Genomic DNA, 72,089 nt, shown 5'->3' with positions numbered 1-72,089 from the left:
GCAAAGGAACAGCCTTAGTTGTCAGGGGAAGGACCAAAGAAAAGTACAAAGGTGGAAAGAGGAATCAGTCTCGTAGCAAGTCCCGCAGTGCTAAAGGCAAGAGTGACATAGAATGCTACCATTGTGGCAAGAAGGGTCACATGAAAAGAGACTGCAGAGAATGGAAAGCAGAAAAAGGCAAAGAGAAAGCTGAAGACCATGGTGAGAAGAACAAATCCTCAGTAAAGATTCAAGAAATAAATGTGACAAACACTATTGCAGAGGATGGCAGTCTAGTGTCAGGAGACATCTATTTTTTGAAGAATACAATGGACTCAGCTCTTCTTACAGCATCTGATGGAAATGCATTGAGTGACTGGATTATAGACTCAGGGGTATCACTTCATGTGTCTCCAAACAAGGAGTGGTTCACCTCTTATGTGACCACTAAAGATCATGTTTAGCTAGGCAATGGGCAGACATGTGAGATCTTAGGTGTTGGAGATGTTCAATTGAAGTTTCAGAATGGCTCTTTTTTCACGCTGAAGAATGTGAGACATGTTCCCGCAATTACAAAGAGCTTGATCAGCACAGGTTTACTTGATGATGCTGGCTACGTCACCACTTTTGGACAGAACATGTGGAAGATATCCAAGGGTTCTATGACAGTAGCACAAGGAGTAAAGTCTAGAGGACTTTACATGATTTATTTATCAAATGTCTCTAAAGATGTAATCAATGTAACCGAGCAACCGAACGTTTCTTTGTGGCATAGCCGGTTAGGATATATGTCCAAGAAGGGAATGGAAATCTTGTCTCGTTCTGGTTATTTGCGTGTCTTTTCATTTAATGATTTTGAATTCTGTGAACATTGTCTGTATGGTAAGCAAACACAGCAGCCACATAAGCATAGAAGCAGTAGAAGAGATACACAATTGGCACTTGTTCATAGTGATTTGTTTGGACCTATGCCTAACCTTTCTCTAGGGGGAGCTTCTTACTTTATGACATTTATAGATGATTACTCCAGGAAAGTATGGGTTTACTTTCTCAATCACAAGGATGAAGCGTTTAGTGTTTTCAAAACGTTTGTGACACGTGGAGAATCAGAGTGGCAAGAAGCTTAAATGCTTACGCACTGACAATGGTGGAGAGTATGTTTCAAAGGCCTTTTAGGACTTTTGTGAGTCAAAAGGTATAAAACATGAACTTACTGCTCCTTACAATCCTCCTCAAAATGGTGTTGCTGAGAGGATGAATAGGACCATACAAGAGAAGGTCAGAAGTATGTTGTCTAATGCACAGCTGCCAAATGGGTTTTGGGCTGAAGCTGTATCAACAGCTGTTCATCTTGTAAATAGATCTCCTAGCAAGGTTTTGCAGAAGGATTCAGGGCCAGAGATGGTATGGTCAGGCAAAATGCACTCATACAAGCATCTCAGAGTCTGTGGCTGTGAGGCATATACTCACGTTCCAAAGGAATTTAGGAACAAACTTGAGCCAAAGAGTAGAAAGTGCATCTTTCTAGGCTATGGTAATTCTGGTGAGATGGGGTACAGACTTTGGGATCCGGAATCCAGAAAGGTTTTCCGCAGCAATGATGTTCACTTTAATGAATCCAAATATCATTCTAAAGCAGAGAGGGTTGAGGAGATTAGAAGAGTTGTCTTCCAAGAAGATGGACCTGCAGGTGCAAGACAAAATGCCAGGGCTCAAGAGGAGCAAGGATAGGATAGATTGGAACGACACGTTGTGGTTGAGCCTGAGCCACCTATTGTGCGTAGATGTGGACGTGTCATGCGACCTCCTGATAGGTTTGTTCCATCTATGAACTATGTCATGTTGACTGATTGCAATGAGCCTTCATGTTACAAGGAAGCAGTGCAAATGAAAGACTCCGGGAATTGGCAATTGGCCATGCAGTCAGAGATGACAGCTCTGCATAAAAACAAGACATGGAAGCTAGTTAAATTACCACAGGGCAAAAAGGCTCTACCTTGTAAATGGGTTTACAGGTATAAGATCACCGCTCATGATAGTCAGCAAAAGTACAAAGCAAGGCTTGTTGCCAAGGGCTTTAAGCAAGAACAAGGCATTGACTTTGATGAAGTCTTCTCTCTAGTGGTCAAGATGACTACATTGAGATGCTTTATTGCATTGGTTGCCATATTAGATTTGGTGTTGCACCAAATGGATGTCAAGACAGCGTTCTTGCATGGTGATTTAGATGTGGAAATTTACATGCAGTAGCCAGAAGGGTTTGTTGAGAAAGGCAAGGAAGATTGGGTATGCCAGTTTTTAAAGAGTCTTTATGGCTTAAAACAATCACCGAGGGCATGGTATCATAAATTCCACAAGTTTATGCTTTCTCAAGGCTACAAACGTAGTGATTTCGATTACTGTCTATATACAAAGAAGGCTAAGGATGGTAGATGGCTGATCCGTATTTTGTATGTGGATGACATGTTGATTGCTGGCAAGCACTTGGAAGAAATTTCAGCTTTGAAGTCAAAGATGGCAAAATCGTTTGACATGAAATACATGGGTGAGGCAAGTCATATACTTGGTATGCGCATTGAGAGAGACAGATCAAAGAAGTTGATTTGGTTATCTCAAACAGAGTATATTGACAAGGTTTTGCAATGTTTTAATATGGAGAAGGGAAAGGCATTGAGTGTTCCATTGCCACCATATGTGAAACTTGGCAAACAAGATTGTCTTGTGTCTGAGGAAGAACGGGCTGAAATGGATAAGATTCCATATGCGTTTGCAGTGGGTAGTTTGATGTATGCAATGATTGCTACTCGCCTAGACATTGCATTTGCAGTGGGAGTAGTAAGTCGATACATGTCAAACCCAGGCAAGAAACATTGGGAGGCAGTGAAAGGAATATTGAGATACCTGAAAGCTACAAAGAGTATGCGTATATGCTATGGGAGTCAGGAGCTAAGTGTAAAGGGTTTTACAGACTCAGATTATGCAGGTGACTTAGACAACCGAAGGTCTACGTCAGGGTATGTCTTTACATTGGCTGGTTGAGCAGTATCATGGCGTTCTAGATTACAAGATTGTGTTACTCAGTCTACTAAAGAGGTTGAATATGTTCCAGCATCAGAGGCATGCAAAGAATCAATTTGGATTAATTGACTAGTAATAGATTTGGGAGTCAAAGAAGAGATGCCTGTGTTATATTGTGATAGTCAAAGTGCTATACAATTGGCTCGCAATCCAGTTTATCACTCAAAGACAAAGCATGTGGATGTGAAGTATCATTTCATCAGGGAAATGCTCGAGGATAAGAAACTTCAGCTTGTCAAAGTTCACACCACAGAAAATCCTGTTGATCTACTTACAAAAGGACTTCCCTCAGAGAGCTTTGCGCATTTTCCCAAGCAGTTAGGTGTAGGGTAGTACATCTCTTGTATATTAGCTTGTATAGTAGCTTCTCTCACACTTAAAGTACCACATTGGACTTTAAGTACGAGGTTGTTGGGGTATAAAGCCCAATGTGGTCGCCCAGGTAAGTGGGCGGGCCGCCAGGTATGTACACATATTCTTTTGTAAAAACCTAATAAGAACTCACTATGCTCTACACATTACAGTAGAGCGAGTTCACCATATCGTCGTGCTCTTCTTCTTGCACTCTCTCTTGCGTCGCACTTCCGCTAGTACTCCTTCATGGTTTACATGCTGAATTTTATGTATATAGAGAAGGGGTAAGATGGAATTGTACTTTGGAAGTAATAGAGAAAGGCATAGAGATGGTGTATGTACATGGAGAGCTCATATGAGAGCTATGGAAGTAAGAGGGGAGATTAATGGTGAAGAAGGTGAGGGAAACCATGGAAGGTGTAGGTTTAAGTGAGGGATTGAGAGGAATGAGTGTGTGTGTGTGTGTGTAGAAGTGTGGAAAGAGGTGAGAGAAGACTATGCTACTTGTGAGAACAGTGGGTAGGCTGGGGTCCACTCAAAAAATCCTAGCTCACCTGTGGTTGCTCCAAAAATCACGAAAATGTTTGAGGTGATTATTCAGCTCTTGTTACACATTTTCTCTTTTGACCACCGCTCCAAATTCGGAGTGGAGATGGGTGCCCAAAATCTCACCAAAAAGCCTGTTTTCATGCCTGCAAAAGTCTTTTAGTGGCCCCCTCCTTGTTAAATTTGTACAATGCATCGAAGAGTGAGCCCCTCATTTGTCATATCATAATACAAAGCATCCAAGTTTCCCTTTACACATGCATGGAGGAGGATTATTGGTGAATAAAGAAATATATACATGGTGGGACTAGTGTATGGACTATTCATGGATTTTAGCTCAATGAGCACATGGTGTTAGAATAATGAGTATATAATAATAAAAACATATGGAAGAATTATAATTATGGAAAGATATTGGAATCATATGATATGGCCTCTGTTTGTATTATTTTGGGTGAAAGAGGAAAAGGTATGCAAGTAAATAATATAATACACATGACTAAGGGAGTAGAAATCAATTTTTTGTTTTCACGAGGGTGAGAGTGGTGATTTGTATAAATGAAAAATATGGTGTTAGAGTATGTACACATTGACAAAAATTATATTTATGGTACAAGAGGATGAAAGCATACATAGGTTTAATTAAACACACACCTAAGTATAAATATTTAAATAAAATACCAAAATAATTATAAAAATCCCTATATTTAGGCCATATATACAATGCAATATTTACACACAAATGGGCCATAATATATTTTATTTTTTTGACTTTATTTATTCTTTTGGCTCAACTAGACTAGCTGAGGTTTTTAAGAAGATATGGGAGAAGTCCCCCTAACTCACACACGCCTATGTACAATGAAAAGGTAAGAATAGCCACAATGTTTAGGTGATTTTGGTAGGATGGGGTAACTCACTATCGCAATTACGGAGAGCCGAAAAATGGCTATCAACAATATGGGGTCTGCACCATTCTCGATCTACGTTGGAGCAGCGGTTGTATATGGGGGGACATACCTGTCTTTGGAAGAATGACTAAAGTTCATATGATCAATTACATTGTCTAACTTGTACCCTGTGTTCTGATATACATAAATGAGGAAGCAATGTTCTATTTGCTATAGTCTGTCTTATGTTCTGTCTTCTTGTGTTCTGCTTATTTAATAATGTAAGACAATGTTTGGGTAATCATTCCCGTAATTCCTATTGCTCCTTTGCGGGCATAGACATTACATCTGGCGACGACGATGCACGATGGGCAGCCTGCGATGAATATGCATGTGAACTAGGTCAAAGGGTCCTCTTGACCCGGTAGTTCCAAATTCGAGGAGACGTCAAAGGAAAAGCGGTTCGGACGAATTCGTTTTTTATGCACCACAGGCTGACGAACATGTATCTCCATCATCAAGTCCGGTGTGTGGTAGACCGTAGTTCTTCCCTCGGAGGCGGTGGCCGCAAATCCTTCGGACCAACTTCAGGCGTGCGACACTTTTTTGTAGCGGCTTGCGGAGTCTATCCGTGCGGCTTGGCCAGCGCCCACAACTGAGGCCTGAGTCATAGAGCTGGAAACGCAGCTAACGGCTTTGCAGGCTAGCATCGCGAGCTTGACAAATCAAAATGAGTAGTTATCTGTGGCAGCTTGGCATCAAACTTAAGAAATATAGGCACTTACGGGGGCTAATTCTACATTTGTAACTTCTATTCAAGATGAATTTCTCAAATTGCAAATGCAGAATAGCCAGTGTGATAATCAGTGTGAACGATCCGGATACCTTAGCAGTGGAGATGTAGCAGGACCTCCATACTTTTTTGGAAAATCAACTACAGAGTTTGAGAACAAGGTTGACTGTTGAGGTGATAGCGCATCAACCAACTAAGCAGGTTGTGATGAGGCCACTTGAGCCATCGAACACTGAAAGAGGTAATAATGTTGTTCTAGAAGGTTTTGATATTGCTGATTGGGCGCAAGCTACAGAAGATTGTGCTGAGGCCCAGGCTCATGTCTCTCGTTTGCAGTGAGTGATACATCATCTGTGTAAGGAGCGGTGCAGGTTATGTTTTTGGGTGGAGACTTTGACGCATTCCTTCTCCCTCAATCTCCCACCATGTCCTCCTTTTTGGCCTGCACTAAATAGATATCTATCTCAATATTATCTCAATTTATTCCAAGGGATCCTTGGCCAGAGCACACTAAGATAGATCCCATCTATTGGCCAAGGTGCACCGGGCTCATCGTGAGGATTTTCGAGGGTGTGGATACATCGACTTTTCTTCCTCACCAGAATAGATCGAAGAGTAGCAACCGAAACCTTCCAACCAGAGGGGCTAAGGTGTGGGCTCACGCAATCCACCGTGCCTGCCAGGTGTTACAGCATAATCCGCACATGCGGTCCTGCGGAGGTCTGGACTACTTGCGGACTGGGAGTCATGTAGCCTTGGGGGCAATTATTCATAGGATATCATAAGACAGTATGGGGGTCTGCACCGTTCCTGATATGTGTTGGAGCAGCGATTGTATATGGAGGGGCATACCTGTCTTTGGAAGAATGACTAATGTTCATGTTATCAATTACATCCTCTATCTTGTACCCGGTGTTCTGATATACATAAATGAGTAAGCAGTGTTCTATTTGTTGTAGTCTGTCTTATGCAGTTATGTCTTCCTCTGTTCTGCTGATTGAATAATGTAAGGCAGTGTGCAGGTAATCATTCCCGTAAGGCCTATTGCTCCTCTGCGGGCATAGACATTACACCTCCTTTACCTTGTTGTAGTGATGTTCGCTCTTCTCATCCCAAGTTAAAGTTGATCTTTGAGTGAGCTGTTACAGTGGTAGAACAAGTTGTGATAGTAGATGTATGAATCTACTCAAGTACCTCACCTTTTGTGAAAAAGAGACCAGTTGACGTGTAGTTGTTGGTGAAGGTAGGGCTATGAGTGCGGAAACCTTACTTGGATCAGCGTTGATACCTTTTACTGAAATTTCATGGCCTAACAGAATGACTCTACTTTCCCCAATGTAACATTTGTCCACATTTAATTTCCCACCTAGGCTTTGCAACCTTGCCAAACCCTTAATTACATTTTCTAAGCGTGAAATTTGAGGGACATATATACAGAAATCATCAATGAACACTCTTATGGATGTTCCAAAGAATGGTTGAAAGACATATGTGACATATCGTTGGAATGTGGTAGGTGCATTTGTGAGACCAAATGGTATAACTCTATATGCAAAACAACCGCATGGCATAATGAAAGTGGTTTTTAGCTGATCTTCCAAGGCTATGCGTATTTGAAAATACCTGGAATAACCATCACACACGGTTTAGCATTCAAAACCCACCACTTCATTCAAAATCTCATCCAAGAAAGGGAGAGGAAAGTGGTCTCTCTTTGTAGCTGCATTTAGTGGTTTGTAGTCAACATAGACCCTCCACTTACCATTATTTTTAGGCATCACTAATACAGGCGATACCCACTCTGAGTTTTCTACAGGATAGATGATCCCTGCTTCTAGTAGCTTCCTTACCATGGCTAGGAGTGCCTTTTCTTGTATGACCCCCAGCCGCCGTCGTAGCTTTTGCCCAATTGGTTTCACCCCTTCCTTCAACTTAATATGGTGTTCCACCACTGTAATACCTGTGATTCTTTCATAGTTGTCAATTAAAAGGTCAAGAAATCCCATCAACATTTGCAAAAAATTATATTTCTCCTCAATTGTTCATTCCGTAGACAACATACCCTTCAACCTACTTTCTTCTAGTCCAGGTGATATACTTTCCTCTTCATTGTGTTGCCCTTCTGGTGATGGATCACCAGTTGTGCTTACCCTTTGTGGATCCTTCATGATGATATCCATCACATCGATGGAACTGTCACTTTCGTCGGTGGATGTGGTATCCTCCTCAGAAGTGGAAGACTCACTAGTCATTTCATTTGCTGATGTCTCTAGGTCCATTTGTTTCTGCTTGCTAGTCTTCATGTTTTAGTAGATTGTCTCCCCTTTCTCACCAGTCATGCGTAGAAGGCTAGTGCCCCAGTCCTATTTTGCCTTCATGGCCATCAGCCATGGCCTTCCCAAGATTAATGGATAGCCCTCCCCCTTAGTAGGCATTACAAAAACATCTACTTCTACCTCAGTGTTGAAAGATTTTATCTTTACATCACTTACCATACCTACACATTTTACGTTTTTGTTGTTTGCCATCTTTGCCTTGCATGGAGAAGGCCTGTCAACCTCGAGCTCTAGCCGAAGAATCATATCTTCATTCATCACACAAATTTGTGCACCTCCATCAATGTAGGTGTTTCCAACCCTGTTACCTTTAGGTTGGCGTTGACAATTTGAAGGATGTCATCCATGTTACAATACGAAATTGCTCCAGCTACCTTTGCTTTGGAGCGCCTTCTACTTACCATTTTCGACCATTTCTGCCTTACGTTTGGTGCAAGGTGTAGCAGTTGTGGCCGTGTAATCTTTGGTCGTTTCTCTACCACATCCAATGTTAGATCATAGGGTCAAGAACTTTCCCCTAACTAGAAGTTGGTGATGCCTAATTTCCATCATGACCTTGATGGCCTCTTGCTAGTCTCTCCCTTCATGCTTCTCTCATCATCAGATTGTGTAGCTTTCTCTCTCTAGATCTCTTTATAGTCATGGATTCAAATGGTTCTACAAATATTACCTTCTTCTTACCTTTATCCCTCTACTTTGCTCTGGGTGGATCAACTACTACAGCCTCTCCTTTCTCTTCTAGCCTTATGATGTTTACAGAGCCATAGGTGGTGGTGCCGATGGAAGAGGTGGAATGTGTGCTTGTGGTGGTTCCTCGGGTGGATGCAGAATTTTTTTTGGTGGGTTTGGTTCTCGGGGTGGGGGTGTTCTCTCTCTAGGGGGTAATAGTTCGTTCCTCCTACCTCCTCTATTATAGTTTTGTCGCGGTTTGGGATAGTAGTACATACCGTGACCATCTTCTCCGCAGTTGTAGTAGTGATACTCCCTGTTTTGTCGTTGTGCTCTTCCCGAGTCTTGATCTCTTTCTTGATTCCTTCCTTGCTATATCAAGTGAACATACAAATTCTGCAGCTGGTCAGTTATATGGGCCAACATACATTGTTGGTCATTTTTGACCCCAGGAGCCGGTGGTGGTGGAGGAATGGTGGTTGTCGTGGTTGTTGGTCGATGTGATGTTCTTGCTTCTATTGACTCGATTTCTTTGGCTTTCATCCATAGCTTCTTGTCCTTAAGGTGAGCAATCTCGATGGTTAATTGATACATAGCCGGGAATCTACCCTTCACCTTCTCCTTGAGAAGCGGCCATAAGCCATGCGCGAACCGGTCCTTTTTGAGGAAATTGGGTGCAACTTCCCCTCTTTCCAGTGACTCAACCGACCGTTCCCACAAATCCACAAATTTGGACTGATAGGTGGCATATTCTAAAAGACACTGCTGCTTGAAGTCTCTCAACTTTTCCCACGGCTTCTTTAAGTGGTACCTCCCCCAAAGCACATCTTAAAAGCGATTTTTAAGGGTTCCCAATCATCCTTAGTTTCTTGTGAAAGTGCGTTATACCATGACCTAGCTTCTAGCTTCATGAGATGCTTAAAGATTCTAACTCGGGATTCATCTATATCTTTGTTGCTTACTACACATGCTATTTCAAAGTCATCTAGGAAATCTGTTACCAAATCCTACCCCTTCTTTCCTTTAAATGTTGGAAATGCTACACTTGCCATGATTACTGAGAGAGAGCTAGAAAGACACACTACTTAGCTTGCAATCAAAAGTTGTTTTCCTTTTTTTTTTTAACAAGGAGGCGTGTATACTTGTACTTGTATCGGAATGTGTGATCTTCCTTGAGGTAAGTTGTACTAATTCATGTGAGGCTTAGAGGTGCTTAGTCACTGTCCAAGCTTGTGGGAGAGGGTAGTGTTCTTTCTTGAAACAAGTTCAGTAGATCTCTTGTCACGGGAACCGAATAATAGAGATAGACAGCAAAACAGAGGAAGAAATCTTTGTATTGATAGTGTTTGATACAACAGAGGAGCAAAATATATATGGGCGCACTCCGTTGTACGGAGCTCGAACCTCCCGACCACCCCCGAGCTTCAATTTGCTTGCATGCAGTGTCTCACTCGCACTCGCACTCGCAGAAGAGAGAATGGTGAATCCCCCCCAAAACGCACCACCCGTCCTTCTCTTCTCCTCCAAAAGCCTGCGACCTCTTAAAATAGCCGCTTTTCTATTTTTGGCGTTCGGTCGACTCGACTTGCGCGCCAATATACCTGCGAGAACAAGGTAAAAAAAACCGTGATCGCGAAGCGATCCGTAGAGGTTAGTTTTCAGCTGTCTTCAACTGAACATAACTCCCAAACGGAGCCAAAACAGCCCAAGTCCGTCTCATACAATCTTGTTGCCCTCGCTGCGCTCTTCGACGGCTATGTGATGGAAAATTTCCATAGCCTGCTCCGATTTGCTGAAAATCGACCTGCAAAACAGCATTTCCTACAAAAACGATGCAAAAACAGCAAATCCAACTTTTTTCTTAATCTTTGGCCTTCAACGAGCATCAAAACATCAAAATCTCTAAATACTCAAAGAACCAAAGTTGTTCCTTATAACGCAGGCTTCAATCGCTTCATACATCACTTTTTCAAAATCCCACGTTAACGCCTTCAAAAATGCCCCAGAAAGTGCGTTCCGGATCAAAAAAATTTATCAGACGAAAACAATCCACACATCCTTCTACACAGTGGACTAACTTTAAAATGACAAAAACTTCCTAGGAAACAAAATTTATTACTAAAACACCTCAAAATCAAGTCTTGTTACATCTCTAGTCTCTCTAGTGAGAGCGTGAGCATCTACTTCTGTTATTCATTAGGAAATTTCAGAGGTCATTTGGAGGGCCATATGAAGAGAGAGAATAATAGAGCGCGTCCAATGAGCACGAAGGATACGTTACGTAGGAAAGTACGTGGAAAGACTCAAAAAATAGGAAAATAGCATAAAACTTTCACGAATCTAGGATTGTAGCATCGTAATTTCCTTCCTTTTACCGAGCTTTTAGGTGCTTGCATGTGGTCCCACTTCTGATATTCTCTTATGGTCATTAACGTACTGGAGGGTGAACATTAAGCCCGCACAAGATATTGGAATTCTAAAACACTTTCCCTCCATTAGAATGCTTTCAAAGTGAATCTCCCTCCACTAAAGCTTTTCTCTGAGAGCTATGGCTTCCACGTCTTCTTGCCCAAGAGGCTCCAGGTGTTTACTGTCTCTCACACCAACAACCAACAACTGCACTTTGCCTAGAAGGCCAAGTAGTAGCATATCCTCAATTACAATATCAACTTCAATAAGTGCAGAGAACCAATGGGTTGGACAAAGATAAACAAAGGTTCATGGGTCCTCATGCAACCAAGAAGACCCAAGAGATCTAGTGGTATCAACATTTACCGCTCAGCATGGAAGGCCAGAGTGTTGGATTTCAAAGTTGAAATCGGCAAAAGATCTGTAAAGGAAGTTCTTCTTCAGTATGTGTTTACCCATCCAGAGGTGATAGCAAACGATGAAAATGTATCAGATATACATCAACCACGTTGCAATTGTAAGTACTCTTGACATGTGAACTTACTGATACTCTCATTATAACTTTTCGTATATATTTTGCAATGTTTCTCCCGCTTGTTATGAGCAATGTCTCCATTCTTCACAGCTCAATTACATTAGATTTGTCATTTGTACTTATTGATACTCTTAGTTTAACTCTTCTTATATATATTGCAAATGTTTATCCCTCTTCTTATGAGCAATGGAAGCCTGTGGAGTGCATAATAGGCCTCTTCCATGTTGTTCATGCCCACATTGGTTCTCTACAGTATTCAGGGAGGAGCAACAAAAGACTGGCTGATGAGGGAATATTTTTTTATGACCACTTCTACCAACTCAGCTCAGGGAATAAGAATGGCATGTTGGTGAAAGTGCCTCTACCAACCGATTGGAACACTGTGGACTGGCCAGTTCCCGAGGAAACAATGGTGGAGGCAATGCGAAGTAAGCTCTACAAGGATATACAAAGGTCTCTACGTATCTCTATTCCCACCAAACTGGTTAGAATTGCAAACTTTTGTCCTGTTGCACTCTTCATAGAGCTATTTCATAGCTACAACATCCGTGTTACGAAAACTATGTTCATGTGCAAGTCATTTCAGCAGTCATCCTGTGACAAACTTTTTGACAGAGGATGGTATGCAAAGGAAGAGATTGGTTTACGGTGCGAGGTCGTGCTTGATACTCTAGTTGTCAAGTACATGATTGCAAGCCAATCACTGTTACTCTCGTTTTGGTATATGCGATCACAAATGCTCAACGGTAAGTACATTCCTATGGACCAGGTTTCTACAGGTTTGGAAGATAATCTTGCTGTGGATGTGGAAGTGATTGATAAAGAGCATGGCCTACTGTTGGTGGTTACAATAAGGGAGCTATGCAGTCTTCAGCATTTGCGGCATGACATAATTGAAGAGTCAATGGACAAGGACCTATCAGATTTTTCCTTTTTCCTAGCTAGCCGTAAGGTGATGCGGCGAAGGGAAAAAGATATTTTGTGCAAAGAGTTGGATGGTCGGGTTGAAGTAATGTCAATGTAACAGATATTCTTGTGAACCCAAGTGTATACAAATGACTTTCAATACATGAAGTTTATTGAGCTCATTTTTCAATTGTGCCCTGTGAAAAGTGTGCTTGAAATACATTTCTTTACCATGTCAAATCTCTCTCTCTCTCTCTCTCTCTCTCTCTCTCTCAATGTTAGACAAGACAAAGACATGATACAAGAGTCATCTTAATTCATTAGAAAGTACAAACTCGTCCGTGAACAATGGACTGAGATACAATTTCTGTAAGTATGGAATCAAAATGTCTTCAAGGTAAAAATCAAAGGAATGCCCCTCGAAAGAAGGTGGTGAGATAGTTGTTCCCAACAGATTTAGTTCTCCCTTTTCAGGAGTATCATCAATCAGTAGTGTATTAGTTGCATCAAAGGGTACACCGATTTGGCTAAACAATTTGTACAAAAGAGGTAAGTGTGGTTTTTTAGGGTGGTAGTGGCCCTCAACGGTAACGCATTTTATTTGATCATACAAAAAGGCAAAATCTGACGTGTGAGCGTGGCATACACTGCAAACTATTGTAACTAGTGGCGACAAGTTTTGCCTTTGCATTGAAGACCATATGGCAACTCTGAAGCGCGGAAGAAGAAACTGAATAAATTCCTTGGTTCCTGGACGAACCATGACTCGACAAGTTCCCATCCGAAACGTTTGCAAATCCTCAAAGCGTTCTTTGTCACCGAGAGGCACCCGCATTAGCAGCAATCCATTGACGTCCAAGATAATCAACCTCTGTAAAAGTTGACAAGTACATATAAGTAGTTAGAAGCTGAACATATTTTGCCATACTTGAATAGACATTACCGGAACAACCGTATCTACAGGTAGCAAGGGTCCATACTGGGTCTCTGTAGTGCTCATGTCATTGTTGCTCTCCTCTGCTTTATCTTCATAGTCATCATTCACATCTTCATCAGGGGTCTCCCCCATGGCTCTTTCTGCCTCATTCAAGGTTTCCTCCAAGGCCTTTTCCTCTCCCTCGGTTAATCGGCTTGCCTCATACATCCTTGCCTGATCCATATCAGTTTGCTCATCCCTAGGCCTTCTTTCCTCATCCATATCCTTTTGCTCATCTATAGGCCGGCTTTCCTTATCTTGGGTTTCAGCCATAGGCTCTTTTGGCTCCTCCACTGGCTGACTTGGCTCTTTCATTGTCTCCTCTGGTTGTACACTAGCACCTTCCATATGCTCATTTGACCTTTCCTCATCCTCGGCTCTTTCATCTTCTGCTGATATGACCCCCTCGGCCCATTCTGATTCCACTGTATCGGATGCAGGGGTTTGTCGTGGTGGCACGTCATGTTTTGTTAGATCAATAGTGCGGTCATCCAAGCCGTTATCTTCAAGCTCTCTGGGGCTAGACATAGTAATCAGGTGTTGTATTAAACTTACTTGGTATCTTTGCAAATAATCATATGTGTAGTTTTTTAAAGCACTCTGCAAAATTGAAAGACCACATGGTGAGAATTCTTTTATAGACTAAACCAAAACTAACTGAATGCATTGCCAAATAGGTACCTTAGTCATGAAAGGTTTTAATGCAAAGTAGCTTTGCAGGACATATTCTGCATGGAGAAGACATCTCGAGCCGCAAGAATTTTCATCGGTTTGATTTGGGACAGGTACATCTTTGATTGGGTCCTTGTATAGTTCATACCTTCCACATAGCTTGCCATAGGCAAGCAACAACCTCTTTATACAACTGCACAAATCAATGTCAAGATGTTAGCATGAGGCTTCAAATTTACATGGATATCTATAAGAAACACTTTTTGATACAAAACACTTACAACCTAATTTCAGGGTGGGTTCCTTTTATTGAATTGAACACCCACACTGCTGGTTGGTCAACATCAAGGCATATGAGACTCCAGTGATGGTTGTTCTCATATGGAAAGATGATGACAATAACTTCCAGCATAGCACAGTGGAGAAACCAACTCTCAAAGGTCCCAGATGGATTGTTCTTTTGTCTAACAATCACTCACATTTGTGGATCAAGAAGAAACACCTCTGTGTGGGTGTGCAGTGGGAGTTGACTTTTGATCAGGCTGCAGAGACTCTACCTGAGTTAGCAAACCTATTATCTGAGTTTTCAAAGCTAGCAAGATAGTAACACTTACTTAAGACAAGCAAAGATAATTGTGTCTGAAATCTGAGTATCTCGATTCTGCAATAAATTAATGTCCACTTTTTCCAGAGCTATCTTTCTGGCTCCATCTACAAATGGTATCTCTGCAAGCAAACCATCCTTCATTGAAAGTAGAGTTTCTTGATTGCTTGCCTCTATGGACAGGGTCACATTGCATTTTGTTTGCCTCTAGGACTCCAGTGCTACTTTTGCTTTCTCCTTAAGCTCTGCTTCCCTCATGTCCTCTGTTTGGCGAGCAATAGTCTCTGCCCTTGCCCTTGTATTCACATCATGTGTGACATCTACAACTGTGAGTTGTGGCACTAGCTCCGGGGGGTATAACAAAATTTCCCTCATTTTCTTATCCTTGCAGACATTGGGGACCACTAGTTTGTCATACCTCCACCTTATTCTTTTCAGTGTCTCACTATCTTTGTCCATTATAGTAACCCTGTGGGCATGGGCTGCAACAATGGTCATGCCACTGAAGTACTCCAAAAGGACGTCCTCTATTGCTTCTTGTAGAGCCATTAATGCCACCACCTTCCACCTTTTGGTGCCCCAGGTAGCTTCTTCACATATGGACCTCACCATCCTCTGGAAGGGCAGCTTTGGTATGCATAAATCTACACATTTCTGTGCCTTTCTGATTTCTCTGAAAAGTCCCATGCAAGTTTGTAACTTCTTCACCCTTGGCCCTTTCAGAATTTTATTGGGTTTTCCAGGTCTTTTCTTTGGGGTTGCAGATCTGCTACTTGCTTTAGATGCTAATCCTGGTCCCTTGCATGCCTTCCTTGCAGTGGCTTTTGTTCTAGCCATTTCACTCTACACAAAAAGAAGAGTCTCTCTCTCTCTCTCTCTCTCTCTCTCTCTCTCTCTCTCTCTCTCTCTCTCTCCTTTCATATTTAAATAGAGCTTAGCATATTTAAATAGAGAGAGAGAGAGAGTGAGAGAGCCCATTACTAAAGGCGCGCGTGGAGCACGTTTTGACCTCAACAAACACCTCCGCGCACCGTTAGTATAAGGTAACAGAAATACTCTCTCTCTCTCTCTCTCTCTCTCTCTCTCTCTCTCTCTCTCTTCTCCCCGCCTTACATTCTCTCTCTATAACACACAGACATACACTGGTCAATTCACATTACTAACGGCGCGCATAGAGTCATGCACACCGGTTATGCCTCTCTACGCGTGCCTTTGGTATAGAGAGAGAGAGAGAGAGAGAGAGAGAGAGAGAGAGAGAGAGAGAGAGAGAGAGAGAGAGAGAGAGAGAGAGAGAGAGATAGGCTATGTGTGTGTGTGTGTGTGTGTGTCTATATTTGTGTGTGTGTGTGTAAGTTATATTTGTGTGTGTGTGTGTGTGTCTCTCTATGTGTGTGTGTGTGTGTGTGTGTGTGTGTTATATTTGTGTGTGTGTGTGTGTGTGTGTGTGTGTGTCTGTGTGTTTGTGAGTGTGTGTGTGTGTGTGTTGTGTTTGTGACTGTTTGTGTGTGTTGTTTGTTAAGACTAAGCTTGGTACTGTGACAGAAACAGAGATAGAGAGATAGAGGCAAAGGCAGAGGGAGAGGCAGACCGTCGTTATGTCGATGGGTCGGCTTGCTGTCGGAGACGCAGACGACGGCTCTTGCACTCTCTCTCTCTCTCTCTTTCACTCACTCTCTTTCACGAGGTGTGGTTTTTCTCTCTCTTGACCTCTATATATGACGTACAAAAGTATACGGTCTCAATAATGACTGCACGTGTGACAACATGCAATTATACTCTAATTTATAGTAACACGTGGGGCGCCGCCGTGTGTATCCGTTATAAGTGTGATTTTGAGAGAGAGAAAGAGAGAGAACAATAGAGAGAGTGAGAGAGCGAGAGAGAGAGAGAGAGAGAGAGAGAGAGAGAGAGAGAGAGAGAGAGAGCCATAGAAAGAGAGAGAGTGATAAAGAGAGAGAGAGAGTGATAGAGAGACAGAGAGAGAGAAAGAGAGAACAGATTGTGAGAGAGATAGAGAGAGGGAGAGACACAGATTGAGAGAGAGATAGAGAGAGGGACTCCTTACTCTCAGAGAGAGAGAGAGGGAGGGAGAGAGACAGAGTCAGTTTGACACACAAAAAGCAATGGAGGAGACACCTCCCTTGGAGTTCCTGCAAACCCCACAACAAAAGGTGATCTCTCACTCTTTCTCTCAGTATTTCCAACAGTTGGTACAAATTGTGTGTGTGTGTGTGCATGTGTGTGTGTGTGTGTGTGTAAACAAAGAAAAACCCAGACTGTTGTTCAACACACACACACACACCTCAACACATACTTCCATAGACAAAGACACACACACACACACAGAGATATACACATTCTCTCTCTCCCTCCCCTCTCTCTCCCCGTTACTAACGGCGCGCAGAGCCAACCAAACACTGGCTGCAGCTCTCTCCGCGCGCCTATAGTATAGTTATGACTCTCTCAAAAAGCACGTTTACATCCTTACGCGCCTTTCCCTCAATTGTACTTAAGGCGCACGTAGAGAGTTGCAAAAAGCACGTTTTCGTCCTTGCGTGCCTTTAGTACAAATAGACACATACAAAGAGAGAGAGAGAGAGAGAGAGAGAGAGAGAGAGAGAGAGAGAGAGAGAGAGAGAGAGACTATGTGTGTTTTTGTTTGTGCTTCGGTGAGAGACAGATATATATATATATATCTATCTATCTAGAGAGAGAGAGAGAGAGTGAGACTTGTCATGTTTCCTGATGAATAGGATTAAGGTCCAGTAGGCAGAAGAGGCTGAAACCAGACCCAGAGCTTGTGCCAGGATTTCAACCTTTGCAGGCTCAGTTGCTTAATGTTTCTGCCAAAAGAACTGTTGACTTTTGTCAGGACATATCTGAAGAAAAATCAATTGGTGAAGACCAATCAGAGAGGTCACGAGGGCAAGAGGATCCCTCATCCTACAAGGCTGTGGTGCCCTGTACAGTACTTCTGAAGAAAAATACAAGAAAGAGGAATATAGACTTCTCAGATGATGCAGATATACTAGAAAGTAGTCCCTGTGCAACTAAATGTAAAGCCAAAGAGGATGTGTCTTCTCTTGAAGACCCAGCTGCAACTGATGAGAGGCTGTTTGATTTTGCAGCATCTTGTGGTGCTGGGGACAAGTTTGATCTAGTTCATTCTATGTTTAATCCAAAGTTTGACATTGAAGACCTGTTAGCTCAGCACAGTAATTTCTTGCAGTCCTACAGAGATAAGTTTGAAGTGATGGTGCAGGTAGGGAGGGTTGTTCTGCCTACTATGACTCTTGTGCATTTAAATGACTGTGGTGGAAAGGGACAGGGATTGAAGAAGTATAGGGAATTACCACCTTCTTGCCGACATTCAGCCTGCCCTTTGCATCAAAAAGAATGCAAACTCATTCAGGAAGCCTTTGGCTTTATGATTTACCTGAACAACCTGTTTGGATTCCTCATGCAGAATCTTGATGAGGTGTTAGAGGAGCAAGATGCAGCACCAGATGAAGAATGCGAGGAGACAACTCATATACAAGAAGTCGAGGAGGTTGAAGACACAGTCGACCTTGAGGTTGAGGCAATTGAATTACAAAGAAGTAAGATTCTCTCTGTGAAAACCACAAAAATCAAACTTCCATTGGATGTCAGTAACTTCACTGAGAAGCATGCTCAGATGATGTTGCCTATTGTGCCTGACTTTAGGATTGGAGACAGGACCTATATCTTCTTACATGATGTGCAAAGTGTCTTTTATTTAAGGGAGGATTTCTCCCTGGCTATTATTTCCAGAGTCCAAGAGGAGAGGAGTGGATTTGTTTCAGAGGATAGTAGTGATGATGAGGCAATGGAAACATCCAGCAATCCAATGGAATGCCTTCGAAGATGCTTTGAGAAAGCTAAAAAATACAAGGAGACACTACCTGATGAAGCCACCTTCCAAGCAATAAGACAAAGCCTAAGACCATCAACAAGTAACAAAGAAGTGAAGGATTGGTTTAACCATTCAGGTCTGGGGTCAACTACATCTGTAGACCTGTGGCAAGAAAACCTCTTTCTGCAGGATGAGAGCTTCATGGTAGCTCTCTCTCTCTGTGTGTGTGTGTGTGTGTGTGTGTGTGTGTGTGTGTGTGTGTGTGTGTCACTTCTGACATGATACGTGCAGTCTTGGATTGCTGACAACGATGACTTCCTTCGGCGGCGGACTCGAGAGTATTGAGGAAGGGATGCGGCCCTAGCGCAATACCTTTCAAATCTTTGCGAGTCGCCGATAGTAGTTTTTCACAATTCCATGTCACAAGAGGGTTCAATAGAAACTTACACATTCAAGACACTATCACGCTTCTTGGGTGGCCCGGTGCTGCCCAAAAGTGCAGATAAAGTCATTCTTGTGGACAAAGTGTTTGCTAGAGATTGTTTTGGTTAATGCTCGGGCTATACAGGTGGTCGGGCAGCGTATTACTACACCTACACAGCAATGGCACTAGCTCTTGGTAGACAAAACCCAGATGAACTTTTAGAGTATGGCAAACATCTCATGATTCGTTACAAGGGTGACGTGCCAAAAAACAAAATTGAACCTTCAAAATCTTGATACAATTCAAGTAGCAATTGTATAAGATCATGTATTACATAAATTTTGTACAATGTCATCCACTCAGAGTGTCTTTCTCCACTTGTGATTCACATACACCATTGTCTCTCTCCACCTTCGTTGACTTTCACGAGCTTCGGAGTTGTTGTATGCCATTGATCTTTTAACTTTTTGTTGTTGTAAATGTCTGATGGCTTGTGCTGTTGCTGAATTTTCCAAGACTTCTTTTGCCTGCATTCGATGAATGATTCTACGATAGAACCATTCAAATAGTTCTCTCAAACTGTTAGCCTTGATTCGAGAGCCACCATGTCATGTGTGCCTGAAATAAGCATTTCTCGCCATGTAATGAGACTTTTCCATCCCTTGGGTATTCCATATTGCGGGGTTCCCATACTTTTGTATAAAATATGGTAAATGATTGAAGATGATGTGCTGGATATGAAAACAGATTAGTTAGAATGTTTTATAGTCACATATTTGCACATAAGAGAGAAAGAAATACACGATAATACCATGTAGTGAGTAATCTGGGTGTCTGTCCATGCTATCTTGAATGATTTTTTCAGAAGGTTGAGATTTTCCTTGAACTTGTTCATATCACCTTGTGACCAGTCATCTTTGTCGCACATCAAAAATAGGATGTCTATTGATCGCCAAACCTCAGCCTTCGCGTTACGAGTAGTTGGTTCTTGGTCTTTGACTGCAATATGTAGCTTTTTCCAGCTCTGATACTCTACCTTGCTAACATAAGATGTGTTATATATTTTTCCATGTTTTGTTAGCTTCGGATCTCTTGTACCTTGGGGCTTAGATAAAAACCTATGTGCCTTCACCCCATCGATGGATGGTTTGCATGGGACATCCTTCTCAGCAGTTGATCTCTTTTCATCCCGCTGGATTTTCACATTGCCACCATGAAGCCCCATATCCGACAGTACTATTTCTAAGCACTGCAGGGCTACTTGTCGTTCTGCGGAGTTCTTAATCTTCCAAGCAAACCCGATTTATAAGTAGACCAATTTCTCCACAATTCTACAAAGGGCATGCATTGTACAAATGTGGACATTCACAAGTGGTATTTTCAAAACCAGTCGAAAAGCAGGATCCTCAATGTGACGTGTTGGAGCTTTTCTCCACCACTTTGGGTCCATGACCTTTGCAGGCTCCATGCAGAACAAACACGGCGACTTTGCCATTGCACCCATTCCACAATTATACATGCACTTTAATGTTTTGAGGTCACTTGCAAGATGCCACTGAACTTGAAAGTTTCCCCTTCCATCTAGACGTAGTACCTCTCCCTGGTTAGTCTGTCGATCAATCACCTCTGGAATATTAGTTCGATGGAACACCCAATATATAATCTCATGATCTTCTTTCTTTACCTGCAACACAAAATAAATGAGACTTAAGTAGATGTGAACATTTGAGCTTACCTGAGAATCTCGCTTACCTCAAACGCACCAAGCCACCATATGTTAGATTCTGATTGAACACTAAAATATAAAGGATCATCACTGGGACACTTTGAGAGGGCTCTATTCATTAAAGTAATAATAACACGCTCTAGCTTTTTCTCTTTAACAAGCTCACACTCATCCAGTTTTAACACAAAATGTAATACCCCTCGTGACTCTTCAAATGTGATGTTGTAAAACTCCACCATTCTCTTCTGTAATATCCGTAGGTCCATAAAAATATTATTGAACTCATCATATGCCATGTTTGCTCCATGGCCACTGTAAGTTGCTTTAATATGAAAGGGCTGTCCAAGATAGTCTCCCTGTGCCTCGTTAAGCTGAAGCCTCTCTTTCCAAACACTTGAGGCTGATGGAAGAAGTTTGGATTTTATACCCTTCCTAACAAAGATGGATGAGACAGACTTTTGGATAGACGAATATCCTCTTTTGCTTACACCAAGTGAATCAAGTGTGCCTTGTATCTCTTTTGTAGGCACTGAGCTCTCTGAAATAAAGCGGTCCACTACATTTCGTTGTAGGACCTTAAACTTCTTGTCATGTACTATATCTGCTGCCAGGCTTCCACTTATAAGTGGCTTCAATCTCTTTCCTATATTGGCTTTGGGGTCAATGTTTTCCTTGTCAGGATAGATTGAATCTCTACATGAAGACAATGCATAAGTAAATAACAGAAAATTTTCTTCACTAACACTATTTAGGCACATGAAAACAATGCATAACAAGAAAAAACAAAAAGATTACTTAACTAAGACAATGTAGCCAACCAAGAAGCATCACCTTAACACTAGGTTGGTAATGGGACACTTTTATGTCCTGTTAAGTGACCATTTTCCTTGAATTATGTCAAGAGTTTCAAAATGGATTTTAAGGTGCTATCTGTCTAGAAAGTTGTCTCATGAGCTGAAAAAAACTCGATATTTTTTTGGAATATCAATTCCATCTTTAACCTTGTCCTTGCACAACATTTCACAACCTAAATTGTGTGAAAAAAGGGGTCCTGTTTTTGACTTTTTTCAACTTTTTGCAACTATACCACTCTAGAATTCATGTTTGTGAGGTCTATAATGCTAGAGAACTATCTTTAGTAGTCCTCAACATGTCCTGATGCTTCTAGGGAGGAATAAATGTTAAAGTTGTAAGTTATGACCAAATTACAAAAATTGGCAAATCCTGTTTTTTAGCCAATTTTAGCTCTTCTATGATTTTTTTTGGTGGCTTTCATGATATCCAAATGCAGTTTTGATTTTCTATGTCGCATATTGTAACATAAAGCTAATATTCCTTGAGTTTTGGAGCACCTAATACCCTATTTGCATAGTAGACAACGATGGTTGTTTTTTTCAATTATAGAAGAAAACGAAACATTCTAGTATATCAAGTATAGCTTTTTCAATATTGTTACTTTCTTGTGACAACTACATGCATTTTGTAGGTAGTAACCATATCTAGTCATAAGGATCAAATTTGGCTAGATATTGAATAGTTTCCTTGGAATTCTATAACTCATAATGTTGAACCCAGTTTTTTCATGTTTGCTGTATTTAGCACTTCATCTTTTTTCCCAAGATTCCCCTTGGTAAGAGATGTATTATTCTTTTGACATGATCCATGGCTCCTTATGAACCTAACGGACAATAGGGAACTAAGAAAACATGTATATATTATTTGTAATGTGCGTGGCTATAGAAACTTTGATGATAGGTTTGCAGAATGGTAAAAATTCAACTTTTTGTACCTATTTCTTTTGGCAAAACAAAAAATAGTGAGTGAGAAGCAATCATATGTTCTGATCACCAACCCATTGAAGTTAACTAGGAAATTTATCTCAAGTCCTACAAAAATCCCTAATCTTATTTTTATGCAACAAAACGTAAGAAATGACTGTTTTGATGAAAATGTACTGGTCCATCAACTTTGGAGGCTTGGTGTGACCAAAAGATGAGAAATTTTACAAGTTTCTTATTTTTTCCATGTGTAGTAGGCCTTGAACTATAACCTCATGAAAGGATTTTACAAAATAAGTGGATCTACTATGGTTTTGGAGGTTTTTTTCAAAACCCTGAAAGGACACTTTTATGTCCTGTTAGGTTATCAACCTAGTGTTAATGCTCGGATTCTTTTCTTGAGACCTCCTGATGCAACCTGCAATGTTTCAAGATTGCGCAATTTCTTCTTTCGGATACGACCACCCAAGATGGTGTCCTTCATTTGACAACTTCGCACCTTTCCTTTCAGTTCTTGTACCTCTGTTTTATGTTGCAAAATGGTAACCTGATCTGTAGAATGTAAATGTGAAAGGCGAACAATCTCACATTGTTGAGCTTGGAGAATTCTCTTGTAAGTTTCAGCTTCTCTTGTAAGAGATTTACAATAACCCAGAAGGCCCTTTTCTCCATCACCAACAAAGGTCAATAAGCTTGTAGGATTGACAAACGGTGGAGACGCATTAGTCATCGGATTCTTAGGGTAGAGAGAGCCTCTCGTCCAGATATCTATGTGTTTAGCTCCCTGAGCTCTAAGTGTGTCTATGGAAGCGGGAGGTATATGTGTGTTTGTTTTACTGCGCTTAATCAATGGTTGGTACTCATTGTCCAAATCAATGTGAAGGTGATATTTGGCTCGTTTCTGGGTAACATTTGTGCCATTTGAGGAGTGCGCCATTAGCCAAATGTGCAGGTTTAATGGAAAGTGAATAGCGGCTGCGCCTTCGTCCCTCCATGTTAGCCTCATTCCCTCCATATTGACGAGGTTCATTCAATGCAACTGAAAAGAGGATTATCCCTCAATCACTACGAACGAATGTTCAGAAGAGTAAGGAATCTACTTAAAGTACACTTTTTGAACTTTGACTATGAAAGACCCAGCTCTTTTATTTGCCATTTTTTCTAGAGAGAGAGTGCAAAAAATACATTTTCTTAGAAGGCCCTCCAAATGACCTCCGAAATTCCCTAATGTGTGTTGCAGCATTAGGTGCCACTTGGAAAATGACTGTGATAATTACCTCGGTGACTTGAGTTACCCGATTCTGGAAGTAGAATAGTGTTGATTCTCTATTGTGCAGAGCTCGCTCCATCTTGTTGTTCCGGGTTGGTTGTAGGTTGCGGACATGGTTTCGACTTTCTCCTTCTTTTTCTTGGCACCCAGCCTATGTATATCCACTATGTTTGGTGTGTTGGTTAACTCTCCCATTGCAAATTGATTGTCGTTATGCCTGGAGCTCAAGATCCGTAGTTTTTCTAGTTGTGCTTGGAGCTATTCTTCTTCTGTCTTCCAATTAGCAAACCCTGCTAACCATTCATCCATCCATAAAAGTTTAGGGGTTTCAGTCTTGTAAACTGGAGGGTTTCATGAAAGGATCCTTGGTGGGGGCACCAAGAGAATGATAGCCGGAAATGACATGCCATATGGGGTGGTGTCTACACCACACATAGTCTGAACATCCCCAAGCATAATCTCAAGGTAGGAGTAATCCTATAGGTAGAGAGGGGAACCATCTAGCATAAGTGCAGCTAGGACGTAAACATACATGACCTAGGGTAGCAAAAGGAAGATGCCCTCTAGGTAACCAACATGAAAGGTGATACAGCAAACGTCCACATGTAAAATTGCCTCGTCAACAATCAAGAGTGAGTGTACGGGAGAGATAGTGTGTGAGTGAGAAGGGGGGGAAGATAGTGAGAGAGGGAGGGAATGCGGCCCGCCGGTGGGAAGAAAACAAGAGGGGAGAGAGGGGTGTGTGTGAGGCCAAGAAAGTGTGGACGAGATGAGAGGGTGGTTGAGGAAAATAATGGAAGAGAACAGAACGATGGCCCACCATGGAAGAAAGTAATTCTTTTATGCGCCCTTCGAGGTTTTGGAGGCAGTGATAATAAGGGAAAAAATGGCTTTTTTTGTTTTCTTTACCTCCAGCTCCTCGAACGGTGATTCATGCGGTTCTCGGTTTTGAAAACCGAGAACATTAAACTCTCAGGCCAGGCTAGAGGGCGATGCGGCGAACCCAGTTTCACCGTCTTTCCATAGAGGCTAATTGTACCACGTCTCCAATCTTGAACAGCTCCCAACGCACGTAATCATGGTCTGCCGAATATAATAGGATATGCTCCCAACCCCGCTGGCATCACATGAAAATCAACCACCTCCATTGCATCATACGCCTTCTCTTCTAAGCTCTTTACAACACCCAAATATTTTACTTTTCGATGGTTTGTCAATCTGATCCGAAAAACTGACACCCCAGTTACTGTAAGACCCATCTTCTAAAGACATGAATGTGTTATGACACATATTTGGGCTCCACCATCAACATAACTTTGTCCCAAATTTTTTCTTTTGTGCCACACATCTACTATTGGACAAATGTCTGGTAGCTCATCCATCTCCAACACCTTCATTGAACCTCTCTCTTGTTCTTTCTCTATTGGTTTAACCATCCTCTTCCACTGTCGCTTTAGCTTAGGCACCATCTCTATGAGCTGTCTAGAAGTAACATCTGCTTTCTTGCTTGTCAGATCCTCCTTCAAGTCATTGCTTAATTGCCCATCCCCTAGTGAAAAATTTGAAACATGAAACTTCTGACGAGCCTTTCTTTTCCTCTTGGCCTTGATATCCTCGCCTTCGTGGCTCTTTCCCTTCTTCTTGCTAGGACCTGGGGCACTTCTTCCTTCCTTTTCCTTTGTGGTCCTCTTCCCAATAGGCATCACTAATGTATCCTCTAGCTTTGTTGCCTTCTCCAAGGTGAACACACTTATCACTTTTGTCTTTCGCTTACCCTCTTGGGTTAATACACTGGTTCCTTCTTCTCCCTTAATTTCAATGCCATAATCATTTGACCTAGTTAGCACCTATCTTGGCAATGGATACATGTCTCCCCCATCCTGTGTGGCTTATCACATTGCGGGCTGATGTGTCCCAACTCTCCACAATTATAACATCTAGGCGTCTGCCTACAAAATCTATCATTGCTTTGTCCAACACCATTCTTGTTTCTTCACCTCTTGGCTGATTTGTAAATCTCCCCCGACTTCGATTGTTTCCCTCATTACCTAGCATGTTTAGGATGAGATTCTTCATTAAATCGAACACTTGCCTCATGTCTTGTCTTAGCCCATCATCTCGCTCTGTTGTAGTGACCACTATTGGCATAACCACTGGTTCATGATGAACCCCTGGTATGCGACCTTGTAATGAGTCCATAGTCTGAAACTCAGGCCTCCTGGGCAAAGACTCCACCCCTAGCTGGCTCATTTTTTGTAACTTCCATTCTTTGTTCCTCGCTCATTAGGAAACATATGAACCGTCTAGGGGCCCTTGGGATTAAGCTTAATTGGAGGCCATCCAATAGGAAGAGGGTGGTGGACACACTCTATACCCTCAAAAACGTAGGGGGACAAGGTAGCCTTACACCTCTTAATGGCCTCTTACCTAGTGAGAAGGTAAGGGAGGTGGTTAGGGGAAACCGGGTGGGGCGGGGGGGACCACTTTGACCTTTTTTCTCCCACTTTTTGGTATGGAATAAAAATTCACTAAAAATTCAAATTTTCAAAATATTTCAAATTTCGAGTTTTCCCTCCTTAAAAGATCTCCAAACTTATTTCATGGTCAAAAAATTATTTTTGACCTCCAAAAGTAAAAAACATGCACTTAAAAATCCAAAAATATGATTTTTTTCAAAAAAGTTCAAAACATCATTTTCCTCCCTCCAAAGTCTTTCCAAACCTATTCCATAGCTAAAAAGTGATTTTCTCTCTCTATAAACTCTTTTCTAAGCTCTCCATTGCTACAACAACCACATGCACCCCCTATAGTCTAAAACTATCTCCCTGCTAACTTTCTCCCACCTCCATTATAGCACCAAGAAATCTCCGATCCTCCCCCATCTCTTCCCCTTGCCCACCACATAGTTTCACACCAAGCATGCTCCTCTTCCTTCTCTCACCTCCATTACACCATGAAACAAGATTCTACTCCTTCTAATTTGATTCACTCACACTACATGGAAACCTCTACTCCCGAAGATGGAAAAATTATGAGCTCATATGACTTGCATACCACAACAATAGGAGGTGTGAATAGTGTGTGGGCATTGCAAGGGTTCATCTCCAACATAAAGATAAAATGGTAAGAAAACTACCCTTCTAGCTTACATTCAGAGCTTAACATCATCTGCATCTTTAAGTTTATCATGATGGAGAGAATAAACCTCTTTCTGGCTTTCAACGTTTAGTCTTCATACCTCATAACACTGGGTGGTGCTATTTTGTTGATGGCTTTGGCGTGCCATCTATAGTTGTGTAGCATGTGATTGAGTCTCATAATGCAAGTAAGTTGTGTTATCTATGGAGAGTCATCAAAGATTTTTCGTATAATTCATTCTTTGTATAGTTATCATTAGATTATCATTTTGTACTTTATAACTTTGTGCTCACATAATCTGTTTTTTACTTACAGAGTCAACTTTTTTTCAGATGACATGAGCAAGCAACCATGTGCAGTGATGGAAATCATTCTATTTTTGTTCCATGAGGAACCTTTCACTACAATGTTAAAGGATTTTGATAAGAATAGTAGAATTGTTGTAGAATCTTGAACCAATAGGTACTCTCTAGGAGCTCTTAGAAAAGCCATCCATATAGTACTACTATCTTCCCTAGTGTCATAGACACACAAATACTCAAGTGTATATGAATTTCTAGATGAGGAAGAAAAATAATTGTAAGAGAAGCCTAATAACAACAACATTGTCTCCATTTGTAATTATTTTCATGAGGCTAGATTCGTCTATAAATGCAATATAAATGTGTTTTTTTGTTAAATGGTGTCACATTGAGTGAGAGTATTTAATTTAGATTACTGGAGTTTCATACAGATTTGAGAATTATTGTTGAACTTTATGGATATTTTTATTTGCATATAAGATGTTTCAAGTCTCAAGTCTTAATAAAAAATTCAAGCAATATTTTGATTTCAGTTTAATCATTGATGGTTATTATTATTAAAGTGGATCATAACCTTTGTCAAGATGTCCTCATTTGGGTATGTTGAATATATATCATTAGCAACGTTTCACAAGTTGAGAAAGCTAAATTCTTGCTTTCCAACATGTTCTTGTTTCCATACTATGAGGATGCCAAGCTTGACTTAGAGAAATGACAACTCAAGATGAAGGTGTTGATGTATAAGGGTGACATATTATTGACTCGTGTTTCATCATACATATATTGTAAAGCCTTTGAGTTTCCACCTTTTTGAGTAGTGTTGACAAGTGTTCCGAGTATCAAATCTTCTTAAATTTCCCTATTCATGAGCTATTGGTAGCTATTTATTTGGTATTGCTACAGATGATACTAATAGCTATTACCTTGTGAATTTAATTGTTAAGTTGCGGATTTGGTTTTTACTATGTAGCTCATTTGGATAGAGAAATTGTAAACATAAATTATAGATACATGCATTGTTAACATAGAAGATATGCACCAATCGAGCCTATGTAAACTGCTTATCAAGAAATCTTTGGTTGCATACTATAACAATAGGGGTCACATATGGTTTCAAATACCAAAGAAATGGCTTAACCAAAACATTCCCAAGAACACGAGGTGGACATGAGGAAGTAAAAATTGGCTCCTTGTTTGGTCAATTTCTAGTGCTGAATGTTTAGTGCACACGATTTGTGAGGCCTTTGACCTGGGGAGTTCACTAAAGTATATGTAACATAGCACACGTGTTCAACATAAGGGATTTTATGTTCTTGTAAAGTTACAGAAACATGTGTAGATAAGGCCTGTAAGGGGTACTTTTAGTCCATTCTTGTGAATGCACATGATATAGGAAAATTTTACATAGTGAATATTCATACCTTTGAACACAGAGAAAAAGGGACCGGGGGGGGGGGGGGGGGGGGTTGTTCTGATTACATCAAATGCTACACCTCTATCTTATGGCCATGCATTAAAAAAACCCCCTATTTGTCATTATAAGGCCCCAAGGGGGGAGCTCTTGCTCTCTATACATCTAACTTACATCCTTATCTTATACTTATTTACAATTTTTTGCCATGTAAAGGCCCCCAGGGCCCTCAACAAAAGTGACCACAAGGGTGTGCAAAATTACCATCCAAAAGTCCCGGATGGGCATTTCTGACTTTTCCCTTAATCTACGGGCTCCAACGAGCATTAAAATCATGAAATCTGAAAATACTCAAAGAACTAATGTTTTTTATTGTGTTGTATTTCCTACATACAAAACTTTCCCAAAATCTTGCCCTAACACTTTCAAAGGCCCCAAGAGGTGAGCTCTTGCTCTCTATACATCTAACTTACAGCTTTATCTCATACTTATACACAATAAATTTACAAATTTTTGCCATGTAAAGGTGTCCAGGGTCCTCAACAAGAGTCGCCACAAGGGCGTGCAAAATGGCCATCCAAAAGTCCCGGATGGGCATTTCACGCACCCTTGCGGTCACTTTTAAAAGAAATTTTACGTGCTGAACTTTTAGATTGTGATGCAAAAAAATTCATATCTTGCTCGAATTCTCTAAAAAAAACGTGCAAGTTGGCAATTTCTTACAAAATGATGTAAAACAGACATTTCTAACTTTTTCCTTAATCTGCGGGCTTCAACGAGCATTAAAACCATGGAATTTGAAAATACTCAAAGAACCAATGTTTTTTATTGTGTTAAGGACTGTAATTCCTACGTACAAAACGTTTCCAAAATCTCGCCCTAACACCTTCAAAAGTGGCTTCCAAGGAGTGCCCTCTGCCAAAATTTGAAACTAAAGGAAAATAATCAGAATGAACTCCTAAACTGTATACAAACTTTTCCAAAATTTCTTTTTTTAAAAAGTTATTGTTGAAAACTTGAAAATAGACTTCCCTTGGACTTCCCATGACGATAGAAATCAAAGGGTTCAAGGAGAGGTGTGGCATCGAAATTTATTCTGTCAAGATCTCTTGTACTTTATCATGTCTTCTCATGTACAATCTTACCCAAAAAAAAAAAAATTTACACTTTAAATGACTACAAATCTTCTTTAACTTATCAAACAATCTAAAACATGGTAGACTTAGAGTTCTCTTATACATCAACAAACAAAAAAGTCCAAATTTCTTCTCATTAACTTTGATAAACATACATTTGTGAGCAACTTCCAAGGAGTAGTGCGGTCATAGGTCTTACATCCATTCCAGGACATGGAATGGTATGGAGTGACCTATCACATAAAAATATCTTTGGTAGGAGTGTCCCCATGTTAGGAAAGGGTGTGTTGCTGCTGATGAAAAGATATTGCATTGACCTACTACGAATCTCTCCATGTTAGCATAATGATTTTTGTTGTAGCGGGAGCCACATTGCTGCTAAGGGGAGCTTTGTGCCACCGTAAAAGCTTCATGTTATGCCAGTTCCTTGAGCCATTCTTGCAAACAACGCCACCCAACTAGCATAGTAAGAGGTCAACTTGTAACAAAAACATGTATGAATTCAACATTTGCAACCTGTATAATAAAGACACTTCTTAAGTATATCTTGTACAAATTTGCAAGTATTTCCATTCAACTGGGAATAAACAATCCTAAAATATACATTAGAATGAGATTACCCACCTCTAATAAGCGTAAGTTTGAAACACCTACCTGCAAGATGTATCAAAGAAGACTGTTTTAGAGGAAAAGTGGTGACACTTGGCCTCTCTAACCTGTAGCCTTTCACTATTTGTGCACAAAAACAACCTTTGTGCCAAGCACTACAAAACAAGTAGAGGCAACACCTTATACTTAAAAGTCTGTGATAAGAAGAACACAACCAAAAGTAAGAAGTATATTGCTACCTTGCACAAAGGGGTGTTTTATTCAAATATGTGATAGTATTAGCAAGATATTGAAGAACCATCAACATTCGTCTCACTGTGGTACGACGTTCTTGGGATGCCTTTTCTCACCCTCATGTGTCGCCTTCGGTGTAAACGCCACGGACAATAAAATATGTATGCATACAATTTGTGATGTCCGTGAGCACCGTGGAAGCTATTCCGTGAGGAAGCAAAAGATGAAAAGAGAGAGGGGGGAGGGAGAGGGAGGAATGTGGGAGGAGAGAAGGGGGCAGTTGGGGAGAGGGAGAGAGAGCGGAGGAGGAGGAGAGAAGGGGACAAGGAGGGAGAGGGAGGAACATGGGAGGAGAGAAGGGGGCAGTGGGGGAGAGGGAGAGAGAGAGGGAAGGAGGAGGAGAGAAGGGAGCATGGAGAGAGAGGAGAGGGAGAAAGGAGGGTGGAGGAAGAGAGAACAAAGATTTTTTTTATTGGGAGGGGCTTTTTTTTAAAAAAATTGGATTTTTAGTGCTTGTAGGTTTTTAAAAAGGTCAAAAAATGATCTTTTGATATGTATATATGTTGGAGGAAAGTTTTAGGTAAAAAAGAAGTAAAAATAAATTGTTTGAAAAAAGAAGAATTTTGGCTCTTAGTGACCCACGTTTTTGCTGATTTGGCCACACCTCTTTACTCCTTTCACTTTCAAAAAGCTAGAGAGAGAAGGTGACCTCTTAGGTCCACATCCTACTCAAAACTAGCTTCTTGAATGCCCTTGTCCCCTTAACCCTACACAACATTAGCCTTAATCCCTAAAAATTAGGATTCCTTGCAAGGACCATGCAAGGTCCATATTTCTCCTAATGCTACCTCTAGTGCATCTTCATATGTCATAGGCTTTTTTATCTCCACTCTCCAACGTATATTCTCCCAAAGACCAGCCAAGAATTTTTCCTTCTTCATCATGTCAGGTGGGGGTACATGTGGTGCTAAGGCCTTGCACATTCGCTCCCATGCCAATGAGAACTTACATATGTACGCATCTACTGGCTCACCTTCCTTTTGCACCAAACCTTGTACTTCTTACCACACTTTGTCAGGATTTTCTGTCTTCACAAACTCCACTTCCAATCCATGCCTCAGATTGTCCCAACTCAATCATACAGGTGCATTAGCCACACACAGCTCCTCTTCAAATGCTTTGGACCAAACTCCTGTATCATTCTTCAAACAAATCTAGAGAAGACGTAACATGTGTGCCGAAACATGAATCTAATTGCTAATGCAGGCAACCTCCATATTTTCCAAAAAGTCTTCCACATCTTCATCACTTCTTCCATGAAATTCCGGATAAGAGAAAGCCATGGCTACCCAAGTTACGATGCTTTGAGAACCCCTTCAAACACAGTTGCAAGAACCCAAAACTTTTAACTCTCAATCCCTAGAAACTTCAATGGAGCTTGTCTTTAGATAATGATAAACACATGCACATCAAATGCGTTCTCGTAGTTAATCTCATCAAAATTACAACACAAAGGGCATTCCAGTATCTCTCTTAATCTTCTTGACCCGAACATAAAGACTATGTGCTGCTGGAAAAAAATCTTCCTAGACACATGAACATTTATTTGGATTCTTTGTGTTAAATTGAAAGGAGTGAATTGAGGTCCGTTTTGATCATCCATTAAAGCCAACCATGCAGCTCCCAAGAAGGCACATTTGACTTATCCTTTGATTTTGCCACAATTTTAGCAGCATAACAGCATAAATGGCTTAAAAGACCAAAAACCAGCCATCCCAACTTGAATTTTTTTTGGCAGAGTTTCCCTAGAAGTAGAGCAGTAAGAACCCAAAATATAGATTATACATGTATGCATAACCTGCCAACAATAGAACCCGAGCATCAAGTAGGAATCACTAGTACATAGCCTATGGCGAGTCACAAAAAGGGTGCTCCAGTCACCTGTATCACCGAAAGGATCTCACATTTGAGAATCCCCCCGCTCAATAAAAGCTCACGCTATCGACCCTCTCACGAAAGCTTATGCAAACCTCATATAGTCAAGTCTCAAAAATGACTATCTTCCAGACCAAGTCTCAAAAATGGATGGGACTGCCAAAAAAAACCAAGTATGGCCCCACAAAGGTGTACAACGACATTATCCAAAAGAAACATACAATACAAGACAATGTGCTCAAACATGCGCCAATTGATGCATACCCACGGCACCTGCAAGTGACTCCCACTTGCCAGTGTATCACTCTACTCCAACTACCTGTACCTGTGTGAATCACATGTACATGCACCTATACATGTCCCTGTAACAACCTGTAACGTGTAATCTGTAATTTGCAACCTGTAATCCCGAAGCTGAAGGTACTCGATGAAGATAATCAGTGGGGCCACCAAAAGAATGTGAGCGGCCGGGTTGGAAATACACACAAAGCCTCAATTGTAAGCCGACACACACTCTTGGAATAACACAGACACACACATTATGGGGCACCACTTGGCTTACAAAACCCGTCTGGCCGAGATAGGAAACACATAGATGGAGTGAGAAGAGAGAGATTTCCGACTTGCCCACTCAACACTGACACATACACACTCACACACACACTATCAATTTAGCTCAAAAGAGGCAGATTGTTGTTGTTTGGACTCAATGAATCTCAGCCCAACACCAATGGGGCAAATAGTTTACACAGTATTGAGAAAATACACCAGATACAACCACAAAGTTAAGCAGAGGTTTCACTCACCGGCTAAGTTGCATTGTATGTTATACGGTGTACGTATAATGCGCCTTAAACGGGCGTATTATACCACACCTATCTTTATTCGCCCATATCATATGGTACCAACTCAGCAAAAACACCGTATTGTATAATTTCTCAGAAATTTGATCAAAATATTATTTTGATCGAAATATTAGTTCGATAGAAATAGTACTTCGATCGAAGTATTAATTAGATCGAAATAGATTTGTTATATACGCTGAAACGGACTGTTTTGCTCATTCCATCTATCTCTCTTCTCTCATCTCACCTATAGGTGAGCCTTACAACACGAAGAAAAATATAAAAATGCTAGTTTAAATTTAGCCATATTTTTTCTAGTGAGAATTTAGAGCTTGGATATATTTATTTTTTTAGGCTTTGGAGTTTTGAGTTACCTGCTTTGTGTGAAGTATATCTTACAATGAGAGGTAAATTAAGTAAGATAGTTAATGATTACTTGCCTTGTGTAGAGGAAACTCACACTTGGAGGTGATTCAAGGTAGTTAAAGTTAGCAGTTATTTGCTTTGTGTTGAACTATGTTCACACTTAGAAGTAACTTTAGTTAAATAGTTAAAGTTAAGAGTTACTTGTTGTGTGTTGAATTATGTTCACACCTGGAAGTAGCTTACGTTAGATTTGTCTAATGAATAACTGTCATGTGTAAAGTAATATTCACACTATAGACAGTTTAGGTAGATTAAATAATAATCTCTCTCTTTGTGTAGAGGTATTCTCACACCTAGAAGAGATTTACAGAGTAGTGAATTTTGATTGTTTGCCATGTGTAGAGTTACACTGACACTTGGAGGTAATTTAGATAGGTCTTTAAAAGATATCTTGCTTTGTGTAGAGTTTACTCACACTTGGAAGTTCTTGATATAGATTAAGAGATTTATTTATCATGATTCAGGTGTAAAGTGAAACCTCACACTTGAGAAAAAAATATTTTTGGTATTTATAAGTTAAAGAAGTTGAAAACTTTAATGAATAGAGTAATGTAAATGGTATTAGAGTTTGATTTTAGATGTGTTTTTTGTAACTAGCTCTGTTTGAGTTTGCAGATCTGAAGAAGATGGTTACAGGATACGAGTGGAACTATGTAGATGAATTGGTCAGTGGGAAGAATACATCAAAGCGAAGGTGTAAGACTTGCGGCCATAATTCTAGTCGAAATTCTCACAAGATAAAAGAACATGTTTTCAAAATTCCTCGAAACGTGGCAACTTGCAAATACCCCCCAAGAGGTATTGCTGAAAAATTTCCCGACTGGGCGTTCAAGGTGAAGAGAATTCTTGAGGGAAAAAAAAAGGGAGGTCCCAAAATGATGGCTCCATCTATGGCTACGGACATTGAGATGACACTCAAGAATGATCAAAACCCTAAGTCCCGTCCCTACTATAGCTCAAGGAATAGGTCAAGGAGGGTTCCATTCATCCTTTGCTGGGAATTGTAGCTCTAATCCTATCAGAAGCTCTATTGCTAACATAAGCCGAAGTGAAGCATGGACTGGAGGAGAATTTGCACCAAGTGATCCTACTTTGCAACAAGCATTTAGGAAACAATTTCTTCTTGAACTCCATCTTAAGTGGACTCAAGCATTTGTTGCATGTGAAATCCTTTTAATGTCATTCGAAATCCTATCTTCAAAGATGCTTTAATGAGCACGGCGAAGAAGGGTTTAGTAGTTCCTGATTATAATAAGATGCGTACAGAATATTTAGATAAAGTAAAAACAACATCAGAGAATATTTTACAACGCACAACTCTTGATTTTGTGTCGACGTATGAATGCACAATTGCTCTAGATGGTTGGACAAATTGCCAGAAGAAACCATTGATTAATGTGATGTTGATTTGTCTAAGAGGTGCCATCTTTCTTGAAGTGATCCATACATCCCAGAAAGAAAAAACTAGTGGATATCTTGCTGGTGTTTATGCGCGTTCGATTATAAGAGCAGAGGGACCTAAATACGTGACATCCATTGTCACAGATAATGCATCTAACTACAAAGCAACTGGAAAAGCAATTTAAACAAAGTATCCAGAGATTAAATGGGTTCCATGTGTTGCTCACACTTTGAATTTTCTTTTAAAGGACTTTGGAAAATTTCCTTCTATTAAGAAAACTCTTTTAGATGAAAACCACTTGGTGAAGTTTATAAGAGAGCATTCATTTTCTTTTGCTTTGTTTAGAACAAAGTCCCCAACAAAAACTTTACAGATTTTTTGTGTGACCCGCTTTGTGACAGCATATTACGTTCTCTCCACACTGCAGCAGGTAAAAGCAACCCTTCTTGAAACGGTGGCTGTTGATAGAAGATGGGACATTTGTCTTGATAAATATCATAAGTATGAAACTGCTGCTTCCAAGTGCTATCAACTTGTAAACTCTCCTGTTTTTTGGAGAAATGTAGTCAAAAAAGTTACTGTCACAAATTCTTTCACATATCTGATATGATTGGTGGAGAAAGAAGCCTCTATCTTTGGACGGGTTTACTGGTACATGCATGAAACCACTTGCAAGTTAAAAGATAGTACATCTTATGCAAGAAAAGAGAAAGCCACGATGATGACATTTGTCAAAAGACGATGGGAGAAGTTGCATACTCCTTTACATGGAGTAGGTTTTGTCTTGGATCCCAAGTTCTAGATGCACGAGCAATCTTCAAACAGAGAAGTGATCAGTGATTTCAAGAAAGTATGTGCTCAACTATTAGGCAATGTTGATGGACAGGTGGCATACACACAAAGGACGGCATATACTAGTAGAGAGGGAATGGTTGGGGATCCTTGGAATATAGATGCTATCAAGATGATGAGCACACCAATTTGGTGGAAAGAGTATGGTGGAGAAAAAGTGGAACTTCAACATGTGGTTGTGAGTGTCACGGGAACCGAATAATAGAGATAGACAGCAAAACAGAGGAAGAAATCTTTGTATTGATAGTGTTCGATACAACAGAGGAGCAATTGAATATATATATGGGCGCACTCCGTTGTACGGAGCTCGAACCTCCCGACCACCCCCGAGCTTCAATTCGCTTGCATGCAGCGTCTCACTCGCACTCGCACTCGCAGAAGAGAGAATGGTGAATCCCCCCAAAACGCACCACCCGTCCTTCTATTCTCCTCCAAAAGCCTGTGACCTCTTAAAATAGCCGCTTTTCTATTTTTGGCGTTCGGTCGACTCGACTTGCGCGCCAATATACCTGCCAGAACAAGGTAAAAAAAACGTGATCGCGAAGCGATCCGTAGAGGTTAGTTTTTTTTTTTTTTAGTCCACAATTTTTCAGCTGTCTTCAACTGAACATAACTCCCAAACGGAGCCAAAACAGCCCAAGTCCGTCTCATACAATCTTGTTGCCCTCGTTGCGCTCTTCGACGGCTGTGTGATGGAAAATTTCCATAGCCTGCTCCGATTTGCTGAAAATCGACCTGCAAAACAGCATTTTCTACAAAAACGATGCAAAAACAGCAAATCCCACTTTTTTCTTAATCTTTGGCCTTCAACGAGCATCAAAACATCAAAATCTCTAAAGACTCAAAGAACCAAAGTTGTTCCTTATAACACAGGCTTCAATCGCTTCATACATCACTTTTTCAAAATCCCACGTTAACGCCTTCAAAAATGCCCCAGAAAGTGCCTTCCGGATCAAAAAATTTTATCGGACGAAAACAATCCACACATCCTTCTACACAGTGGACTAACTTTAAAATGACAAAAACTTCCTAGAAAACAAAATTTATTACTAAAACACCTCGAAATCAAGTCTTGTTACAGTGAGAGTATTGTTTGTTGCCGCCTCAAGTGGTAGCTGTGAAAGAATCTGGTCTTCATTCTCTTTTGTGCATACTAAAAACAAAATTGATTAAGTCCTAAACGAGATACGGACTTAGTGTATGTCTTTTGTAACATGCGACTTATGCATAAGCCTGCGAAGTTAGCCACACGTGCCACAGAAGAAAGATTTGGGTGCTTCCAAACACATGAAGCAGTTGCAAATGAGTTCAACTCTGATGATGAAATGGAATGGAATCCGAAAGATATTGATCCGGAATGTTAAGATGTCGAAGAAATTGATGACATGGTGCCTATGATTGAGGGGACGGATGAGCTGTAAAGTTTATACTATATTCTCAATTAATTTTGCAATACAAAAATTATGTGGAGTTTAGCTTTACAATCCATACCTTGTCTCTCTCTCTCTCTCTCTCTCTCACACACACACACATTGTTAAAAAGAGGGTAGTAGAGAGAACATAATTTACACAATTGCAACAACATCTATCACGTCCATTTGTTCCAACAAATAGAGATTTACATTCCAAAAAGAGGTTTTAATTAGTAATCTTAAGATTTAAGATAAAAAAAAGAGCTATGTATTGTTTGGGAGATTTAATTTAAATCATGGGCTTGTTCTCCGAAGAGATCAGATACACAAAATTCTGAAGTGCCAATTGAATCATTTGGGCCGACATTGCCCACCTGTTCTTCGTTAACAGGCCCATACCTTACTTTGTACCATGCCAACTTTCTTTCTAGCTCTGCTATACGAACGTGAAACATGGATGGGGTCTCTCCTTGACTTTCTATCTAAGGTTTTGGGAGATTTAAGGGTCTATCTAAGGGTTTGGGAGATTTTTCACTAGCAAGATGTTTGTTTATATTGTGCAAAAATTCGCACTTGAGAACCACAGTGGGCTCTGGAATACATGCAAGCAAGAGCCTAAGAATATACGAGAGACTATATATATTAGATGCCTTGGTGAATGGAGGAGGATTGGTGCTGATATTTCCAGGGGCAGTCCATGGATAATCTCGCTCAAATTGAGCTTTGAATTGAGGGGTGAGATTTGGCACCTTGGGAAATGTTGCCAAAGTGTTTGATGGTGTACTTTGTCCCCAGTCCGCAATGCCAAGATACACTCCTCACTCGCCAAATGGAGTAGATTATTGCCACAATGCTGAATAGTTGTAGCAGTTGCCTCCTCTAGCACGATTTGCAATGTCGACTTGCTTCCTATTTTGGTCTTTGTATATCTTCGCCGCATAGATGGGATATTTGAAGAGAGGATGAGCCACTAATACTTGTTTCACATTTGAAAACGTCTTTCACCTAATTGGGTTGCTGGCAAGTGAAAGATGGAATGCTCCCCAAGTAAGTGTAGGACACGAGGACACATCGTATCATCCAGGTTTACAGTGGACGACTGAGCACCTGATGAAGGAGGTACATCCTCTTCTGTCCTAGGACGTTTTGAAGAGACTTCGATCTTATCTTTGCTCTTCAATTCTAAATGTAGCTGTGCTACAAGATGCATTCGCTCTTTGATTCCAGGTTTCGTTTTGATTTCTGGATGAACCATAGTTTCAAAACTTCTAGTGATCTGGCCTAATAATTTCCATACTTTGTTATGCATCACTCCATTAGTGCACAGAGCTGGGTCAAACGAAATTGGGAATGCACTACACAGCTTCAGTCAACAATGTTCCACAAGTTCAATCACAAAACCATCGAACTTTTCCTGCAGTGGATTAAATGCTCGTCGGGAATGATCGTCTGAAGCTCCATAGAGAGACAAAATAAGAGCATCACTAATAATTTTGCGACGCTGACGCGTTAACTTTGTCTCTACCATGACTGAAGCCTGAAAATACATGAAGGAAATATAAGTAAGGCAAATCCAGAATAGATAAAAATTTGACATATATGATTGTTAATAAATCTAAATAGAAAAATTTCATGGCCAATAATAACCTCCACCAATGAAAGATCTAACATTTCATGCATTATAATAACAACAGTAATGAAAGACGCGATGGTTAAAGCATTCAGGACGGAAAATTTTAAAATATATATCTTCTCCTGCAGTGCGACACGGGGTTAGCCAGAGATGAAGAATTCATTAAATCCAATCTCCTTGCAGTGCGACGTGATGGTCAGCAACAACCAAGAACGATGGATTTAAAAACTCAAAACTTCTCCCTATAGTGCGACATGGTGGTCAGCAACAACCAGAGACAAGGAAGCTATTGAATCCAATATCCTTGTAGTGCGACACCAAGAACGATGGATTTGAAAATCTTAAACCTCTCCCTGCAGTGCGACACGATGTTCAACAATAACTAGAGATGAGGAATCTATTGAATCCAATCTCCTTGCAATGCGATACGATGGTCAACAGAAGCCAAGGATGATGGATTTGGCAACCCTAATCCCCTCTCTGTAGTGTGATACAGTGATCAGTAACAACCAAATACGAGGAATCTATTAAACCCAATCTCCTTGTAGTGCGACGCAATGGTCAGTAGCAACCAAGGACGACGAATTTGACAACCCTAAACCCCTCTCTACAGTGTGACACGGTGGTCAGCAACAACCAAAGACAAGGAATCTATGTTTTTAAATCCAAACTTCCAATAGTACGACGCGATGGTCAACAATAACTAGGAAGAAAAGTTGCATGATAGCTAACTCCTCCCTGTAGTGCGACTCGGTGGTCAGCAACAACCAGGGACGGAAAGTCTAATTGTACAACCTAAGCTACTCCCTGAAGTGCGACACGAAGATCAGCAACAGTCAAGGACAAAGCGTCTAAAGTCTAACACTGAGGTGCGATCAAATCTCCACAACAACAGTGTTAGAAAATTAGCTGCAAAAAAACAAAAGAAACATTGAAAAAGTACCTGCTCTGTGGCTCGCTCCGGATGCTCTATGCTCGCTATCTACTACTCTCTCTAAAGCTCCAGTAACTCTGTCTCTATCTCTCTAGCAATCACAATTGCAGCACTTCGATCTAAATGTTTTTTATTTGGATGGCATATAATACGGATATACAGCGTATAAATCCGTAATATACGTACAATTTATAATATACGGGCGTATAAATGCAACTTAGCTCACCGGAGAAGATTACACAAAAAAAAAGAAAAACATCTGTGAGAAATTTGACAAAATAGATAGCATCGTTGCATCGTGAATGGCCAAAAACCCCACCCTACAATGTCACAGTGCTCAAATCCGACCTCGGATAAGCTGTTTAGGGCCAAAAAATGCTCGAAAATAAGCAAAATAAAGCTGCAGATATTTCTCCTCTTCTCCATGTTTTTTTTGTTCTTTCTCTTCGTTTTTTCAGTTCCCACACTTTTATTTATTACTTGGGCACCTTTGGCTTTTTAGTCGACCTCAAACGGACCCCGAAAAGGCCAAAAAGTGGCCTTGGAGTGCATAGTTGTCACCCTGCTCTATCCATCTGCACACCTGACACTCAACTTTTTTCAATAATGTATTCCACAACCACGTGAAGTGGCCCTCAAATATAGTCCACATGATGACTTGTCTCCATAATTATCACAACAAAACACCCACGTTGTGTCCTCGCTTACCCACGTGCAAGTATTGACCCCATTTGACCTCTTGATGCCACTAGATGCCATCTGACGCACCTGCTACCTCATGTCGTCGGCCGGTGGATAGCTTCCTTGAGAATTTTTATGCACTCCACATTATTATAGAAAAAACACTCTGGTACTGGTGACGATGCACTATGTACATGATGTCCTACCTGTACACATGTGGTCCCTATGTAACCACCAAGCTCTGGAAAATGGGCAATTCTTTATTCAATGCACCGTGCATGGGTATGTACATATGTGCAATCAATTATTCCAAAAAACTCCTAAGACCGCATCCACTCTCGCCCGTCTTGAGAGTGCACCGACTACTTGATTATGCTTGCCAGCAATGTGAGCAATATGAAAATGAAATTGCGAGAGAAAATTTCCCACCTCATTTGTTGGTCGGAGAGCTTGGGTTGCGTCATGAAGTACTTAAGGCTTTGGAGAATGAAAGGAGTCCCCTATAAATAGTTCTTCCCTAAGTCTTAGTCATGTGGAACTGCGAGGAGTCCCTTTTCATATATGCCTAGAGATTTCTCAATAGGGTCGAGCCTTCGACTTTCATAGGCTATGGCATGCCCTTCTTGGAGTAAAATAGCTCCAAGGAAATCACCACAAGAGTCACATTGGACCTCAAATGGCTTTGAGAGATTCGGAAGTGTAAGCACAGGTTGAAAGATAAGATATTCTTTAATCTTTTCAAAAGCATTGTTCTCCTTGGCAGTCCATGTATACCTAACGTTCTTCTTTGTTAGGTCAAACCAAATTCACCCAAACACTATGGCTATCCCTACCATTTCACTATACATAGGTGTGTGTGAGTTAGGGGACTTCCCATATTTTCTTAAAAACCCTCAATTAGCTAGTCATTGGGCTAGTTGAGCCAAAAAAATAAAAAATAATTACAAAAGGTATATTATGGCCTCTTTGTGTGTAAATATTTCATGATATATATGGCCTAAATATAGGGATTTTTATAATTATTTTGATATTTTATTTAAATATTTATACCTGGGTGTGTGTTTTATTAAACTTATGTGTGCCTTCTTTCATTCTCTTGCACCATAAGTGTATTTTTTGCCAATGTGTACATACTCTAACTTCATATTTTTCTTTTATACAAATCACCCCCACATTTTCACCCTCACCCTCGTGAAACAAAAAAATTGATTTCTACTTTCTTAGTCATGTTTATTATATTATTTTCATTTACTTGCATACCTTTTCCTCTTTCACCCAAAATAATACAAAGAGGGACCATATCATATGATTCCAATATCTTTCCATATCCATAATTCCTCCATATTTATTTATTTATGTTTTACTCAATATTCTAACACCATGTGCTCATTGAGCTAAAATCCATGAATAGTCCATACACTAGTCCCACCATGTATATATTGCTTTATTCACCAATAATCCTCCTCCATGCATGTGTAAAGGGCAACTTGGATGCTTTGTATTATGATATGAAAAAGTAGGGGCTCACTCTTGGATGCATTGTACAAATTCAACAAAGAAGGGGGCCACTAAAAGACTTTTGCAGGCATAAACAACATGCTTTTTGGTGAGATTTTTGGCACCCATCTCCACTCCGAATTTGGAGCGGTGGTCAAAAGATAAAATGTGTAGCAAAAGCTGAATAATTACCTCAAAAATTTTGGTGATTTTTGAAGTAACCACTGGTGAGCTATGATTTTTTGAGTGGACCCCAGTCTGCCCACTTTTCTCACAAAGTAACCCTCATTCCTCTCCATCCCTCACTCAAAACTGCAACTTTCATGGCTTACTTCATCTTCTTCACCATTTCCATCTCTCCTTACTCCATAGCTCAAATGATTATCATCTCTACACACATATAGCTCAATTTCTCTCTCTAGAATCAAATTCATATTACCATAACCTCTTCATCCTTTCATAAAAGTGAAAAAATCAGCAAATAACCAATCTCAAGCCCTGCAAAAGTAGGAGTTTGATCATGGAGAATTCAACTTCGCCATGGTCACAAGAACTGCACCGACAAAGTTCTACAACCGCTTCATTCACTAGAGGAGAAGGTGGAAAACTTCATTTACATCTTGTGGTTTCCACCAAATTGTGTATATTCTCATTCTTCTCTTACTTTTTATCATTGTATAAATCATATAATGCACCTTGAGTGCATATGCCATGTAATTTTACCCCATCCTACTAACTTCAAACTACTAACACTAACTGCTAACCTTTTTTTTATAAATTGCACCCACTCTACTCTACTGTGGAGTAGGAAACCTCACACAAAAAATCACTCACCTCTCTAGAATCTTCTCTATTTCACCTCAATACTTCTCTCCTCTTGATCCCACATCCATGTGACTCAAGAGACAAGAGAGCCCCACTCTCATAAGAACATATAAAAAATTTCATAAACATGATTTTCTATGAAAATGTTGATCTCCTCACCTATAAATAGAGCCGTTCTCCCTTTTTAAATAGAAGGATCCCTACACTATTGCTCACTACTTTGAGTGTGCCAATCACCATCTTAGTTTTAGGGAGTGAGAGTGAGCTCTCTATGCACCATTACATGTGGTGTATAGGAAAGCTTCTTTGAGCTAGTTGTAACATTGCAAGGGAGTGAGTGATTCATAACTTCCAATCAAAGTTGTACCTACTCTTGTGCATCAATTTAATCAATAAGTTGGGTGCAAATCGCGGGTCAAAACTCTCTTGAGTCTCTCCAATTTACGCTTGGCAACCTCATCTCAATTGGTTTAAGGTGATGCGTTTTCATTTTGAGATTCTTTTGTAGTATCTGCTTGTATGTGACTCAAGAGCTCTTGTGTTTGTTTTTGTTGCTTGGAAAAACATTATAAGAGGGTTGTATGGTGAGAGGTCTCCCATAACCCTAAGATAATGTGTAGTTTGCAACATCATCAAACTTAATCGTGTCTCTTGATCTCCGCCAAGCTGTTCATACACCCACGTCAATCATTAAAATTGAAGCTAAATTCTTGCACAAAGATCTCTCTCTTTCTTGTGTGTTTGGTGTGTGTATTTGTAGCATTTAAATTAGTGATAGTGTACCCTTCCTTCTTGCTTGTATTGCTAAGGGATTCTCCTCTTTTGCATCCTAGTTCGCTCTCTAACTAAGTGGTGCCCCTATCTTGTTTGGGTTTGGTTGTGGGTTGGTTGTTGTGTTGTGCTTGTGGTTGCCCCAACCCCAATTGAGCAGCACGGGAGCCTTGAGGGGTGTTTAGAGGTCGCCTCTCTTGTTGCCCGCCCCGGACCGCCTCACTACTATAAGTGAGAACTTTTCTATGAAGTGTCTATAGTGGGCACATATACCTATAAAGCTTCTTAGTTCATGAATATTGCTTGGATTAGGCCATCCTTTTATTACCTCTAATTTTAATGGATCCATTTGGATTCCTGATTCCTGTGGGACGGAAGTCTAGCCTCACTATCATATCTTATTGCATTTTTAGCGAGAACCACAATTAAATTGCCAATCCATGGGATGAAGCTGACTCGGCTAGTGCATGGAGGCTATGGCTACAAGAGGTTGCCAATCTCTCAGAAAACAAATAACAACTCGTATCTAATTAAGCTACACTCAAGGGACTGAAATCACTAAAAGCCAATTGCTCATCCGGAAACAAATCACATCTGTTACAACATCAAATGACATCCAAATGTAACGAAACTTCTAAGAAAAGTTTATAAGACCTAAGCACACATGATTATGGTCTTAAACCGTACTTTAGGTCAAGTGCCAAAATTGCAATTATTAACAGTAGTGGATGTTTTACCAAGTCGTTTTCGACCCAAAATGCACCTAAATGCTTAGCGATGATGCCCCAATACCCCACCTAGGCTTAGTTTTTGATTGTGAAGTGTGAATTCCTCCTTATGATGAAATTAGGCCGCGGGTCAGTGATGCCAAAATCTATGAATTACTATGATGTGTTTATGTCAATGCATAGATCTCTTACCTGCGGTTGCAATGCAACAAACGCGACTGCAATGTGACAGCCGTGGAGGGAGTAGGAAGCGCGAGAAGGAGAGAAGGGAGCGTCGTTATCTCGCGCTATATGTCATTATCCAAAACTTACAAATAAGTTACAAGAATTGGCTTTTATACCTTAGCCAAGGTTTTTGGTGGTCAAAACTAATAAGCTGGGAGCTCTGACTAAAAATAGGCAATGACAGGTTGATACAATCTAGACGCTTATAGCCCTCGCTCATCAATTACAAGGTTTATCCAAAAAATATGAGTTACAATATTCTCCATTTATCAAAAATAATAAATGTTTTACAATCTTTCCCGATTTCTCGATTTATCCGATCTTTCTTTCTTTATTTGGCACTTGCAGGAACTGCATGGTGACTTTGTTTTTCAACTCCACTACTCAATAGCCTACAAACCATGATGTTGGGTTGTTGATCACTAGCCCAAATATTTTCGTTCGCCAAGTGGAGAATCCTGTGTAGAACACTTCCTCGAATGCCAGCATATTGTGAGAAGGTAAACTCATGCATCTCGCGTAGAAGCCATAGAGGAATTCTTAGGAAGGTTTCCCACAGAGATCATAGCACAACCCTTCGTTTCCCTCAAAAAATGACATCCACGGGGTGCTTGCCTGCTCTGGCTCATGGAACACTTCGATGCAAGTGAGCATCATTCACTAGATTTTGTACAGCCCCTATACAGCATAGCACATGACAAATCTGGTAGACTTTTAAAGAATTACATGGCACCCTTTAGGATTTTCACCATGTACTCTTCCGTCCGTGGGCCCTTTTCTAGAGCAGGCAATCTTAGGTAATTCAGCCAAATTGGCTGCTTCTTTAGTAGTGCCTCATGTGCTATCCAGATGCTTACTCTTGGTATAGGACAGAAGGCTGGATGCTTTTGCAGGGCCACAACTGCTCTTATGAACAGAATCAAGTACCTCAGATTCTAGTTCAACCAGCTCAACCTCCACTTTGGGTGATCTTGATCTGCATCCTCAACTTTCATGTCGATGTAAAGCCTTTCTTTTACCTGCAGCAACAGCTTCACTTTAATCAGAGGGTAGGGCAAGGATTGTCGGTGCCATTGCACATTGATTTGATTGGGAGTGAGTTGTGTGACATTGACGGAATGAATTACTCTCAGCTCCCAATCCATTGCTGCCTTCCACTACTCATCTACCTCTTGTGTAATTTTCTCCTTCAGTGCATCTTCCTCATCCTTTGAGAGTTGGACCATTGGCATTGTGTCTGCTTTGGTAATGTGTAGCTGAAACTCCTCCTCACCACTTATCTCTTTGGTTGGCTGCATCTCCATCTCAGCAAATGAAATAGAGGGGATCTCTACATGAGGCTTCTTTGAAGTGCATGCCTCCTCTTGGGTTTTCGATCGTCCCTCTCTCAATAGCTGGTTGACTCTTTTGAGTTCTGCTATTTCTTTCAGCACCTAGTCTTCTCTTTGGACCCTCATTAAAGCTAGGTCTCGGTGTTGAGACTCCTCCAGTTCTAGTTCCAGCTCGAGATCTCTATTCTTCTTCGCTAATGTCTTATAGACCTCGTCTGTTCCTTTGATCGATGCCACGGCTGGATTCTCTCGTGTTTGCCGCAAGAATATGGCCTGATCATTAATTCTTTTCTTCTGAGTACTATAGGGAAGCATTTTCCACATCTCACTGTACCTAAATTTTATGACAATGAGGATTGTAGTTAGACATTCATTTGTAACTTCTGTCAGTTGCTCGTCTTTTGCTTTGCATACATCTGAAAATTTTGTAAGCAACTCACCAAGCTCCTCCATCTCTTTCTGTTTCTTATCTCTTGCAAGATGATTTTGGTTATCTTTCAACTCTTACACTTGACTCTATAGATCGGTGATATAATTACGTCAATTGTCTAACTCCCATTGGAGTGTGTCAATCACCATCTCTAATTCCTTGGACCTTGTACTATGACTTAGTGCTAATGAATGAAGTCATTCATTCGTGTCCTCCATTTGATTAGCATATTCACTCACTTGCAAGATCACTTTGTCGTTTGATTGCCAGTCTTCGTTCCATGCCAACTGACTTGATGTCATCCTAAGACTTCAAGGATGCCCCATTGAGGCAGAGGGTGTTTCCTCGCCTCTTGTTCCCTTGTGTGCTCAAACTTTGTGGTGTCCTCTTCTGGTGCAGGACTCGCTTCCCTTTCTGGCTTCTTGTCGTGCTCTATTTGCTGCTCTTTTGGCTGCTCTTGAGTAGACTCTACTGCCGAGTGTGCTAATTTTGCTGCTTCTTGTTGTTCAGGTTTTGTCTCTTTTGTTGGATCAATTGTTGTGGTTCTAACTCCTGGTGATGGTGATGGGCTAGGCATGGGGTGATCTTGGTGTTCAGAATTATAAGAACAGATGCGGGGAGACACATCACCTTGAGCATGTTGTGCTTCTACTTGTGCAGTGGCTTTCCCTGCTTTCTTTTTCTGTTCCACTATCTCTTTTGCTTTCCTAACCTCTTCTTGGTCTTCTCTCAGCTTCAAGGCTTCTGCCTCTTGATACATCTTTTCTAGGGCTTCTATGGGATCTTCAGCCTGCTTCCTGGTGTGATTCTTGGATCTTGGTTCTTTAAGCTCAATAGACACCCACCTTTCCGGGTCCTTTCCTTGTGCTTGGTGGATGTGTTGGTCAGAGTGTTTTTCTCATTCAAACCCTAGCTTGCTTTGGCACAAGTTCCTACTGGTGTGCTACCACGGCTTTCTCTTCATCTCTTCTATCCGCTCCCTCCTTTCTTTGTTATCAGAGCTTTCACTACTCTGCCGTTTTGGTGAGATCTCAGCAGACTCTTCATCTGACTTGTATGATTTCTTCGCAGATCTTGTAGCTCAACGAGATGGTTGTGCCGTCACTATCCAAGTGTTTTGATTTGGGACAGGCGGCAAGTTGTTGGCCATGCCGATGGCATGGTAGGCAATCCTTGTTCAAACCTCTGGTGCACCCAGATAGGTGAGTTTTCCTTCTTTCTTTGTCCCTTTCAGTGTGGACAAAACATGTTGGGTGTGATCAATTGGTTGCTTGGTGGTTGATTTAAGGACTTGCATAAAGGTTGTGGCAACCGCATGATTGGGCATTGTATACCTTGGTGGCCTCTTAGCAAGGAAGTGGAAGTGCTGATGGTACAACATTGCGAGCTAGACAACCTATTTGTGAATGAGATCTGCAAATGTAGCCGCGGTGGTTTCTTTTGTGAAAGTTTTGGCCGTCTTCCTATCTCTTGCCCTCATTGTCATTTACCCTAGGAGAGCATATCCATGGATTTTATCTTTGGATTGCCTAAGACTATCCATGGGATTACGGGAATATGGACAATAGAAGATAGGTTTAGTAAACAAGCGCATTTCATACCTGTCAAAAAGACTATTAAGGAATGGCAGTCCTCTTTATATCATAAATCTTTAACTACCACGGCTTGTCAATGTCAATAGTGTCGGATAGAGATCCTAGAATGACCAACAATTTTTGGAAGGTCTCTTTGAGAATTTAGATACAAGGCTAAATTTCTCTTCGGCCTATCACCCGCAAACGAATGTCCAAAGTGAGATAGCTAACCTAACAATTCTTGATCTACTAAAAGCTTATGTCAGTTAAGTATATCAAAGGTCCCAATGGGAGAGTTACTTACCTTTAGTGGAGTATGGTTAACATAACAAAGTACATACATCCACGGGAAAAGCACCTTTTGAGGTAATTGAGGGAAGATCAAAAGTCCCCTTCTACTAAGGTACATGGGAAGATCTTTGCTACAGATGAATATAGCCGCGACCTACAAGAATCTTTCCAAAAGATTAAAGATGTTATATCCATTTCACAGCAAAGGCAAAAGGCTACTGCTAACAAGCACAAAAGAGCCCTGACCTTTAAAGAAAATGATTGGGTCTTGCTTAAATTTTCCAAGGCTTAGTTAAGGCACACGACGGGCAAGAATTCTACAGGACACCTAAAGTACTATGCTAAACTAGCAGAAAGGTACTATGGCCCCTTTCAGATTCTTAAGCCAATAAATGAGACGGCTTATAAGCTCCAGTTGCCCAAATACTAACTCATACACAATGCTTTCCATGTGATCCTATTAAAGACTTACCAAGGAGAGCCACCCCAAGAAGAAACCATAGAAGACCCAAAGGAGATTGAAGACCAAGAAGAGGTATTGTAGCCCAAGTCCATTCTCTTACACGAAGACAAGGTATTGAGAGGCGGTAAGATTATCCGATGGTATCTTATTAAGTTTAAGAATTATCCTTTTAAAGATGCTAGATGGATGCAAGGCATACAATCAAAGGATAACCTAAAACTTGTCAATGCTTACAATGATTCCCTAGAGTAAGAAAATGTAAATTTGCTTTTAATGATCAATGTTTTTGTCTTATAAGACTCTCTTTCTTTCTTTATTGTGAAAAAACGTTAAGAACTATGCATGCTTAGGATCATGATTGTGGCAACGAGGTCTACCAAACACCAATTAGATCTTGTCACTCTACTATGAAAGATTGATAGGAACTAATGAGCACACTATTTGCGGAATCTTTGTCCCTCAATCACCAAAGGCATTAGTCATCCATTTTGGAACGATGTCGTAGGTTAAAATAGGGATCCTTTATCCGCTAGCAAACGGACTAATGATTAGGCTTTATCTTCTCTACCTCATAGTCAGGAGGACTATGATATCAAGAGAGAGTAATGTCATAAAATAGGGATCCTTTATCCGCTAGCAAACGGACTAATGATTAGGCTTTATCTTCTCTACCTCATAGTCAGGAGGACTATGATATCAAGAGAGAGTAATGTCATAAAAACCAAATATCTAATTTCCCCAAATTATTTTCTCATATTAAATTGATCATTTAATATAGAAAAATACCAAGGGGGAGCAAAGGTCCAATATTGGAAGGGCTACCGAACCGGACTCAACAAGGGATCCAAAAGATGGAAATTTGGAATCGAGATGAGGATGGTCTGCTAAAGAGAAAAGTACATCAATGGAGTTGAAAAAACCTCTTGGTTTAACCCCATTAAGACTTCCAAATTTTTATTCTACAAGTCCTAGGCCATGGGAATTGTTCTTAGTGACTACAGTGTTGAATGCTAAACTCCACAAAGTGGCTACAGGGAAAGGACAGAAGAGTGGGCAAGTTGGGAAAGAGATAACTAGCTGGGAAAGAGATAGCACACACACACACACACTCATCAATTTACTCTTTCCACAAAGCAAATAGGACACATGTTAGGCATGCACGAAAACCCACAATTCTTGCCTGAATCCTATTGGATGGACATAGAGAAGGACCAATGAGGGCTCAACTAGTGTAAACAAAAGTTCTTTTTTATAAATGCTTTTAGAAATAGCCAATAATAATTAGTTTCCCTATAATATTTTTGGATAGTCGAAAGGCCCAATGAGAATTATGCAACCCATAAATTTACTTAATTCCTATTGGCGAGAAGACTAAAAGGTCTAATAGAAATTTAGATAATTAAATTAATTATCTGAGCTTTTACAAAAGGGGAAAAGGATGGACACTTTTCACAAGGCTCTTGGCTGAGCCTCTCAAATGCTATTGACTAAAATTTGCACAGGCCAATTGTTGAGTAGAGATGCGACACGAGACGAGGCAGAAGAGAGAGAGAGACGACACAATCATCTACAAACCCCAAAGTGTGTCCAATGACTACACAAGATGAGTTTATATAGAGGGGACCAGGGTGCTATATACAGAGACACTATAAATGGCTCAACACCCCCACTCAAATGAAGGTCCCTAACTGTGGATGAAAAAACCCTTGGGGGCTTAAGGAAAAAACCCAGAGCTCTATATATACCCACCGTTGTATTAAAATATTATAAATTTACATTTACAATGTTCAAAGGAGCTACATCATTCCTGGTTTACAATGTGCTCTTTCAAGGGTCTTCTTATAATCTAAGATATAGACGATTGAGCTACTGCAACTTCTTTGGTAGAGCAACTTCAATATCCTTGAGACCCCGTGCATACTGCTTGATGTGATTTAAATTCTATAAAGAACATAAACTCAAGAAACATGTCGAAATGTGAAGGTTAGAAATAATCACATCACATTGTCCTTAGAAACGGTTCGCGATGCCGCTCTAGAGATAACAGATAAACAAACGTAATGTCGATGCAACCATATGTACACACATAAAAATGTTGACACAAAATAAACATGATGGGGTCACGTACGATGACATTATGTACCTCACCATGACAATAGAGACGCTTTCCAAAAACAATATCAAAAATTGTGGAACGGTTATGGTCATCATGGCTTCACGTTCCATGGCATCATGTTCTTGCCATGGCATTAGTGACGCTTTTAACAAACTGCGGAGCAGTTTTTCTCATCATGGATTCCCGTCATGGCATCATGATTCCCACCATGGCATTAGAGACGCTCTAAAAAACTTTGAAATGAGAATAATCATCATGGATTTAGGTACCATGGCATCAGAGATTCTTTAAACAAATAAAAACATTCAAATAGCAATAATCATCATGGCTTTACGTAACTTGGAATCACGGTATTCACCATGGTATTAGAGACGCTCAGAAAAAACTTTGAGACAGAAATCATCATGGCTTTACATACCATGGCATCAGAGACGCTAGTTTTGTGCAAAATTTGCAAAACCTCAAGAGAATGATTAGTCAGTAGATAATGGCTTGGTAAATCTTGTCATATCTTGAACCATGGATGAAGACGTATCATGTAATTTCATCCTGCATCAGTAAAATAATCACTACAATTACTTATGAAAATCAATGTATTTTTGAAATTGTTTTATGGTGGTCTGCAGGGGGTGACAAGCCCGACACACCATGACTACGAAGTGATCATAAAAATAAAGACGTGTAATAGTCAGTTGTGGCAAGCATGGATGAATACCAACATGAAGCAACATGCTTTCGTGCTCTTAACACTAGATTGGTAATGGGACACTTTTATGTCCTGGGACACTTTTATGTCCTGTTAAGTGACCATTTTCCTTGAATTATGTCAAGAGTTTCAAAATGGATTTTGAGCTGCTATCTATCTAGAAATTTGTCTTGTGAGCTGAAAAAAACTCGATATTTTTTTGGAATATCAATTCCATCTTTAACCTTGTCCTTGCACAACATTTCACAACCTAAACTGTGTGAAAAACGGGTCCTGTTTTTGGCTTTTTCAACTTTTTGCAACTATACCACTCTAGAATTCATTTTTGTGAAGTTTATAATGCTAGAGAACTATCTTTAGTAGTCCTCAACATGTCTTGATGCTTCTAGGGAGAAATAAATATTAAAGTTGTAAGTTATGACCAAATTACAGAAATTGTCAAATCTTGTTTTTTAGCCAATTTTAGCTCTTCTATGATTTTTTTGCTGGATTTCATGATCCAAATGCATTTTTGATTTTCTATGTCGCATATTATAACATAACGCTAACATTCCTTGAGTTTTGGGGCACCTAATACCCTATTTTGCATAGTACACAACGATGGTTGATTTTTTCAATTATAGAAGAAAACGAACCATTCTAGTATATCAAGTATAGCCTTTTCAATATTGTTATTTTCTTGTGACAACTACATGCATTTTGTAGGTAGTAACAATATCTAGTCATAAGGATCAAATTTGGCTAGATATTGAATAGTTTCTATGGGATTCTACAACTCATAATGTTGAACCCAGTTTTTTCATGTTTGTTGTATTTAGCACTTCATCTTTGTCCCCAAGATTCCCCTTGGTAAGAGATGTATTATTCTTTTGACATGCTCCATGTCTCCTTATGACCATAAAGGACAATAGGGAACTAAGAAAACATGCATATATTATTTGTATTGAGCGTGGCTATAGAAACTTTGATGATAGGTTTGCAGAATGGTAAAAAATCAACTTTTTGTACCTATTTATTTTGGCAAAACAAAAAATAGTGAGTGAGAAGCAATCATATGTTCCGATCACCAACCCATTGAAGTTAACTAGGGAATTTATCTCAAGTCCTACAAAAATCCCTAATCTTATTTTTATGCAACAAAACGTAAGAAATGACTGTTTTGATGAAAATGCACTGGTCCATCAACTTTGGAGGCTTGGTGTGACCAAAAGATGAGAAATTTTACAAGTTTCTTATTTTTCCCATGTGTAGTAGGCCTTGAACTATAACCTCATGAAAGGATTTTACAAAATGAGTGGATCTACTATGGTTTTGGAGGTTTTTTTCAAAACCCTGAAAGGACACTTTTATGTCCTGTTAGGTTACCAACCTAGTGTTAAACCTTATCATCCTCTCACACCATGCAATAGACCTTGCCACAACATCGATACCCAAGGAAGATTCTTTGCATAATTTAGAGCTATGTAGACAAAAGAGTAGCCTTTTATGTCACTAGGCAAGCAACTCAAAGCAAGGCTGACCAATCTAGATGATCAAGCAACTAGTTGTCGAGTCGTCACCCCCAAATATTAATTGTGTATTTGCATGCTGTTGATCCCTGATGCTCAGTGTTGTTTGGTAATTAGAATGCCTTCCCTCTAATATTCATATATTAGGTGCGCATGTAGAATGCCTTCACTCCCTCTTAATTGAAGTCCTGGGTATCACCAAGGGTATGTGTTGTGCTTTGGAAATCAAAAAATGTGTCTATGCAGGCCTTGTAATGTAGCCCTATTATGCATACACAGTCAATGCATTGGAAAAATTTATGATGTTCAAGATGTGGGTAGAAGAAATTTGCTTATTGAAACTTGCTGACGAAGCTTGCTATTCTAAGCAATGTGATGTTCTTTGAAGCTCCTGTCTCGTTTGCTTGATTGAAGGTTTTAAAGATTTCTTAAAGGCGTACTTATCTGTTTGATGATTTTTTGGGATCCACCTTGTCTTTGTGTGAGACTTCAACATTCTTTGCTTCAGCCCTCATACTCTTGGTTGAGAACGAGATTCAAGCATTGGGAGTTGATCCATTAAATATTTTGGAATAAATTCCCGAACTCTTTGTGCTTGAATTGACCTCTTTGGAACCCAAATCTGATGTGAAGAAGCTTATAACTTTGTGATTTTCTTATATGTTTTTGTAGGCTTTGATTGTTTTCCTTTTGGTGTTGGATCCTATGATTTTTCGTCAGAGATCTTCATCTTCTTGATCCATACCCATTTTTGGCCTAGCACGCTTTTTGGTATCGAGATTTGTTGAAATTTTTGGTTTTGACTCTGCTTTTGCATTTTGCAGCTCCACACATCCACAAATATTTAGGCTTACCCAACCATGTTGGAAGCTCTTATCCTGCTATTATAGCGGAATCAAACTCTTATACAGGGGTTCAGTTCACGTCCTTGTAACTATGGTCCTTCAAATTTATCCTTGTCATGATTTCCATATGTCTTAGGTAGATATCTAGTCATATCCCCAGTCTTGGACCATTTTCAATTGCCGCACGAATGTTCTTCCTAGAATGTTGTCATAGTTGTTCTTCTTGTCAAATCCAACAATACCAAGGTTTTCTCATATTCAATCCAAAAGAAGTAAAAAATTCTTTTTCTAACAGCCATATGGGCCTTTCCATGTGTTCGTCTGCAAGCTATAGTTTCATCCTTGTAGCCCTCATTGCTTTTTTTTTCCATGTTTTCAAGACTTCTTTTGTTGCGATGGCAAGAATTGCCTTGGTTTTTACACCTTGAAATTCCATGAAAAGAGTGTCGTTCCCATCTTCTCCCTCATAGTACTCACCTACCTTCTTTAGTGGAACTGTTCTAGTTTTACATGAGGCAATTATAGCTCTTTGATCTCTTCCTCAATTTGAGTCCTTGGTTTTTTAACACCAAATCTCTCTAGTAATTTTCCCACAGTAGCCCATATGTTTGGTTGTATTCTAAGCGACCCGGCTAACGTTATTGTACAGTTGACTGGTGTCAAAAATGTCTATTAGCCCTTTTGAATCGATGACCTTGTTGGGAGACAGTCTCTATGATGGGACTGCAGCAACCTCTGAATTGGCCTCGTACTCTCCCATTTATGATGGTAGTGTTCTAAGAGACTAGGGTTGAATGTCCATAGACTGCACAGATACTTTGTCTCCCCAATATGATTTCACTTCTAGATGAATTTGAGATCCAACCTTCAATTCCTCTATTGGTGGAAGAGACAGTTCTCTTCCATCACTCGTTTGGTTTACTCCTCTGCTTATCTCACTTGCTTCATTGGCCTCTCTCACTTGTTTCCATGACTTGTCAAGACATCTATTTCTTTACAGCTGCCAGGTATAACTATGTGATATCCCTCGAAAGAGTTACCTGTGGTATTCAACAATATCCTTGGTTCTAATGCGGTTGCCTTCAGCTTTTTTCCGTGCTCCTGACTGGAATCATACTATTTTTGTTCCTGGATTGGTGGGATTACTCGTGTACGTGGTACAGGGATCACATTCTTGGGTTTCCAGCTCGTCCTTCTAGTAAAGCTTGGGTTGTTTGAATTATTTTCTTGCACATTTCAAGCATGTACTAGTTTTGCATATGGATATTTCATCCATCTATGTTCTTGGGTTTGGTTGTTTTTGAGCCGTGTTTCATAGGTTTTTAGGAGGGTATCTAATGGCTTATTAACCTTCTCATCCAATACTGTTCCTCCCAAAATAGCACGTTTTGGCTCACTCTCCATTGATGATTCTTTTGTATTGACCTCACCACTCCATGTGTTTCTGTCCTCTTCTGTTGCTTTGAAGGAAAATACCCACTTTGGTTGTTATAGTACATCACAATAGCTAGTACTAGCTCTTTATTGTTGGATTCTTCCATCATATATGTATATATCAAGTCTATAGGCATTCTAGAACCTAGCAGCAGAGGTTGTTATCCTAAGACAGGCTATGGCCTTGAAACTCTTACTAGACGTAGCGCATTTCCCGTTACGTATTTAGGTGGAGTATGTGCTACTAGAATAGGATGTACATACCTCTCCCTAGAATATTGCATGCCATAGTAACACTCTTCTCTCATATTGTTTGTCCATTTACTCTAAAGTTTGCACCACTTAAGCTCCCTCAGATCAAAATTTACAAGCGAAGCTAGCCTCTTGACCATTTCATCAACAAACATTTTTTGATCGATAGGTACCACTGGTTTTTCAATTGACTCACTCATTCTTGTTTCACTATGTTGAGAGGATTTGTTGTCCTCTTTTCACTTGATGCTACAATTGATAAAACCCTTATTGCAATGTATCAAAGCTCCACCTTCTCCCACCATACTCCTTCTAGCATACATGTGCACTTCTTTTGGAAATGGCATCTATATGCCATCGATCCCAAAACATACCTATTATGCTAGCATAATCAACTCCCTTATGAAAAGATACTTTTTCATCCTCCTATCCCAACACTTTTGAGCACACTATTTTGAAGTCGGCCATGACTTCTTTGTTGGCCAACTATGATGCATTTGGAATCTAGGATCCAATAAATATCTACACCATGCAATAGTGTATGCAATTGCGCCCATCACTTGTTGGTAGCTATGATTATGACCTATTTGTTCTTTGCACCAAATCCAACATTCTCTCTTACTCCTCTCTTACTTTGTGTAAGGCTTCTAAGATATACTACTAAATTCGGCCAAAGATGAAAGAGTTTTTGTAAACAATTTGCAAAATATTCACAAATGATTTTGCTAGAGTCGCAATAATCTCTACATTGTGCCTAAAAACTGGCAATTTCACAAGTTGTGGACATATTGTAGATGCATCTTAATAGCTAGAATACTTGTTGAGCCATCCATCCCGTCGTCTATAAGCTATAGTTTTAATCAATGCAAGATTCAGTTCTTGAAAGTTGGCAAGAACATAATCTCAGGGAGTCCACCATGCAAGACAGCACGTATGAAAAATTTTGCTTTCTCAATTAAAAAACCCTTTTTGTAAGTAGATTTTTTTGTAAATGTACCTAATTTTAAATCCCTTATTTTGTTAGCACGTGCTATCGTACATATTTTTTAGAGGACTCCCCAAGAACATAATATGCGGTAGCAAATCTTGTCATACGAAATATTCATAAAGTTTTGTTGGGTGAATTTGTTCAAAAAAGAGCATAGAAAAATTGATGCTCTCTGATAAATTTCACCACATGGTTTGCATCTAGTAGAGTTTTTTTTATGCAAGTCATTTTACCAATGTCCTTTAAAACCGGATTAAGGGTATGCACTACAGATGAAACTCAAGTAATCTCTTGGTATTTAATTTGGATAGCCCTTCCGCAACCTTGTAGTTGGATGCATTAAATGTGTTGATTGTAGTGACATGCTTTGGCCCACTTTCCCTTGCTATTGTGTGTTTGTATACCCTTGCTAGATAGTCACTCATCTTTTCAGGTGTTAATTGCTTCTACAAACATGGACCTTCTAGGGTTGATAAGCATTACGTTGATTAGTGGCTTCTTCTTATAGTTAGTCCATCCATCTAAAACTATGGTGCAACCATATACAAGAACAAAGTCTACCACTCTGTGCTTGAGGATGTCTTCAGTTCTATTGTTTACTTTCTCTATATATTATGTGCACATCTTGTTGTAATCAGAAAGCACAAAACCCTTTTTGGTTGCTCATCAAAGTATCTTGAAATATGGGGTTGTGCATAGCATTGAATGGTATACGCGGTTTGCACGGCCTGTCTTTATGCTTTGGGAAGGGAAAATCAAGTTTATTTGCAATGATATGTGTGCCACAAGTCTGAAGAACCCCTTCTATTGTTGAAGATCAAATCAAAACATGATGGTTTTGAAAAGGCCTCTTTTATTTTCATTCTACTCTTGTACATTATTCTTTATAGTCCACCATGTCATGTGAAATAACTTGACATATCTAGATTAGGATTATCCAAGCCATTTTGACGTTGTGTTTTCTAGATGACCTCCGTTTTCTTTTCAATTGTGTTATGGCTATATTGTTTAGGAGAAAGACGATTTTCTTTTCTACCACTCTATCATAAAAACTAATATCTAATTCTCCCAAATGATTTTCTCATGTTAAATTGATCATTTAATATGGAAAAGTACTAGGGGAGTAAAAGCTAGAATATTGGTAACGCTGCCAGACCAGTCTCTACAGGGATCCAAAGGAGGGACAATAGGGATCCAAAGGGGGACAGTCTGCAAAAGAGCAATGTTCTCCAATGGGGATTAAAAGACCTAAGGTTCAGCTCCATTGGATAAAGTTCGTAAAATTAACTCAATTGTCCAATGGCCAAAGTAGGGGAAAATTGGATGGTCATGGGAAGACTAAAAAGTATTCCCACATCCCTAGGAGGGAGGGGGGAGCCCTAATAGTAGCGGATGAGAGAGAATCACACACTCACACTCCAAAGCTCCCCCTTTATACAAAGGGAATATTGGACACATGTCAGGCTTCTAGGAAAGGTGCCCCCAATCTCCCCTCAAATCCTATTGGATGGCCATAGAGGTGGACCAATGAGAATCAGGCTAGAGTAAAATTTGTCTAATCATTTTAAAAATGCTTGATAAAAGAACCAATAGAAGGTAAGTTCCCTAGAAGACTATTGGACAAGTCTACCAAGGGGTCCAATGAGCATCCAACAACCCAAAGGCTTGCCTAATTACTATTGGTCAGAAGACTAAGAGGTCCAATGAGAGTTTACTTGAATTATTTTAATTACCTAAAGATTTCAAAAAAGGGGAAAGGGGGACAGATGTCACGATGCTATCAATTATGCTTCTAATTTGTGATTGGCTAAGTTAAATGTAACATTGGTATCAGAGCTATTGGTTTCTCTTTTCTTGCTCAAGAACAGAGGTCCTCAATCTCGCTACAAATGGTTGGTGTTATTAATTGTAGAAGAGTAAGTGGAATAGGGATTTTTAATCATTGAAGCACACTTGATTTATGCAGTTAACAGGGATACCATCTAGAGCTATGATCTTAATAATTGAGTCCTACCGGGCTTGCCTATCGCTTAACCAATATTGAGCTATAAGAAGCTTGACAGGAAGTGGTGATGTCTTGGCTCTGTTGAACCCTCTCTTCTATTTCTTCCAATTAATAATATTTGAGTCACGCACATAGAAGCTTGATTGCTTTTCTTTGAAGGTAAAGAGCAGTAGCAACTAGGGCTTGAAGTGCCAAAGTACAACTAAACAATTATAGCTACAATTTGCTAGTATGGATGACAAGGAAAAAGAGATTGAAATGAATGTTGATAGGTTTGATTTTTCTAATGAAAGAGAAACTAATGATGCCCCTATGCTTGTAAACTATATTTTTTCTAGGCTTCAACAAGCCCTGGGAAATCCCTCCCTCCAAGGTTAAGTGCTACAGCAATTGTGCACCCATGGTATTCTCCAAACTCCCCACCAAGAAGAGAGAGTACCTAGGAGGCCTCCTAGTGAGACTCCCAAAAGAGGAGTCTCTCTCATAAGGGAAGAAGAGGAAGATCCATACGAAGGGATCGAAAACTTGTGACTTGATGAGGAATCTCCCTCCCAAAGGCGAACCCAAGTTTCAATGGTAGAGCCCCCACCAAAAGAAGGAGAAATAAGGGAGTCGCATGCCACCTCGATAGTGATGGCTCCACGAATAGCGGGAAAATTGCTCTCCAACACCCCCTAAACAGAGAGGACTATCTCATACTTGTCTACACCATAATTCAAAGAGGGAAGAGAGAAAACAAGAGAACAAAAAGGTGAGAAAGAGGTCATTGCAGTTGTAGTGGAACCAGCATTTGTTGTGGAACCACCATCTTTCTTCTTAGCCTCTTTGGACTTCAACTTAGGACACTACTTGATCAAGTGATCATTTTCTTTACAATAATAGCAACGCATCTTCTTTTTTCCCTTATCACCAGAGTTTCTAGACGAATTGCTGCCAGTAGAAGCATAAGGAACAATATATTTGCCACTCGTAGAGCAGAATCATAGGAAGTGGCTGCATTGTTGTTACCACCCTTTCTTTGAGAAGGAATAAAATCCTGCTCAACTACACACTGCCTAGTCCTATTTTTTTTTGGAAAATGACTCTTGCAACAGCAATGTGCATAATGCATCAAACTTGACAAATTCTGGATGTCCTTGGGTCATAAGTCTCCAAGTACTAGCAAAAGTCTGGTAGGAATCTGGTAAGGCATCAAGAACAGTCTGCACCAGGGAACTATCTGAAATGACTTCACCTACAGAAATAAGTTTCTCAAATATATCCTTGACACTAGCAAGGAAAGTGTCCATATCATCTTCCTCATGCATAATCTTTGACTCCAACTCTTTACGCAGCAAAGCAATTTTAGCCTCATTGCGACTTGCATAAAGACCAACCAAAATATCTCGAGCCTATTTTGCAGATTTTGCTAAACGGATGTAAGGAACAATGGTGCGCTTCATAAACAACACAATCAATGCATGATCTTGCGCATCCTTTACATCCCAACAAGCTTGTTCTACCGTAGGCAAAACAACTCTAATAGCAGCAATCCTTGAAGCAAGACCTGCAACATCCTCAACATCCCCTGCATCCTCAGAACCAGGACATACATCAATGTCTTGCACAATATTCTAGGCGCCCTTTGACACAGGAACGTGTTGCATCATATAAGCCCACGTAGGGTAATTGTCCCCATCCAACCTGTCCTCCGTGTTGTTGTTGTCTGCCATGGTAAATGTTGCACCTGATGTGAAAATTACCTGAAAATAGGAGAAACGGAGCAAGAAAAACACGTGCTATATAGCACAAACCGTAGAAGAATGTAAGGCATGTGTTATAGAGAAATTGACATTGTCAAAAAATTTGCACAAAATGACGAAATTGCCTGTGCAGACCTGCCTGTAGCGGAAACGGAGGCCGAAATGAGCTCGAATCAAAAATCTCAGCAGACCGAGCTCTATGAGTTCCCCCAAAATATTTTTCGACCTGCAAATGCTTGCCAAACCTCACTGTAATCAGAGAAAGTGAGTAGGCGTGTACTGGAGCAACTGGTGACTAAGCCCGAGAGGACACAACCTGCTCTGTTACCAATTGTTGGAATTAGGGTTGCAGAGAAACACACACAGCTTGGAGAAGATGAAGGTGTTGAGATGTAGAGAGAAAGAGAGAGAGACGAGACAAGAGACACACCATATACGCTCCCAAAGACTGATTCATATTGAGGACAACATACAAATATATAGGTGAGACCAAGTTGAGTAGAGTGAGCCATATATAGCTCCAACACCCCCACTCAAACAAAGGTCTCTAGCTTTGGATGAAAACACCCTTGGGGAGTTCAAGGGAAAAACCCAAGCCCCTATACAATGTGAAAATATGAACCAGCGATGATGATGTGAAAGTGAATTGTGCATCTATGTACAAATATTCAAGTGACTTAGAGATCACAATGTGCAAATGTGGAGTGTGCATAGTGCATGGTACCTAAAAGATTACAATGTCATATGTACAAAGCTATTACAATAGCAAAGAAGCTAATCTAGAAAGAGTGAGGTCGAAGCAACTCCAAGCTCCGAGCGCAAGAGGATGAAACGTGACTCGTTGAGGCCTTTGGTCAAAATGTCTGCAATCATCTGGTCACTTGGACAGTGTTCAACCATAATGGTTCCTTTGCGTACTTCATACCTGACATAATGATAATGGACAGCAATGTGCTTTGACTTATTATGTTGAACATAGTCTTTTGCAAGACTAATAGCACTTTGGTTGTCACACCGCAAGGGTGTGCTAGAAAGAGGAGAGTGACCAATATCAACCAGCATTTGTCAAAGCCAAATCAACTCACGAGCTGCAAGTGATGCCGCAACATATTCTGACTCAGTCGTAGAAGCTGCAACACAACGTTGTTTCTTGCTGGTCCAAGAAACAAGACAACCATTTATAAAGAAGAAATTTCCACTAGTAGATCGCATAGATAAATGTGAGCTTGCCCAGTCTGCATCTGTGTAACCCAAAAGAGAAAGAGATTGCATAGAATCCGATGTGAGTTGTCGTCGATAGACTAAACCAAAATCTGTAGTGCCTTTCAAGTATTTCAACACACGCTTTGCAGCAGACCAATGCTTAAGAGAAGGACATGCAAGATGTTGTCCAAGATAATTAGCAGCAAACAAAATATCAGGACGAGTGTTCATGCCAACAAACTGAAGACATCCAATCAAGTTAGCATAAGGTTGATTTGTGACAAGTTGACCGCCATTGTCAGAAGTGTTCTTCGTAGAGCTTGCAAGACAAGGTGTGTTGGCTGAATGTGCAGATTCCATACCAAATTTTTGAATAGTATCTGCAATAAACTTTGACCGTCGAAGGAATAAAATACCTTTTGTACGGTTCCGTTGGATTTGAATCCCAAGACACGAGTGAATCTCTCCAAGATCCACCATATCAAATGCAGAAGACAATAACTTTTTCACTTGCTGAAGAAATCCCAAATCATTGGAAACAAGGATGGTATCATCCACATAAAGAGCAAGAATCACAAAACTGCTACCTTGGCGTTTTATGTACAAGTTGGGGTCTGACGAGCAAGAGATGAATCCTTTAGAGGTGAGAAAAAGATCAAATTTTAAATACCAGGCTCGCGAAGCTTGTTTGAGACCATATAGTGCCTTATGGAGTTGAGCAACAAGGTCTTCTTTACCTGGAATAACAAACCCTTCTGGTTGTTCCAAATAAATTTCCTCTTCCAAGTCACCATTAAGAAAAGCAGTTCGCACATCCATTTGATGAGCTTCTAAATCAAATTGAACAGCAAATGCCAATAAAACTCGAACACTTGTAATGCGAACAACTGGTGAAAAGGTCTCTTGATAATCAACACCAGCTACTTGGGAATAACCTTTTGCAACTAAACGCGCCTTGAACTTGTCAAAAGATCCATCTGCTTTTACTTTTGTCTTATACACCCACTTACATTTAATAGCTGTATGACCAGGAGGTAATTCAGTTAGTATCCATGTACCTTTAGAGATAAGAGAATCGTACTCTGCTTCCATAGCCTCTTGCCATTGATCCTTTTGTGGTGAAGAGATAGCTTCATCATAAGTAATGGGATCTTCGGAAGTACAAAAACCATTATCAGCAATATCGTCATCATAAACATGACATGATCCATGTTCAAAATCAATAGGCAGATCAACAAAAATATCAATATCATCATTGGCGACATTCGGAATGGATGGTTGTGAAGAGGAAAGTTTCTCTATAGGAAGAGTTTCATCTTCTGAAAGAAATGGAAAAGCTTGAAGCAATGATTTAGTATCATCAGAATCATCCATGGACCATGAGCCTCCCATAAGCTGTTCGTTAAAAGTAGCATCACGATTCACAATTACTTTCTTGGAGGAAGGGTCATAGAATTTGTAGCCTTTGGAAGTGTCAGAATATCCAATAAAAATAACTTTAAGACCAGCGGCATCAAGCTTTGTTCGTGTTTCTTTGGGAACATGAATATAAGCAATACATCCAAAGGTTCGAAAATGAGATACAGAAGGAATGTCATCTGTCCATGCTGTGATGGGTATCTTACCAGAGGGTGCAGTAGTAGGAAGATGATTCTGAATAAATACTGTTGTCAAAGTAGCTTCAGCCCAAAAAACACGAGATAAGCTAGAATGAATCAGCATACATCTTACAACATTGAGAATAGTGCAATTCTTTCGTTCAGCAACTCCGTTCTGTTGAGGAGAATATGGAATAGTGTGTTCATGATGAATTCCACTGTCAGCACAGTAACTCACAAACTCTCGAGAAACATATTCGCCTCCATTCTCACTACGAAGCTTCTTAAGGCGACGACCAGTTTGAAGTTCCGCAGCCTTGTGGAATTGTTTGAAAACAGATAAGGCTTCAGATTTTTGTCTAAGTAGAAATACAGTCGTATACCTTGAGAAATCATCAATGAAAGTAATGAAGTAGCGATATTGTGATCTCGAAGAAGGTAGAGGTCCACATATATCAGTATGAACAAGATCCAATATGTCATGAGAATGAGTTGTATTTGAAAGAGGAAAGGGTTTGCGATTGTGTTTCCCAAGAGCACAAAATTCACAAATTCCCATATGAGGATGGGCTTTAAGATCCATGCCATGAACAAGATCACGACGTTGAAGATCAAGGAGTTTTGAGAAATCAGCATGAACAAAATGGTGATGCCATACTTTGCAATCATGATCACCTGGAGCAGTGACAACATTTGCTACAGCATCGTTGAGAGAGAGTTCAAACAAACTACCATTTCGAGGAGCAGTGGTTATAGTCTGTCCATCTTTCTCAATTCGGCATTTGGTATGATCAAATCCAACAAACAGACCAAGATCAACAAGTCTAGCAACTGAAAGAAGATTACGTTGAAGATCTGGTACATGTAATACTCCTCGCAAAATTCGAGTGGAAGAAGATAAGGTACCAAGATATAAGTCTCCAATACCCTTTACTTGACAAGTAGTATCATCAGCAAGATAAACAACACGTTGAACTAGCAGTGGATGATAGTTATGGAGCCACTTAGACTGATATGTCATATTTCCTGTAGCACCAGAATCGACAATAAAAAGTGATCCATCGCGTACATGAAGTATTCTGTCTGGAGCAACTGAACATAGGACGCAGCTTGTTTCTGGTACAATGTTGTTTCGATGTTCAGTAGCATATGCTCTATTCCAATCTGTGTCGAATCGACGCTTATAGCACATATGAGTGGGATGATCATATCGTCCACAATATTCACAAGAAGAAGAAGAAGAGTCTCTAGATAAACGTGGTTGTTTTGTGGTAATATTGTGTTCTTCATCATATTGACGTGCCCAACAATCATCTTCAGTATGGCCATTTCTGTTGCAGTAAGAACATTGCTTATTAGGAAATTTGAGACGAGAGAAAATATTACCACGACGGCCACCTCTGCGGTTTCCTTGTTGAAATGAACGCCTTCGAGCATAAAAAGCCCGTTCCATCTGTTGTGACTCACTCTCCTCGTGTGAAATCATAGCTGTATCATGACTAGCATTACGACGTTATTGACATTGAGAGTATTGAATTAAAGACATGCAGGCTTGGTCGAAATCAAGACCATCTTTATTAGAGAGAATAGTAACAATGTTATCATAAGAAGAGTCCTTCACCGTATCAAGGAGAAGTGTAATCAGTTGCTTTTGTGGAACAGGATCACCGGCAGCAGCAAGTTGATTAATAATAGATTTGAAAGATTCAATATGTCCTGTCATGGCAGTACCAACTTCATATTGTAACTTGTTAAGCAACCCTCTCAAATAAAGTATTTCTGTGACAGATTTCTTCTGAAAGTTTGCAATAAGGTACTTCCATACGTCGTGGGAAGTAGGCAGTTCCTACATATCAAGAAAAAGGGAATCAGTAAGAGCAGAAAGAATATACCGACGAGCTGCTTTATCACGTCGTTGCCAATCCGTATAGGCAACATTCCAATCTTCAAATATAGGTCCTTCAGTGATAAGCACGTTATCATTATCAGTATCAACAGGCTGAGGCGGACAAACACGATTTCCAAGAACAACATTGGAGAGTTCATCGCCTTCAAGAATTAACAACATATTTGCTGTCCAGCCTGGAAAACCTTGACCTTGGAAAGGAGGAACAGAACGCTGGCCAGAAGGAAAGCCGTTGACGAGAATATTCATAGCCATATCTTGTTGCGAGAAGACGTATAAGATAAGATCGCATAATTTGCACACCATATATGGTGAAGGCCGCAATTGAGAATGAGAGAGATATGAGGACTGCGTTCTGTCAACGATAAACGTAAGAAGGACGCTCAAGGAACTTCCAAAGATGTGAGAGACGTCAACCAAAAAGGGCAGGGTAAAGGAGACGTTAATAATAAAAGAGTCCTCAAAATAGAGTGGCATGAGACGCAAGATTGATGGCCACAATAAGAATAGAAAAAATCTAAATCTTCTCGAAAAAGTTAACGCCAAAATAAGAAAAACGATCGCGGACGCTTCACGAAGAAAGCTGCGTCAAGCTCAATTGCAGTAAAAACAACATAACTTTCTGTTGCGAACTCCGATTGACGCAAACCTAGAACTCAAATCGAAGAGCTCGAGGAGACGAACAAGTTTTGGATGAAAAGTGCCATTGCTCTACACTCCATCGCGCTTTTCCCGTTTCTCCAAATTTTGAGCAGAACAGCAAGAAAAATTGAGATGAAGTTCAGGGTGTCATCAACAAGAAAACGTAATCAACGATTAGATTGATTAGCAATAAACGTCACACAAAACACTAATCATATTCTTATTAGCACAAAACAACCACAATTAACAAGAATCAATGCTCAAAAATAAAATTTGTAGCAATTTTTGAATCTTACATGCAAATCGCATACACATACTGTTTTGTCACCATGAATTGAATCGGCGCATGATCGTTACTGCTCTGATACCATGTTGAGATGTAGAGAGAAAGAGAGAGAGACGAGACAAGAGACACACCATATACGCTCCCAAAGACTGATTCATATTGAGGACAAGATACAAATATATAGGTGAGACCAAGTTGAGTAGAGTGAGCCATAAATAGCTCCAACAGAAGGAAGCTCAAGGCACACAATAGAGAGTGTATTACCTAGTGTGCAATGGAAAGATAGATAGCCCTAGAGTGATGGGCGTATATACAATGCACGGGGGAAAAAACCTCCTAAAGAGGGAAAAAATGCCCCGGCGGTCCTAGTGTGTTTACACACATCACTACCACATGTATATAGTAATAGCTATGTGGACAAGGAGGATTTCTATTCATCTCTCTTCTCAGGCATGAGGATGTAATTTTAGGGGCACCATGGTTTGATTGGATGGTTGCCAATGTTAAATTCTCTAAAAGGCAAATCTACTTTAGGTTAAGGGAAAAAGATATGTACGTAGGTGCTAAGGATTTGGCTAACACCATACCCATTGTACATAAAAAAGATTTCAATAAGTCAATAAAGAACTCTTTTCCATGCACATGATTTTTGTTAAAGATTCTGAAAGTGAACCTAATGTTTTAGCAAAGGAAATTATAAACAATCAAAAGGAATTATAGTTATCCAATTTCCTCAAGTGGTTCCAAGATGTTTTTATTGACGACATCCCTTGTGAACTACCTCCCAAATGAGAGAATGACAACCATGCAATTGAATTTCTTTCAAGAAGCTCACCACCTAATAAACCTCCTTATTGAGTTTCTCAAGATCAAAAAGAGGAGATTATGCAGATATACAATATATTTGTAATGATAGACAATCCGTCTTGGAAATTTATGAAGGGCATTTTGAGAATTTATGACAAAATATGAAGGGTACTTTAGAAATGTGAGTGTTTTTTGGCTAGAGCATATTCACACGTGGGTTTCACAAGTAGCTTCTAATTGCGCTTGATTTGCGCTACACATTCCCATGTCCAACATTGCAGGGCTGTTTACTACCGCGTGCACGATGTATAAGTTTCACTAAGGCCTATGTCACACTGGGGCGTCGCCCATCATTGATGTGGCCTTACTTGGGGGGGCGCCTTGGAGGGTTGTCATGTCCCAACCTTGATACAATCCTGTAGGAACTTCTCAAAGGAGGTGATACACATAATCTTGTCCTCCATGGGATTTTTCCAATCAATAGTGAATTCTTTGGCCATACAATTTTTGCTTTGCGAGGATTCTCTCTCTCAAGTGTGATTTTTAAGTGCACAATAAATTAATCCATCGCTTGATAGAGTAAAGTGCTGCCGAGCTCTCAATCCATCGCTTTTGCATGCTTTCAATCCATCGCTTCAATTTTGTCTTTGTATCCATGATTGTCTACATCGCCTCCAAAACCTGATGGTTGGTTTCCACATGAGAAGTAAAAGGCTTAATGTACTTTTATTGGCTTTGCATCTTGGAATTCAATTTTTTGGTGGTGGCGGGTTAAAAAACGTGTGGATTTATCCACTTTGGGATAGGAACCAAAGAACGCATATTGGGTTGCATAGCACACAAAGTCTATTTGGGTTACAAGTAGTTTGCAATATGGTGATTTTTCAATAGGTCAAGAGCATTAAATTATTAAGTGGATAAGGTTAACTATTTTACGCTACTTAACATTAGAACAATGGAGGGCATTTATCTACTTAACAATGCTTTGGATGTGTTATTTATGATTCCCAACCTACATCTTTGTCCTTAATGTCGTGCAAATGCATTTGCAAATATTTTCATTGTCATCCAGGTCTTTCATATAGATCTAGTCATCTTTTACCTGTAGATCATTTATAAGGTGCACATCCTTTGCATTTCCTACCTGATCTTGCAGATGCTTCAATGTTTGCTAGTGACCATGGTACCGCTAATTTCTCTTCCTCTTTCTTTAGTCTTGTGTTGCACTTAAGGGAGCCAAAGTAGATGCCTATGATGCTAGATCTAGTAAAAAGAGTCAGTAGCATACAAGGGCCTTGGATGTCAGAGTTATTGAGAGAAAAAGAACGGAGTTCTACCTCATAAACTTCTAACCTTGCATTTCAAAAGTTCATGCAAAGACTCTCAATCCGCCAGAGAGAGAGAGAGAGAGAGAGATTCAATGGGGAGCTGCGAACGATCCCCTTCACTATCGAGGACTAATGATGAACGGCTTGGCACATTTTCCACCATAGTCAAAGTCTGAAACAATGAACCAAAGAATACTTTATATAATATAATTTTTTCATTGTGTTTTAATATAAAATTATATTATCTGTAAAGTTTGAAAATTTCCTTTTTTGTGCATGTTGGACATGGTTGCTAGGTGATGCTCTGCTTTGATTGTTTTGAAGGCTGTAGGACTCCATGCATGATAGCATGTGCCACCAATGGGCTCACCGATGATAGGATCTCATGGTCTACCTCGAGGCCTTGACATGAGGTGGTGGACGTGCCCCCTGCCAAGAGTGATATGTGGTAGACACTCTCTCTCCCATTGTACTATGACAGACACAAATCCAAAGGATAGCTTAACGTCCAAGTTCGCCAGTGGCCAAATGCATGATTGAACATGGTGGCAATATCCACTTCTATATTGATACAGTGGCCCCATGTTGATGTATATTGATATCGTGTTTTCATTGATGTTACATTCCAAGATTATTCGTGTTTCATGTTTTTTCTATCACAGAGTGACACAGAGTGAGGTAGAGAGGGAGTGTTTTTACTAAGGTTGAACTTCATAATTATTACACAATTTTCTAAGTGGGTCCCAAAAAAAGGACATCAAGTTTTTCTCTTTTTATTTAGATTTTGTACCCAATGTCACATGTCTATGCATTCATATTGTGTTTTAGGTTAAAAGAGGACATCAGGTTAAATTAACTCTCTTGACATCACGTGGTCTTTGCAAGTAGTCGATTACCTTTTTGCGCGTTTCCATCACACGGTATAAAGAATGTATGTCCTCTAACTTTACTGACTTTACTTTTAGGTCCTCTTGGATTTTGAGCTCTCTCATCATCCGCTTGCAAGGCAGATGATCAAAGAGCTTTTATATCTACATTGAATTATATTTTTGATTTTGATAAAGATCTGAGTCTCGAATCTTTTTTATATACAATTTTTATATTGTATTCATTTGCACATTCAACAATAGATTAGTTTTATTGCTAATTTTTTATTATTGAGTCAAAATTTAAAAAAACATACGGCTTGTTAAGCTCTCCAATCATCCGCTTGCAAGCGGATGATTAAAGAGCTCAAACACCTACTATGGTTTAAGTAGTAATAGGAAATTATGATTTAAAGCGTACTGTTATCTTGAGAAAGAGGTTAGTTTTAATGGCTATTTAAAATATTGCATCAGAACTACAAAAAATATAGGAGTTGTTGAGTTCTCTGATCATCCGCTTGCAAGTGGATGATTAGAGGTCTCAAACACCTACTATGGTTTAACTACTTATAGGAAATAGTGTCTTGAAGTATATTGTTATTTTGAGAAAGAGGTTAGTTTTGGTATAATTTTGTCCTTAATCTCCCGTAGAGACCTTTATAATAAAGTTGGATAAGTCTATTTTGAAATTTTATGAAAAAATAAAGGAGTTTCTATCAAAAAAAAAATATTTCTTATACTTCGAATAATTTTTGGCTTTTCATAAACTTTAAAGTTTTGAATATTTTATTACTTTGAGTGTAGTTATTGAGTCAAAATTATTAAAAACATAAGGTTTGTTAAGCTCTCCAATCATCCGCTTGCAAGCGGATGATTAGAGAGCTCAAACACCTACTACGGTTTAAGTAGTAATAAGAAATTATGATATAAAACGTACTGTTATCTTGAAAAAGAGGTTAGTTTTAATGGCTATTTTAAAATATTGCATTAGAACTACAAAAAATATAGGAGTTGTTGAGCTCTCTGATCATCCGCTTGCAAGCGGATGATTAGAGAGCTCAAACACCTACTACAGTTTAGCTACTTATAGGAAATAGTGTCTTGAAATTGTGATTTGAAATCTATTGTTATCTTGAGAAAGAGGTTAGTTTTGGTATACTTTTGTCCTTAATCTCCTGTAGAGGCCTTTATAATAAAGGTGGATAAGTTTATTTTGAAATTTTATGAAAAAATAAAGGAGATTCTGTCAAAAAAAATTTGTTTCTTATACTTAGAATAATTTTTTTTTTAATAAATCTTTAAAGTTTTGAATATTTTCTAAATCTTGAGTGTAGTTATGGAGTCAAAATTACAAAAAACATAGGGTTTGTTAAGCTCTCCAATCATCCTCTTGCAAGCGGATGATTAGAGAGCTCAAACACCTACTACGGTTTAAGTAGTAATAGGAAATTGTGATTTAAAACGTACTGTTATCTTGAAAAAGAGATTAGTTTTAATGGCTATTTCAAAATATTGCATTAGAACTACAAAAAATATAGGAGTTGTTGATCTCTCTGATCATCCGCTTGCAAGCGGATGATTAGAGAGCTCAAACACCTACTACAGTTTAGCTACTTATAGGAAATAGTGTCTTGAAATTGTGATTTGAAATCGATCTATTGTTATCTTGAGAAAGAGGTTAGTTTTGGTATAATTTTGTTCTTAATCTCCCGTAGAGGCCTTTATAATAAAGGTGGATAAGTTTATTTCAAAATTTATGAAGAAATAAAGGAGATTTTGTCAATGTTTTTTTGCTTCTTATACTTAGAATAATTTGTTGCTTTTGATAAATCTTTAAGTTTTAAATATTTGATTACTTTGAATGTAGTTATTGAGTCAAGGTTATATAAAACATATGACTTAATTATTAAGCTCTCCAATCATCCGCTTACAAGTGGATAATTAGAGAGCTCAAACACCTACTATGTTTAAGTACTTATAGAAAATAGTGCCTTGAAATTATAAAAAACATAAGAGTTGTGTAGAAACAAAATAGACTCTATCCATTTTTTAAGCTTTTTATACTTCAAATATTTTTTTTGTTTTGCCAAACATCTAACTTTTGAATATTGTATGATTTTTATAGTTTATTTAATGGCACCCAGGAGAAAGAACACAAAAAGAAAGATCCAAGTTTCTCAACATAATAGCCCTGATGTGAACATGAAGTTGCGTTTACGATGTATTTCTAAAACAATGATAGAACAAGAAGCATCTTCACGTGTATGTCCTTTAGACACTACCCCTAAAAAGAAAAAACACATATGTGACAAAAAATGTGTTTTCATTGATGATGAAGCCAATGTGGATGAGGATTCTAATCATATAGAAGGTATGTATAACCCATTGCCATGGTTTATAACATTGACTACTTTTACTTTTCTTTTTACGATTTATGTTTTTTTGTTTCTTTTTGTAGAGGCTAATTTGGATGAAGAAGGTCTTGATGAAAATGAAGAGGTGAGTAATGACAGTGATCATGGTAGAGAGGATGATGGTAAGGAGAAGAAACATTCAAGACCATTGGGCAAACAAGTTTCTCTTGGCTTGATGAATGATGTGTTGAGTCAATTTTATGTGAAGAAACGGACTACGCCTCCTCCTATTCCTCTATGTAGATTGGTGGCTCATGAAGCAGTTAGATTTGCCATCGATGATGCACAATGGTTGATACCTTCTTTTGACTCATCTGCTTATCTTGAAACTATGGGTCATTTTCTTGTTTTCATGGAGGGTGCTAGAGGAGAGATAATGCCACTGACAACAAGCAGCCTTGAAGAGTGGGGACCCGTATGGTGTCAAAAGAATGATGAGTTTGAGAGAGCTCTTGGAAAAGAGTGGAATGACCTAAGGGGTAAGAAATTTCTGGTTTGGGATAGTAACCACAGGTAGAAGACATGGTGGAGACGTATCA

The sequence above is a fragment of the Adiantum capillus-veneris genome, chromosome 15 (assembly GCF_014529385.1).
Source record: "Adiantum capillus-veneris isolate H3 chromosome 15, ASM1452938v2, whole genome shotgun sequence".
Classification (NCBI taxonomy): domain Eukaryota; kingdom Viridiplantae; phylum Streptophyta; class Polypodiopsida; order Polypodiales; family Pteridaceae; genus Adiantum; species Adiantum capillus-veneris.
Note: the sequence above shows the minus strand (reverse complement) of the source record.